At 35.6% G+C, this 67,791-nt stretch overlaps 2 protein-coding genes and 1 long non-coding RNA gene across 4 annotated transcripts; 2 read left to right on the top strand and 1 right to left on the bottom strand.

The window, feature by feature from the left end:
* Positions 1–23,528: 23,528 nt before the first annotated feature.
* Positions 23,529–25,139, bottom strand: LOC132599524 (uncharacterized). Its single transcript, XR_009566858.1, has 3 exons — positions 25,007–25,139; positions 24,106–24,225; positions 23,529–24,029 (listed from the first exon to the last, which is right to left on the bottom strand). It is a non-coding gene; the product is annotated as an uncharacterized LOC132599524 (long non-coding RNA).
* Positions 25,140–32,995: 7,856 nt separating this feature from the next.
* Positions 32,996–38,928, top strand: LOC132600689 (uncharacterized). Of its 2 annotated transcripts, none has more exons than XM_060314015.1 (10): positions 32,996–33,146; positions 33,879–34,135; positions 35,142–35,346; positions 35,818–35,908; positions 35,998–36,143; positions 36,451–36,694; positions 36,797–36,901; positions 36,998–37,180; positions 37,268–37,472; positions 38,072–38,928. In XM_060314015.1, the coding sequence occupies exons 2-10, from the start codon at positions 33,916–33,918 to the stop codon at positions 38,560–38,562; spliced, it is 1,890 nt and encodes a 629-aa protein (XP_060169998.1). In that variant the 5' UTR covers positions 32,996–33,146; positions 33,879–33,915; the 3' UTR covers positions 38,563–38,928. The 2 variants fall into 2 exon arrangements, with proteins under 2 accessions (XP_060169998.1, XP_060169999.1); XM_060314016.1 differs by lacking the exon at positions 32,996–33,146 and adding an exon at positions 33,208–33,326.
* A 2,259-nt stretch (positions 38,929–41,187) lies between these two features.
* Positions 41,188–61,462, top strand: LOC132600686 (uncharacterized). Its single transcript, XM_060314012.1, has 8 exons — positions 41,188–41,624; positions 42,840–42,930; positions 43,052–43,194; positions 58,321–58,564; positions 58,814–58,918; positions 59,639–59,821; positions 60,015–60,219; positions 60,774–61,462. The coding sequence occupies exons 1-8, from the start codon at positions 41,188–41,190 to the stop codon at positions 61,271–61,273; spliced, it is 1,908 nt and encodes a 635-aa protein (XP_060169995.1). The 3' UTR covers positions 61,274–61,462.
* Positions 61,463–67,791: the final 6,329 nt, after the last annotated feature.

The following is a 67,791-nucleotide window of genomic DNA, read 5'->3' as shown; positions in this document are numbered from 1 at the left end:
CGTTATTTTCTGAACTTTGTTAACTATGCTTAGTCGGCCTATTATGCCTACCAGTACTATTGTTTGTACTGACCTGCACTTGCTGCATTCTTTTATGAATTCAGAGTATTTGGCCGGATCTACTTCTCTGACTCGTGGCTGATCGACTCCTCAGCTTCTACTTGAGTTTCCAGGGTGAGCATGGTGTCCACTGATCTCGAAGACTCTTCTGTTGCTTATATCTTACTTTTCACTCAAGACATGATTTGAGACACTTTATGTATTATTACTCAGACCTTAGTATTCATATTTAGATGATCTTATATGACCAGACTAGATACTGGGGTGGATTCATTTACTTCCGCACTTATCTATATTATATTCTATTGTGAGGCTTACGTCATTTACTTCTTCCGCTATTTTATTATATTTATTGATTGTGAACGTTGAGTTAAGGTTTCGCCCACCGAGGTGAGAATGGTAGGTGCCCGCATGACCTAGGCTAAAATGGGTCGTGACAATGGCTTGGAAAAGCTTAGACTGAAATTGATTGATTTGGTTGGAAGACTTTCAATGAGATTATAGAAATCATTATCTAATAACATAGACTCACTCTAATTAGTTGTAAAATCGTAAAATACATTGAATTGTTACTTGAGTGTAGATTTTCTTGTTTCCATGCTTGTAGCCATTGATCATTTTACTTTCTTTCTAGGTTAGTTTACATTTTCGCCTTAGTTGTAATTTTCTCAAAATCAAAATATATCAAGTGTTTGGCTTAGTGTAGATAATGAAAATTCTTTGCTTGCTTGATTGCCTTTATATTGTTCTCTGTGGGATTCGACCCCGACTCATAGTTTGGTAAATTATATTGCATACGACTGTGTACACTTTCTCTTTAAGGAGTGGATTTGGACGTTATCAAAAGGTTATTGATCCTATGAATAAAATAGTACAGAAATAAAATAATTTGACCATTTGTGTTGACACCCAATTTTGTCCCTCCTTTATTCCTATTTTTTTATTTCTGCGGGCTTTTAAATTTATTAACGAGCTAAATACTTTGTTTTCACTACTATTTTTTATTACTATTAACATCGTTACTTTCATTACTTTATCACAAATTTTAAATGTTTCGTCATCGTTTCATTTTAGGATTTGCACTCGATAAATTAATTTTACTTTATTAATTCTTTACTTTCTATATATTAATTACTATTTATCTTCACGTAATATATATTGTACTAGTTACTAGTTATTAAATTAGAAGCCCGGGGATAATTAAAATAAAGGAGGAAAAGATCCATGATTTGCAACCCAATTCGTCAAATTGAGCCCAAATCATGGACCAAATGAAGCCTTTCATCAGCAGCCCACAAACTCTTTTAAACCAGCCAAATTATGGCCCAAAACGATTAAGCCCACTACCCCTTTCACTGTCCGACCCGACCAGCCCAATTCCCCTACCCGGTCCAGCCCAACCAAAGTTCACCTGACCCGTCCCGTTCAAGAAGAATGAAGCAAATTAGGTTTCTCTTCTCTCTTTCTTTCCTTCAGCCGCACACCTCGTCTTCATCTCCTCTCTCTCTCTCTCTTCCTTGCTTTCTCCTCATCTTCATATCTCTTCCCCCATTTAGCAAAACGCAGTCCCTCTTTCACCATGAACAGACTTGCCAACTCCATTTCCATATAAGTTTTCCTCTCTCCTTTTATATACGATCTGGTCAAACACAAATGGCCAAAACCACAGAAATCTTTCGCAAAAAACAGGCCATGCATGGCCATTTGAGGAAAAGGAGTTAATGGCTGGTCCTTTCCCCCTCAGATTTTCAACGGATGAAAAGGGTTTGGGATTTGTTTTCTTGCACCATCGTCTGCTCGCGATCTGAAACGATTTTAATGATTTTCGTCCACTTGTGAAAGAAAAATCTCGCTTTTATCAGCCTTTTGATTTCCCGAGTACAAGTTCTTCAAAGGGATTTTTGTCTCCATCTTCTTGTTTCTGATTAAGGTCAGAATACCCCCTAACGTTCTGATTTTTGAAACATTTTAATTTCAAATCCCTCCTAAAATTCGAACCATAGCTAAACCCTAGGGATTCTACTATAAATACTCACCTTCTTGACCCACAAAGACAGTTCGGTCAATCGCCTAAACCCCCCTTTTTAAAGATATACATTTTTTAGTCACTATATCTCAGAACATTTTTGATATATTCACTCTTATCAATTCGACTGTTACTTTGGAGTCGAGTATAGATCGGAGACTTATACCCCCGTTCACTGCACCCGAAAGAGGTGACTTTCTTTCCTTTTAGCTTATTTTGGTGTTTTTCCTAATCGATGGTTGTGTGTGCCGAATTACGGGTGTATGCATGTTTGAATTAATTTCTCTTCCTATGCGGTCAGATTAGTTGTTTAATTATTAGTTTAGGCCTGTTTATGCATATTTTAATTCCTGCTTAACCCTACCAAAGTGCTAGAAGTTGGTGTTATTATAATTGATGTTTGGTTAATTGAAGTCTCTTTTAGTTGACAAAGTCATAAGCCGCTTGTTTGAATTGATATATGATGCTGGCTGATTAGTTTAAGATTTATGTCGGTCTATAAGGTCATGGCTGTTTGTTTAAGTTGATAGGATTAATGTCAAAATGGCTAGTTTGAGACTTGGATTAATCTACCATGTCATTGCTGCAACACTTGTTTCAAAGACTTGTATTTTCTACATTCTCTTAGAATTTGTTTAAGTTGATAGGATTCATGTTGGCTATACTTGTTTCAAAGACTTGTATTATCATTTGTAAAAGGATCAAAATCCGGTTTACTTGATCATTTGAGTTTGATTTCTTTTGTAACGACATTTATTAATCAACTGTAAGGATTTATATGATAGGGTAATTGATGTTGCTGTTGAGTTTACTTTTGGCTTTTTCCATTAGTATAATTAACTCAACTTGCTTGGTATATCGCCCATGTCCTAAACTGTTTGGTATTGTCCTTTTTTCTACATACATTGTTGTAGTATTTAACTGGGCATTCGGAAATATGCACAACCTCTTGCACTGTCGAGACTGCAAAATATTCTGTGAATGTCGTCCTTATCAATAATGAGAGTGACCTCCAATTTGAAAGTCGAAATAGAGATGGAAAGAGGTGTTTGATTAGCTGACCTTGCTAAGTGGAATCCTGTTTGTTGGATTACTTCTAATCATTTACATGTTCATAATAACACTGTCCTATGAAGAGTGAACAGAAATAAAACAGCGGATAAAATGTGTGTATTTTGCTAAGTGTAGTGATAGAACTAAGTTTAGATGGTAAAGAAACTTGAAAATTGCCAATACTTACCTACGTGGAGGGTACAAGTTTTACTTCGAAAGAAATTATAAGCTGTCAAAGTGTACATGGTAATACTTATCTGAATAGGGGACCTGGTGTAATGGCTTGGTTGGTTTTATCCTTTTAAACGTCTTTTTGCGCAAGTGTGTGGTTACCATTAATTTTTTTTAGATTCATCACTAGTCTTCCGTGTTTCCTATGTATTGTTTATTGCAAGCACATAATGTTGTGTGTTTTACTTTCCATAGTTTGTTGACAATTAAATTTCCCTTTTCTAATTCCTACTTTTCTTTTCTTTTCTTTCGCATGTACTCTGGAGACTAAGAGTCTCATTTTTGAGACTCGACTACACCATCATTGAACGACGCCCACACATTCTGGTCCAGCTTCCTTCTATCGCCCATATAAAAAAACTCTGAAGATAAAATCTTCTTCGGGGTCTGGATATGGATCCAAATTGTTTTACACGCTTTGTGTATACGTTTTGATTACCTATTGTGTGACTAGCCATTTGTTTTCATCATATGTTTATTGTTGACCCGAGAATTATTATAGCTTAGGGCCTTTTCCTAGAGAGTTAACAATAACGGTTTATATTCTCGATAGCAAGAAAAGATTAAAAAATCAATTAGAATCTTGCCAGAATTTTCAAGTTTAGCTACGAAAGATAGCAATAAGCCCTGGAGTTTACTTTTGAGTTAAGGTATAATCTTTTTCCAGAAATATTTCTTCAAAAGGGTTTGATTTCAAAGTTTTAAAATTCCCAAATCACCGTAATCCTTGATAAATTTTCGGTTAAAGGATATATTTAGTTGAGCTCAATGAATGTTAGACAAATACAAGTCTCACTTATAAATGATTTTGGGTCTAGCTCGTCGTCGGTTCGGAAACATATTTAGCTCCTCTTTTCGATTTGAATACGGATAAGAACCGTCCCCCCTTTAGTCCAGAACCTTGAATCCCTTTATACTATTTCCCATAGCTATCATACGCTTGCTACATTAAATATCTATTTTATCACTACTCTCCTAGTTATGACTAATATTCTTATCCATATTCATATTTTTTTACAACTTACACTTAGCCTTAATTAATTAACATAAGTCTGGTCGGTTAACGATTGTTAATGGGTCTTAAAGGATGCCTAATACCTTCCCTTTAGACTAATTGAACCCTTACCTAGAATCTTAAGTTTCGTAGACCTTAAACGGAGTTAACTTTAGATAATTACTTTAATTAATCTTAGGTGCCCTAATTCACCATAAATAATTAGGTGGTGACTCCCAACTTTAAATAACCCCGGAATTACTGAAATGTTATAAACTATTTTGACCCCGGTTAAAATAGGGTATAACAATTTGTACGCTACAAGTGATTATAAGGTTCATCTTACCAATTAAATAGTACAGAGATAAAATAATTTGACCATCCATATGCTACACGTGATTAAAAGGTTATTGATCCTACGAACTAAATAGTACGAAAATAAAACAACTCAATCATCCGTACACTACACGTGATTAAAAGGTTATTGATCCTAAGTGTAAAACCTCGTACCATTAAACTAGGCTATGATTCAGGATTTGGGACTTAGAATATCAGACAAAAGTGTTGGAAATTGAAATTGGGATTTCGACGTTCAAGGTGCGGGCCGTACTTCCAAGTATGGGTTGTACTTTTAAGCTGCACTTGGCATGGGAAAAAATGGAGTTTCTGGAAATTGCCATCAAAGTACATGCACATTATACATGCCGCACTTTGAAGTGCGGGACGCAATTCCATCCCGTACTTCGTAGTGATTTTAACCCAGCTACTGGAATTTGCATTCGAGGTACGGGTCGTACTTCAAAGTACGGGACGTACTTTGCGCCTGTACATCTCCCGCTTCAGTGAACGGTATAAATTCGAGATTTCAGTTTTATTTCTCATTTTTCACATTCCTAAGCCCTAGCACGAAGTTTTTCTCTCCCAACCTTCAAGATACTCTTAGGTAAGACTATTCCAATCATTCCAAGTCAAATTCTAACATGTGTTCATGTAATCTAAACAAGACAACCATTGTTCTTAACCTAGGGTTTTCAAGAAAACCCAACTAGAGTGATTCAAGATTCAAGCTTTGGGATTCTTCTTCAAAGTTCAGATTTTCATTATAAGTTTGGAGCGTACCAGGAATGTAGGATTTCTATCTACGTGTGGGAACATCATTGTTCTTCCCCACACCACGTTTTCCCGTGATTATACAAGAGTTCACTAAAACTAGGGTTTTTAGACAAGTTCATGATAAACCCTAAGTGCATGTACCATGATATAATATGTTAGATTACTAGTTCGTTATTGTATTCCCAATCTTCCATCAAGATCTTAAATATTATGCTCACTTTCATGAATATCCTACATGTCTACACATTTTCATGCAAATAAACTATATAATCTTTATCCATGTTATAATACAAGATATCCATGTTATAATACAATTCATGTTTTATGCAACGCATGGTCTTCTCAACCAACTATATTATGTTCATGTTTTTGGGAGTTGCACAGATTACCGAGAAGGTTTTATACCTGAAACTACATATGCCAGCATAGGATAAGGATCGCTCTGCCCAGTTAGGATGATACCTTCATGTTTACCCATTGTGGTTATTGGACCCATTCATGTCATGTTCATGTCTTGTACCCCAGCAAGGTACAAGATGGCTTAGCTGATCATGCAGAAATCAGACGCCACGTTCTTACGTGGTGGTTACATGTCAGTTATACTAAGGCTCTCCCACTTAAAATGTTTTACTCATGTTATATGCATATATACTCATGTCAGATATACTCAAGTTCATGTTCAGTTTACAGTCTCAGTTTTAGCTCTATTATTTCATGTGTCATGCTTTACTTTATTCAGTTGCTTTACATACCAGTACAATTCAAGTGTACTGACGTCCCCTTTATTTGCCCGGGGGCCTGCATTTCACGAACCAGATTTACAGGACGACGGATCAGCACCTTAGGACTCAGCACATATCAGCTTTTGGTGAGCCCCATTCTATTCGAGGTTTTAGCTTCATTTATGTTATTTCAGTTATGTAGTTAAGGTATACCGGGGGCCTTGTCCGGATAAATAGTCTTATAGTTAGATTCATGTCAGAGGTTTCATAAACTAGTCAGTCAATTATGTCAGATACTCAAGAATTGTGAAGCCACCATTGGCTTAGTTTACGATATTTTCGCATTCACGTTTTATACAAGTATTTTATTAAATATATTATGACTTCTCATGTTTTGTTAAGGCTCGTCATGTTTCATGTTATAGTTATATTCCGCTCATGTTATGCCTCACGATGATTCAGAAAGCCATGTGGTTCGCTCAGTCACATGCAGTAAGGCACCGAGTGCCGTGTTTCGCCCAGTCCATGGTTCGGGGCATAACATTACGAATTAAATAGTACAGATATAAAACAATTTGACCATCCATCTTGGATTTTCTTCTCGTATGCCGGGGAAAGTACCTCACCCTGACCTTTCTACATTTATTATTATATAGAATTCCTTGGGTCTCTATAAAACAGAATGAAAAGCCTAGGTGGAAGCACAAGCTTTCTAGGTTTGTCTTCTGTCTCCGAAACAAACGGTCCATTTATTGATAGGGGAACGATGGGGATTGAACCCTCGCGTGGTGGATTGCTACACGTGGTTAAAAAGTTGATCCTACGAATTAAATAGTCATTGTGAAAACTAATTTTAACTGACTGGAAACTAGTGACAACACACTACTTTCAATCTCAAGAACACCCACATCTAGGATTCATCCAATATGAATTAAATAATGAAATTAGCATGTTACTTACATATATATATATATATATCAACTAGTTTCTCCCACGTGTCTTGCACGTGTGTGAGCCTCTTTTTTTAATTTTGGTTTTAGCAAACCCGCCGCCCTCTCCGCATTATATTGAGTTGTACGTGCTCAAAATAAGTTGATGTCGACGACCTAATCAATTATAACATGTACTATACATAAAAGGGATCAAAATAATATAACTTATTATTTATTTTAAAAAAAAAAAGATAAAATAATGATATTGCTATGAACATAGTTCTATTATTCATAAACAAAATATGTAATTCTTAGTACATATACCACTCCTCTTGGGAACAAACACTTGAATGCACATTACACTTGAAAAATAATTTGATGTACACTTAAATACGAATCTCATGAGAAGATAAATGAAATTTGCCAAATTTTGTTGTTAGAAAGTTGAAAAGAGCGACTAGATAATTTTGATGTTATTAGCATTTAAGAAATATTTTTCCTCTTTCTAAAAGGGTATTGTAAACGAAAAATATTTAAATTTCTTGAAGATATTGAGTTTTAGCATGAAAAAGTTCAAATATTCCATCGAACTATTTGAAATGGCTCATTCATAACACTCGTCTATTTCACTTGTCCATTCAGCCATTTAAAAGTTGGTTTGTTTTGGCTAATTATGTAACCCCATTTGACAGGTGAAAGTCACAAATAGCCACATTTTAGCCATTGTGTAACTGAACAATACCCGCTATCCTGGAGTTTCAACTTCTGATAGTCAAACTCCAAAAGAGTGGATATTTTTAAAGGCAGCTGAAAATCAGTTGACACTACTTCTATCAATTGAATTATGAGAAATCTTGTCAAAATATTTATAATTATTTTATTCTCTATGTAATATATAATCATAACAACGAGAGAGAAAATATAGTAGTTTATTTTGATAATTACACAAATTAAGAAAATAAACAAAAGAAATACTTAATAAGAATTGGCAGCTAGAATCTACTGTTATCTAGCCATCTTAACCCAACTCATTTCAAAACTCATTATAAATTTGTGAAATTAGTTGGCGGATGAACCATAATAATATATTTATATTAGAAATACATATAACTTAATGTCACATAAATAAAAATTAGGCATTAATTACCTAGATATCGTCCATGTTGAGCATAACAGAGCTCATCAGGATTAAATCAAAACACATTTCTGTTAAATCATGAATTCTAACAGCAACTTCTCCATTATCACTGATAACGTCTCCACCCCTGACCCCACATTTCTGAAGCATTAGTATGTATGTTGTATGAGACATGTCATCATTATCCACTATATGTACGTTTAATCCCCAAATTTTCTGTTACCCTTCGAAGAAGAAGCAACAGCACTCGAAGACATTTTTCTGCAAAAAAAAAAAAAAGAAAAAAAAAAGAAATTAATTTAAATAGTTGTTCGTCCAATATATTTTTGGCCGAGCGGCAAAATGTATAACTTCTCCGAAAACAAGGCATGTTTTGTGCTACTATAGGCGAGTAGAATTTATTATATTACCATCTAGGGTTGACGATTGTAATGAGATTAATAAGATTTCTCCACCTATAACCAGATGTCTTGAATTCTAGCCTAAAATTACAAACTTGTGATGGAAAGCTCTTCTCCCTTTGGCATTTTTTCAATTATTGTAGTCCTTTTTTTAGCAGAAATTAGTTTCTTGACACGTGCATTACACGTGTATGGACCTTTCTCTTTAATTTTGGTTTTACCACCACCCCTCCCCGCATTATATTGAGTTGCATGTGCTCAAAATAAGTTGATGTCAACCATCTGATAAGTTCTAACATGTACTATCCATAAAAGGGATCAAATGGATATAATCTTATATTTATTTGCAGAAAAAGAAATCATATTGCTTGGAGCATAATTCTATTATTCACTAAACAAAATATGTAATTCTTGAATGAGAGAGATAGTACACATACCTCTCTCCTCTTGAGAACAAACAGTTGAATGCACATTGTACTTGAAAAATGATTTGATGATGTACATTTAAATAGGAGCCGCATGAGAAGTTTCATAAATGAAATGTGCAACTTCATCGTCACTCATGCAAAAAGGCAAACACTAGACTAGTAATGCACAAAAAACCATTATGTGACACAGAAAAGCAGACAATAAGTCCAAACCCCTAGGAGAATCACTTTTACCCATTTCCAACTTCTTATTTTTTCTCTCTTATACAAAGAGATTTTGATTTTCTTATTTTATGTTTTTTCCGATTTTATTATTGGTGAACTATTTCCAGCCCCATCTTCCGTCGGAAGTGGATTAAGTAAAAGAGAACAACGTCTTATTATTACTTTAATAATTGTAATTTAGTTTAACAAGACACGTGAATTAAAAGTTACAAAAGAATCCCCGCCATCATTTCTTCTCTCAGCCTCTCGCGCGCCTCTACTGGCCACCGCACTTCCGTTGTCAACCTGCTATGTCTTCTCCATGTTCCGGTACTACTCCCAGCTCCGCTGTCAACCTCCTCCGCTCGGGAAAAAGGGGAAGATCGAGAGGGATGTTTTCGCCTGTTAAATTTATCCAAATCTGTTGTGTTTTGTAAATAAGAAATAATGTATCAATATTTAGTAATACAAAGTCTTAAGTAAGAACCTTATGTCATTTTCTCAAATATAAACTTATGCCCCGCGAAAAGTTGTTTGCCTTGAGGGGTAAAATTAAAGATCAGCACAAAATAGGGGTAAAAGTTGAAATTTCCCCTATTTATACAATCTTGGGTAATTCTCCAAGCTAGCTTTTGGAATGAGTTAGGAGAGGGTCATATATTTACATGTTATCAGAGTCAAATTCATTCTTATTTGGGCCCCCATAATATATTGCACACACTCCAGTTGGCAGGCCTGTGCGTGCGGGGGCCATAGAGAGAGTTAGAGGTCTCACATTGATTGCGGGAATAGGTTTTGGTGTCCTTATATGGTCTCGGCTAAGTCTCCCCTCATGGGCTAGCTTTTGAGTAGAGCCGTCAATATGGCCTAGGCTCGTTGGGCCGACCCAACCCGGGATTTGATGGTGTTGGGCTACGATTTTGGAGCCCGTTTACAAATGAAGCTTTTTAGCCCGGCATGAAAAAGCCCACTGGCCCATGGGCTTGAGCGATGATTGGTTGGGCCTATTTGTGGGCTTGAGCGGCGCTGGGTATAGATATCATTACACCAATAATAAAACCATGATCTATAGCAAAAATATTTTAAAAAAAACAACAAAAATTAGATTTAACACCCGAGGCATATGTTTTTACCCCCGGAGCTTATGCTTTTACGCCCATGACTTATGACTCAAATTCTAGGGCATATGCCCTATGGATGTGTGACTTTCATCTGCGTCCCAGAGCATTTTTTATAGAGGCCGCCCCGAGACCCACCCTGAGACTCGCCGCACAAACACCTTTGAAAAAGTTGTTCAAGACTTGGTTAGCAAGTAGTAACACCATATAATATTGTCTTGTAAATATTTATGTTAGCATTTTAAAATTAGAATTTAAATTAAAAGAATTATAAATAATATTTCGTAAAAAAAGGAGGATTGCCCCGGCCAGGCCCGCAACCCACATAGTGATGGGTTGGGCTGGCTGTTTTAAGGCCCACCCAAAACATGGGCCAACCCGCCTCGCCCGTCAAATTCCTAAGCCCGCATGGGCTGGGCCAGCCCGTTTTGACAACTCTACTTTTGAGATTGAGTTAGGCTCGATGACATTATCTTCACACACTACAGTCTACAGATGTGAAATTCTTGTGTTGAATGCCTGAAATTCCAATGCATATCATGGGTTATTTATCCTTTAAATTTAGAACACCAAGCTTTGAAGGTTGTTTTTAGTTTCTTGTTAACAGTTCGCTGCTTAGTTCCATTCTAATCACTTTGCTTAGGAGTTGATGGTGAGACATGGCTAAGTTATTAAGTTAATAAAGATTAATGTCTCTCAATGGAGTTAGTTTGGATAATTTAAATATGGAACACCTTAATTTTAGCATTGCTTCAGTTGTGGTAAACTGAAGTTCCTTGCATTTTTGGTATTTGGTTGATCTAATATTTATGACGTTCTGATTTTAGTCGGGCCTCATTGGTGTTATACCTCATTTTTAACCGGAGTTAAAGTAGGAGTACAACATATTGGTGATTCCTATTTATTTTGTTTTAAGGAGTCGCCACCTAATTAATTTAACGGTGAATTAGGACACCTAGAGGTTAACTAAGGCAAAGTTAAAACTAAACCTCAATTGATAGTCTGCTTAACCAATGTGATTCCAGGTAAGAGCTCTATATTATCCTAAAGGGAAGGGATTAGGCATCCTTTAGAATCCGTTAACTTACGGTTATCCGACCAAACTTAGGTTAATTAATTAATGCTTAAATAAGATGCCTGAAATTTAAGAAATGGGGCTAGGAAATGTTGCTAAGATTTTTAAGAAAATATAAGAATGTTGCTTAAGATAGGATTTAGAAAGAATATAATAATCTGCATAAAAAGAAAATTTTAAATGCCTTTTAAAATAAGACTTATAAAAGTTGCTAGGGCTTTAAATAAAAATACTATTTAGAGTGGGATTTGTAGAAATTATAATAATTTGCATAAAAGGAAACTTCAAATGCCATTTAAAATAAACTTATAAATGTTGCGAAACTTTAGATAATAATGCTATTTAAAAAAATATGATTGCTTAAAATATATAAGTAGAAAAAATGTGAATTTGTGCAATGTTTAATAAATATTTGAAATAACTGAAATGTCAGGATATTGATTAATTTTAGGAGTATAAAAATACGAAAATAGCTAATAAAAACTCTCTTTATCTTTTTCATTACTTCTTATTAACTGTGCTTCGCTAAAATTTTATGATTGATTCAAACTTGAAGAGCTATTTATAAAATATACTTGAATTTATGTTTACATATTAGTGACGTTTTGGAATTTTCTAGGATAATAAGAATAAAATATGATTCTCTTAACTCGAAATATAAAGTCGTGCTGTTTTGCAAATCAATCATTCCAAATAAAATAATATTAGACATTATAAATAGTTTTAACACATAAAAAAAATAGACTTATGGAATTGATTGTTAATCTTCTTTAATCTAACTACCCATTGCTAAACTATCCATACTAATTTCCAATAATTCATCTAAGCCAAGGGACAACAGAATAAGGAAAAAGTGTTAGTCAAATAATATACAAGTTAAAGGCATAAAATAAAGCAGAGGCATAAATAAAGTTAAATGGGCTCAGCCCATTTTTTAGGACTGCTGCTGTTGGGAATGGGCTCAGCCCATTTTAAAGCTGCTGCGAACTGTTCATGCTTATTGGGCTTTGGCCCAAAATTTCTTTTTCCGCTGTAGACTGTTGCTGCCGTATGGGCCTCGGCCCAACATTATTTTTTATGCAACTGATAGGGCTGACTCGATAAAGAGTTTCGTTGGGCTTTAGCCCAACATTGAATGCGGAAGAAGGACGAGTCCCTCGGACTCATATGCGATGGTCATGCATAAAAGGGAAAGAAAAGAATTAGTACATAATCAAAGAATAGGGTCGAAACATACGAACTGTAAACTAGGAAATAGATCAATAGGTTGTACATATACCACGTGTATCAAGAATGAAATAGAGGCAGGGAGAAAAAAGAAAGGTTTCAGAATAATTCAGGCAACCCACAGAAGGCTCAAATTAAATAAGTCACTTAAAATCAAATTTAGACTGGCCCAATATGAACTGAAAGTTTAGTACGTAAAGGAGGCCCAATAATAAATAACTAACAAGACTTGACCCAACTGCATGCATAGACTACAAATTTGTACTTGTACCAATGATCTACCTGATTCATGCCAAATACACAAGTTCCCTTATGCTAACAGTGTGCAGGACTGCCTATATCTGGTATATTCAAGTATATCCGTGGTATACTTGCTCGTAAATCTACAACCAGACCCACATAGAGGAGGAGGAAGAAAGAAAGAAAAAAAAAAGGCGAAGCAACAATTCCGATTCCTAGTAGCTGTTAGGCAAATTAATCTCAGTTACTCAAAACATGACACATAATTTTGAGGTATTACCATCCCAACAGAATCACTATAGCAGCAGTCTCAAAAGACTGCTGACTTCCAATTCACAAAAAAAAGTGATCTTCTTAAAATCTTTGTGGGTATTTAAACCAGTCACCAGGTCCTATGTATTAAACTTATTTTTTACTTAACAAACTTTCAGATAAGCACATAAAAATCTTTTATGCGATCACTGCAAGTTCAAATGAGGACACAATGACTTGTGCTTTTGACACACACACACACACAAGCAAAGTCTACAGACCAACAACCAGACATTGTTAACTTGAAAGAAATCTAAACGAGGCAGCAGCCACGTGAAACAAGTTATACTCTTAGGAAATATATCAAATCAGCTTTTCAGACACCAACCAATTGACTATTCATGCCTTCGATATCGAATCTGTTTCAGTGTCAGTGAATGCCAACAGTATGGTCGTATGTTTATCATCACTCAAGAAAACAACAAAGGAATGAAAAATCTAGACATCAGGTGCATGACTGAAGCAGACAACATCACTGATCAAGATGAGGTGCCCTAGAGGCCATGTGATTCACACAGACAAACACACAGCATGCATACTGTTGGAATAGAAGCTGAGGGGAGGAAAGCATTCAAGAGGACCCATATCAAGAGGAAACAAAGTTATCATATGAATATTACAAGGTAACTTGGGCTCAGGAAAATGCATAAGCATGCAACAAACATAATCAAAGAGGACAAGCAGCTATAAGCAATGCAGGAGAACATACTAAACTTAGTTGAAGTCATCAAGTGAGATATTTTCAGCATGAAGTGAAATAACAGGCTATGGTTGGTGAAGAACTGAGTTACTGTGAAAAGACAAGATAAGGACATCCTGGCAGTCTATATCAATGACTGTCCCAAGCCAAACTCAACATACCAAAGCAAATACAAAGCACAATTACATGCATAACCAAAACACTTTCTCAGAGTCAAAGTAAACTTATTAAACTGTATGCAACATCATATAGGTTGGTTTAGCTGGTCAACTTCAATTCTAAAATGGTTCCCTGAATTTGACACAATTTACATATACACCATATTTTAAAAGTTAACAGTTTCCACTTTTAACTTGGAACAAACTTTTGACTCTGAATCTAGTCTTCAAACTGGCCTTGACAAACTAATCCTTATTTTCTTTAACAGATCTCTCAAATGCATTTGAGCATATTATTACCGGTTTAATAAGTCTTCATTTTCCTAACTCATCTTAAACAAACACAATAGCATATTTGTCAAGAAAGGAAAGGAATACAATAAACCCTTTAATCAATTTAACCTTATGCTTAAACATACACTAGCTCATGGATTCTTGGTAATATTTGGCATCCTTTTATGATAGTGAGAAAGAGCCCATGATTCTTGCTAATGATGTTAATCAGTTCACAAGTGGCATAACTTAATGACTCATACACAGCTAATGATATCAACATAATTAGATAGACTGTGAGCCTTAAACATGCAAGATTAAGCCATTTAAGTATGCAAATATGATCCTTGAAGCTGATATAGGCGGATAGCGTATCATCTTGAGGGATTAATTTGAATTCAACTAATCACAGGGAACCAAGTCTGTACGAAAACTTATCAAATAATATAGGACTTCACAGAGATGAAATGAACAATAGCTAATCCTTTAACAAAACATGCCCTTGAAACACCGGATGGATCTAAACTGGCTTACAAAGCCAACATACTCACAGAATTAAACCAAACAAAACAGGTCATGCTTAATTCGACCAGAATAATTACGAATAAAATTGAAACGAAAACAAAAAATACAATTAAGCGAACCAATCGACAAAGACAGTTTAAAACATTCCAGCGGTCACTAAAATAACTTTAAAATGAGGGAATTTACCTTCTTCGGGTGCAGCGAAGTGGGTACGAGTCATCGATTCACACCCGAACACTTCAAAACTCGATTCCCAGAGATAAAAAGGACTGATAAAACTGAAATTTTGCTTAGGAGGTTTTTTTTTTAGCGACAAAAACGAAAGCTTTCAATTTCTATAGAATTTTTTGGGCTAAAGAACTCAATTTTTTCAAGGGATTTTGTATGGCTCCGAATTTCCTCTTCAGGAATCTCTTCACCCCCCCCCCCCCCCCCCCCCGCTACTGACTTGGGAAAACATTATTTATAACATCAATCTTAGGTTTGAACTAGGGTTTTTGTCCGAAAAGGAAGAGAGAGAGGAGCGTGGGGGGGGGGGGGGGGGGGGGGGGGGGGGACAATATGAAGTGGGGAGTGACAGACGGAGTGGGGAACAGAGTATGGTGGAGTGGAGCGGCAGGGGGAGTGGGGGTGTCAGAGAGGTATGGGCGACGATGGGAGGGAGAAGAGAGGCGGAGAAAGAACGAAGGAGAAGAGGCGAAAAATGAAGGGAACCTAAAAGGTTTCCCTTATTTCTGAACGGAAATGGGCTGGACCGGTCCATTTATGGACTGGGTAAAATTAAAAGAGTGGGCTAGGGAATTAAAAACATGGACTGGTCTAAAAATTGAGATAAAAAATATGGGCCGGCCCAAAAATATTTAGGAGTCAATTGACTTTGATTTGGAGTCCGATAAATACGGACCGAATGCACGAAATAGTTTGGCTTCTAAATTTAAATAAAAGACCTGTTTAAACAACTTGTGTTAAAATATTGCTCAATATGAAATATGCAATCCTTAATGCTCAGATAAAAAAATGGCGTTGTAATAGCCGTGCAATAATATTTCGAAAATCCACAGTAAATAAACAATATTATTTAATTATGCAAAGATAAATGCGATGTGTGTGCGTAAGCTGGTAAAATGCCGAAATGATAAAAATTGTGAATAGTAATAATAATAATAATAATAATAATAATAATAATAATAATAATAATAATGGCTAGTGACTGTAATAGAAAAATGAACGCCGGTATTGATAAGAGGCTAGTAATTATAGTAAAATACAATATATATATTTTTTTTTTAATTTTTCCAAAAATATTAGAAGCGTAAATAGGTATTTCGGAGGAGAGGCGGGACAAAATTGGGTGTCAACAATTGGTACCGATACCGAATAAAGAAACAAAAAGAAGTATTCTAGTTCATAATAATATGGATATATAGCAGCATAATCAAATGTCTACTACTACATCTTTAATACTCACTGGCCATTTTGAAAAAAAAAAAATTAAAAAAAAATATATATATATATAGAGTTCTAGTCTTATAATAAGGTGATTTATTTCTTCTATATTATTCATAAAAGATCATATTATTCATTGAATTGCTCTAAGCTTTGTTGGAAATCTTCTCAATAAGGCTCTTAAATATGTCCATTGTCAATAGCTTCTCATAACATTCATCAAGGCCAGCTTCCATAAATTCACTGCGATATTCTTCATTGTCAAATAGCATTTTCATTCCCACAATCATTGTAATCCCCACAGATCGAAGCTTTTTTGGTTGCCTATAAATGGAAGAAAAAAAAAACAATTAAATGGTGTTAAAAAATGGAAACACGTTTCACACGTGATAGAAGCTATGTTGCTAGGACTTCTCAAAATTATTGACGGGTGTGTGTCTAATCCACCAAACCTATGTGTTTTTGAAGGACCAGATACGAGTGCGGCAAATATTTAAGAAGAGTTCGAGCGACATATGATAATGGTACGAGCCAATTGAGGAATATCGAGTAAGGGTGGCAAGACTAGACCATGAAAACATAATTCGCTCAACCCGTCCAAGTCTGAACGGGTTAACAACCAGATCATTTATTAACTCAGTTCTATTTCACTTCTCCATTCATCAGCCATTTAGAAGTCGGGTTGATTTTGACTAATATGTAATCCAAACTGACTGGTGAAATTTATAAATAGCCACTTTTTAGCCATTGTTACTGAACAATAGTCACTATCCTGAAGTTTCAACTTTTGCTAGTGAAACTCCAAGAGAGTGAATATTTTTGAAAGTCAGTTGGCACTACTTCTGTCAATTGAACCATGAGAAACCTTGTCAAAATATTTATAATATGAGAAACCTTGTCAAAATATTTATAATATTTGTAATTCGGTATGTTATAGATAACCTTTTTTTAACCCCTCCCTCCAGGAGCTCCTCCTTTTGCTCCCTTGGTGACTCGAACCCATAACGTTCGTGTTGAAGGTGGAGGGTACTTACCATTTGAACAACCCCTCTTGCCTATGTTATATACAACCATAACAAAGAGAGAAAAAATATTAGTTTATTTTTATAATTACTCAAATTATGATAAAATAAACAAAAAAATCTATACTTGAAAGAATTGGATAGACATGATTTACCGTTATATTCCATCTTAATCCAACTCATCTCAAAACTCATTGTAAATTTGTGAAATTAGTTAGCGGATGGACCAAAATAACATATTTATTGCATATAACTTAATGTCACATAAATAAAAATTAGGCGTTAATTAGCTGGATACCATCCATCATAGGCATAACAGAGCTCAGTAGGATTAAATCAAAACACATTTGTGTTAAATCATGAATTCTAAAAGCAACTTCTCCACTATTCACTGATAATGTCTCCACCTCCACACTTCTGAAGCATAAGTATATATGCTGTATGAGACATGTCATCATCATATCTAACTATACTAAAAGTAGGAAGCCCCAAGATGAAAAGTTACATTACCACACTGCTCATAAAATTTTTTGCCCTTCACCTAAATATTATCTCTATCAATGTAGAAAAATATAATTAAATATTTATATTGGAACTGCAAAGTTTGTTTTGAAAATTGAATTGTCATGACATGATGACTTTAATGCATAACAATAAAAAGACCCATCGTCCACACACTAAAAAAAAAAAAAAGGCATAATACATAAATAGGCCCTTAAACTTGGCTTCAGCTGACATGTATGCCCTTCAACTTTGGGTGTACACAAGTAGGCACCTTAACTTGTATAAAGTTGAACATATAAACATAAATGCTGACGTGTCATTGATGTGGCACTGACTTGGCCCTCCAATATTTATGTGTCACGTCAGTGTCATGTCATCATTTGTGTTTACTTGTTCAACTTTATACAAGTTGAGGTGCCTACTTGTGCACACCCAAAGTTGGAGGGCATACTTCCCAGCTGAGGCCAAGTTTAAGGGCCTATTTATGTATTATGCTATAAAAAAATAAAAAATTTATATATATAATATAAAACTAGGCATAAATAAGGTGATGTGGCACCTCTCTATGACCACCATTCTTATTTATCTTTTTTCTCCTTTTTTTGCTTTTTTTCCTAACTTCCTCTTATTTATTTGTTGAGTTATTCATTATTCCCGTTGAATAAAGCTATTCTTCCCAAGATTCAAAAAATGTACCTTTATGAAAATTAACGCGTTTAAGACTAAATTTATTACAATAACTCTGTATGCGTTACTATTCTGTTTGTATTACCCATTACCCATAAGTTACAAACGGAGTATTGCTATACATAAGCATATCATTCTTCGCCTCAATCCAGTCTAATCTCCGCACAGAAAGTTCTCTCCTTTTCTTTTTGTTATTTTATTTCCTTTTTTCCTGTTGTGTTTTTGCCACAGTATAACAACTTTTTCCTCGTATTTCTATCTTCAATTCTTCTACAATTGATAATATGCTGAGTTTTTCACGTACTAATCAATTTCGTTTTTGAATATATTGAAATTTATATACTTTTCTTATGTGAACGAAAACGATTGTAGATTGAACAGGTGGGTAAATTACACAAGATAGTGAAAATTCGCAAGCCTTGCAAGAGTCTTTTGGAGGTAAATTTTTGCGGTGCACATTGTGGTAGAATCTTTTTTTAGTTGTAGGTTGAGTTTAAGGGTAAATTACACGAGATAGTGAAAATTTGCAAAACGGAGGTAAGAGTCTTTCGAGGTAATTTTTTGTGGTAGAATCTCCTTTATTTCTTTAATTGTGTTTGCTTTGAAAGTGACTTTGAATTTCCGGTAGGTGGCAAAAACATCAGACATAAATGACTCATCAGGTGCTCGAAAAGAAAAATGACATATATATATATATAATGTTCTTATTAAGTACATCTTATGCATGTTGCAGGCTTATAGTTATAGTGTTAGTGTTAATTCCTATATAATTACTTTGCCTTTACAACGAAAATAAAGATTTATGTAAACGTAAGGCAAAAAAATAGGGGAGTAAGAGAAAGAATAAGTAATGAAAATGCATAGGAGATACGCATAGGAGATAAAAGGATAAAACATTATAAGAACGCATAGGAGATAAAGGATAATACATTATAAAGGGAGAAAAAGTTGGAATGAAGTCCAACATCGGACATTGCATTTCTCAAAATATTTCTTAACATATTTTACTTTTCTTTTTTATTATTCCTAGACTTGGATTGAATGTTTATTGAAGTCAAATGTATAACTCAAAGAGAAAAAGAAAAGAAAATATTCAAATAAATATAAGATTAATCTAGGTTACATGAGAAATTATTTTCTTCTTTTCTAAAAAAAAAAAAACTCAAAGTGTCAATTTGTAAAATTATTGTCTTTCGTACCTGCGCGAATCGCGGGCAATTTCACTAGTAAAAATAAAAAGTACACTGAACAGGAGCAACTCAAAGGGTCATGATGCTAGGATTCTGAATCCATTGAAGAGCCGGCTAAGTGTTAATTTAATCCATTGAAGACAAAACAATTATTGTTCAATTAATTCAATTAAAGGAAGAAGACAAAACGTCCAGATTATGCATTTAAATTAAATCATTGCAGACAGATGAATTAGGAACATTGTTGAACATTTGAAACACGCTTCAACTTCATCAACAGACGACAATACAATATAAGGCATAGGGCAGCCCGGTGCACTAAGCTCCCGCTATGCACGGGGTCCGGGGAAGGGCCGGACCACAAGGGTCTATTGTATAATATAAAGCATAATATATTAGTATGTGCCAGCAAAATAAAAGTTAGTATTACTTATTCTCTTTTCCTTCTAAGTTTTCTTTCCATAATCGATGTTGCCCAAGGCTCCAACATTCATCCCCAAATTCCATCCTCAAGATTCAGTAGCTCTTACTAATCTTTTATGGAATTTATTGATATTGTTTGTGACTTTGCGTTATATAACAAAATTATTTCTTGTTATAGTAACGTACTTTATACTGTGTAGATTGCTGTTCTTCAAGCTAGCCAATAATAGATACGGAAAAAACTCAAATATGTCACACTCATATGTACTTTTCTTACTCATCTACGCCTCATTCATATACTCTCTTTTATACCGTCTCTTTGATTTTTTTTTTTCTTAAAACAAATTTTATGTGTTTTTAAAATCTTTTTAAAGAGTCATATACGTAAAATTGTGAAGGATATAGAATAAGATTAGATTCATAATCCAATTAAATAAGAGAGCATAGTTTTTCCATGAAAAGTAATAATGTTACTAATATAAGGGACTAACTTGTCCTTATAAGCTTGTTACATAAAATTAGAAAAGACTGAGGTTACAAAATCTTATAGTAGTAGAGTTCTGTTAGTGAGTAATGACATATATGACCCAAAATGGTGATGGTGGCGGCATTTTTAGCCCAACTATTAACGAGTGGCATAAATGAGCCTTTTTTTATAGTTCGATGGCATATTTAAGCCTTTTCCGTAATAAATATTATTGTTTGTTAGTTCGGACAAGATAAGAAAGTTGGGGAAAGAATATCTATGTGTTTCTTTTGCTTTTGTAGAGCAGAAAAAGAATGGGCGACTATCATGGATTTCTCTCCACATGGGTATAAGAAATAGTTAGAGTTTCTAAATATTTTTTTCTTCAGTTTCTCTCCAACTATTTTTTAACTCTTCAAAAAAAAAAGGGGGGGGGGGGGGGGGGGGGATAAAAATTCAGTTCGAGCAGGAGAGACACAGGGAAAAAGACTACATGAATTTCACGTCAAATTCTAGGCTCAACCTATGATCAGGTTAGGGAAAAAGACTACATGTATAGCGTTTTTATAGGCGATTAGAATTTATTATATTACGTTGAGAGTTGAGGGTTGTAATGAGATTAATAAGAGCTCTTCACCTATAATCAGATGTCTTGAATTCGAGCACAAAAAATACAAATAAATTATGATAGAAAACGCTTCTCCCTTTAATGGTCCTTAACGCAGTGCGATTTCGGATTAGTCGGGTCCAAAGCGGATATCGAACACTGGGTTGGAAAGGATCCCTCCATCTTTAACCAGATGTCTTGGGTTTGAGTTTTCAAAATTGAAAAAAAAAAAAAAAAAAGTCGAACTACTCCTGATTTAATGAGTTTTATGCGGCGTGAATGCTAATTAGTTGGGGTCCCGAAATGTGTATCAGACCTGGGTGAAAAAAAAAATTACATTGACAAACTTGTGTTATTTTTCCACTCTGAAATCCGAGACCAACTTTAATTTAGGACCGACAAATTTAAATTCATTCTGGAAAGTCTCGCTTTGAAAATAAGACGCTCCGTAATGCTATTCTCGGAGTTCGAAGCCGACAATCTTGTAGTGTTTTAAGTCTCTATAGAAAGCATATCGGGTTAGAATATTAAACACATTGTTTATATCCTTTATAGAAAGCATATTGAGTAAGAATATCAAGCTACTGATTCTGCAAAATAAGGCTCTAGTTAAAATTTACTTATAAGTTAAAAACCACTATATGATACCAATTTAACATATGTATTTTTTACTTAAAATTAAAAGGGATCAAATGGATAAATTTCATATTTGTTTGCAGACTCAAAAACATAAAATATAGCTCTACTTCTAGGAACATAATTCTAATTATTCACTAAACAAAAAAAGTAATTCTTGAAGAAGAGTTTCAGTACATGTACGTTTTTCTTCTTGAGAACAAATACTTGAATGCGTGTTATGCATGAAAAATAATAAGATGCACCCATTTAAATAGAAGCCTCACGAGAAGTTTCATAAATGATGTAAACTTGAGTCGTCATCTACGAAGTTGCTTGACAAAATCTACCGCGAAAAAATTTGAGTACTACCGTATCTTCAATCAGTTTATGAAGCCTTTGAAAAGATTCCTTCTTCAAATCATCTTAAGCAACCTAAGGAGTATAAGAAGAAATTAGTATTGATAGTACAACTAATATTAGTATTTAAAGAAAGGAAAGATATGACGAGTAATGATATAATATTGTCTTTTAGATCAAATTAACTGTAAAATCAATCTTTGATAAACAAGTACTTAAATGTAGTTATCTACGTTTTCTACTGGCTCTTTTCATTTTATTTTATTACACTAGTTTTTCCGCAAGTGCGTTGCGCGTATACTCCGAGTCATATCATATGGCTTTCTAAATTAGTATTAATATTATTGAGATAGAACTTTGAGCAAACAATTATGCATGAATTAAGAATAAAATACAAGTTTTTATAAATGATCGAAGTAGATCGCGGTATGATCATTTGCAAAATTATTGTTAATTATATTAGACCTCTTCATAAAAGACATAACTTAACCCTTTAACACTACTAAAAAAACCGGAATTTTTCGACCAAAAATTTCGACCACACGAGGTCGAAAAAGCCTTTATTTCGACTAATTTTTCGACCACACGCGTAGGTCAGTAACAGGTAGGTCGAAATCACATTCTACCGAAATTAAGGGAAAAAACTGTTTTCGACCACATGTGGTCGAAAAAATTATTTTTATATTAAATTATATATTTAACTTTTTCGACTACGTGTGGTCGAAAATATGATTTATATTTAAATATAAAAAGAAATTTATTTTCACAATTTTGACCACATGTGGTCGAAATTGTAAATTGGGCCCAGCTTTTCGACTACATGTGGTCGAAATCTAGCAACAATATTGCTCAATTTCAACCACATGTGGTCGAAATTGTATTTTTCTGGGTACACATGTGGTCGAAATTGTGAAATATTTGGGCTGATTTGTGGTCGAAAATCTGGAATATTTTTTCCAGCATTTGCTTGTTTTTGGCATCCCACCTGCTATTTTTCAAATAACCAAATTCATCAACCAAAACAGTCATCCAATTCATCAATAATGCAACACAACAACCATAAACAATGTTCAAATACTTGAACACTTAAACATTGTTCATTCAAACACTTATAAACAATCAAATTCAAACACTTAAACATCATAAACTACGTTCAAACACTTAAACATCTTAAAATTAAAAGTACTTCTAGATCAAATTAAAACTACATTCAAACCCTTAAACATAATATACATATCCATTTAAACATAGCAGAATTAGAATCCAAAAGCACACTAATCAAAAAGGTCAACGTTCGGTGTTAGAGACATGATCCGTATCCTCCCCACTAGACTTATTGAAAAGATCATGATTTATGTCAGCTTGTGACCTACCTCGTCTACCTTGGGAAGGTCGGGGTTGGCTAGGGGGTTGTGACCTACGAGCATCCCCAGGATACGGGGGAATCGGAAATGGCCGCGAATTAAGTAAGCTATTAATCTGGTCTTCCATACCCAACATCCTGGCCTCAGAGGAATTAAGTGTTCTTGTTTGCAGGTCAACTTGATGCTTCATAGCTTCATACTCCTTAGGATCAACTGCCCCATCATCAGTAACACCTACGGCTTCAAGGGCCGACGGGTATCGACGAAAGGCTCGATTAGGCATGCCATAAACTGTCTCATGCCTTGTTGGGGGAGCAACCTTCTCAATACATTGATGTTGTATTAACTCGTCGGTCATCGGCGTGCTACTTTGCTGAGTGGCTCGAAACTCCCCAAAGTGTTGTTGAAATTCGTTCTGAAATTGAAGGATACAATGTTAATAGTTTAATTTAGTACAAAAAATATATTATTATTGTTAACTAACGACTTACCCAAGTTCGCTTAGCCCTTGGCTCAACCCATCGGTCTGTACCATCGGCGTTCTTCTCCTTCCTCGTGTGAGTAATCTTGAAGATCTCATCTTGAGGTACTGCCTAACCCCTCTGGAGCTCCTGCAAACAAAACAAGATTAACAATTAAAAAAGTAATGTGTTTCAGTTTTATGTTATGTACCATGATTCATGCACCATTTACATAATAGTTCATCCTGAGATTGAAAAAAAGGGAGGAATGAGTATACACAAGGTTTCTTTGTCAAGACTAATTATTCAAGAGTTAGTGTCAAGACTAATAAACTGGAAAGCAATGTTTTTTAGTTTTGTTATGCATCATTTATTCAACTAGCGAACTTGATTCTGTCCAAAAAAAATTGTCCAAAAAACAGTCCACAAACACTGTCCAAAAAACAGTCCACAAAAACTGTCCAAAAAGCTGTCCACAAACACAATCCAAAAAAACAGTCCCAAAAAAGATAGATGATTTACGATAAGGGCCAAAAAGGTCTGGAGGATAGCAGCTGTAATTCGGCGGCTAAAGCGAGTAAGGAAAAAATTATTAGCTAAATCGGGTAATTATTTTTCCCTAATTAATATAGAGTGTAAAAATCCCAAAGCGATGCCTAATGCAACAACAACAACATTCAATTTCATTTACCCCTAGCTTTGCTACAAATGTAACAACAACATTCAATTTTAATATTTCATTCTATTTCAATTGAAAACCCTAAAAAAAATAACATAATATAAACCCTAAAACAACTATTTAATACTAAATAAAGTTATCAAATCTACTAAATATAGAAGGTAATGCAACTAATAACATGGTATTGAAATACAAGCTTGAGCACTAGTTCGATTTGGGGCTTGTGTTCATGAGATTGAGAAAAAAAAATACCTGAGCTGGTCGGAAACAGTGGCGGCGTCTGGTGGCGACGCCTGCTGGTCGGAAAAGGCTGTGGCTGCGGCGTTGACCGTCTAAGGAGGTGGGGTGGTGGGATGGTAGAGAGAGGAGAGGGAGAGAGAAAAGAGAGAGAAAGAGAAGGGAGAAAATGAAAAGAAAATCAAAGAGACCAGATTTTTGTCTAAATCTTTTGAAATTTTCGACCACATGTGGTCGAAAATAATTAAGTCAGATTTTGAACGAATTTGACTTAATTATTTCGACCACATGTAGTCGAAATTAGATTTTTATTTTTATTTTTTAATTAATTGTTTTTATTTATATAATTTAATTATGTATAAAATGTTTTTTCCTATTTATTATTTGTATAAAAATTAATTTCGACCAGACGTGGTCGAAATGCACTTTTCCTTTTAAAAATCGACCCGATGTGGTCGAAATTCTATAAAAAAATTAAATAAAAATTAAATTCTTCAAATTTCGACCGCCAGTGGTCGATTTTTTCCGACCAAAACTGATCGAAATTTTTAGGTCGAAAATGCCCATTTTTTTAGTAGTGTAAGTGTAAGTTTGTCCTTGGTTTTCAATCTTTATGATATACAATCACACTTTTCTATAATTATCATTATCTACAACAATATTTCATTATAAGAATCAAGTTTTCTTTGAAATTAATTTTTTATGTTATGCTATGTTATATTACACGGAAAAGGGCCAAAAATAGCCTTAGACTATCTCAAAAGGTCTAAATATACCATTCATTCATCTATTTTGCTAACAATATCCCTCTGCTCTCACTTTTGGCTCACTTTTGCCCTTAAAACTTACATACATCTTTTTATTTAATTTTTTAATATTTACCAAGTATTTTTGTTTTTTCTTTTTAAAGTGACAATTGAGGCTTAAATCAATCTTATGTTTAGCTATAATATTGTTTTGTTTTTTTCATAATAAGTCAATTTTATTTTTCGTTGTTTTTTTGGTGAACAATTAGAATAATTTGTATGTTTTATGATAAAGGTGGGTGAACAAATGATACAATAATTTTATTTTTTGTTGTTTTTGTGGTGAATAAATAAAATATTTTGTTATGAACAAATAAAATTATTTGTATATTTTATGACAAAGTTGAGTATGTTCGGTTTTGATTTTGTCAAATAGGAATATGACACGTAATAAACAATACTTAAAAAATTATACCTGAGCATAAGACATATTTAAGCCTGAATTTTCACTTTAAAAGAATAAGAAAAGAAAAAAAAATGTTTACAAAAAAATAAAAATATAATTAAAATAATTAAAAATAAATAAATAAAGAGGTATGTTATTTTTAAAGGCAAAAGTGAGCCAAAAAGGTGAGTGAGAGGGGTATCTTTAGCAAAATAGGTGGATGGAGGGTATATTTAGACCTTTTGAGATAATTCAGGGACATTTTTGGCCCTTTTTCCGTACAATATATGTTCTTTATTTATAACAATGTTTCGCTATATCAACCAAAACATTTTCGGACAAACAACGTCGTTATACAGAGAGGTTTGACTGGATAGCTTTTATCATTTAAGAGTTAAGAGAGTTTTCATTGTATGAAAAAACTGGAAGAGAAATGGCAGAGAACTTGATATCAAGCTAATTGTTTTTCGCTGAAATTTTTGAGGAAGAGAAGAGATAATTATATATTTTATGCTATTTAGAAGATGTGATGTAATTATATTCGGAGAGTTAAAGAAAATTTGAGACAACATGAAAGTATAATAAGACCACTATTTTTTCTTACCAAAATAGATGAGGGAATATTATTTTTTTCACTCTCAATTTGTGTGACACTTTCTTTTTGATTTTTTTTAATATAATTTTGGTGTTCGGGTCCACTTAAGCGCACCTCGACTAATTTCATGAAGTATCTGCTACCTCCTACCAGTAGAAATAACCAATAATTCTACTCACCAAGATTTGGATGATGATACAAATTAAACCACCTTATATTTTTGCTTCCGTTGGATATTTTTTTTCTTAATATTAACTCTGAAAATTCAGATTGTGGACTCTACTTTCTATCATGTAAAATTTGATAATAGATCTCTTAGGGGTCTAATTGTGCATGATTTTTTCTTTTCGTTACATTATGTAAATAGTCTCTTGTATATATGGAGCTCGTTGACAAGGCTACATACATTTTGTTGGGATTTTCCATTAATTTCTATACAAGGTTTCATGGTTTTCATAGTTGAATCCATGAAGAAGACGATGAGAGAGGATAAAGTTTGTTTGGACACACAACCTCGGTAAAATCGAAGTCACCAGATGTTTTGGGAATATAATGAGGACAAGTTCTGCAAAGACTCAGTATTAGGCTTATGTCGATTTAGGCTTAGGGACAAAACTGCGAACTCTGCATTGGGCTGACATAAAGGAATTCATATGTACACAAGAAGAAAGCCCAATACCTGTATGAGCTGTCTTTTACATTAGCTGTACATACGTAGTATTTTTATTTTATTTTGTGTACTTGTAAATTCAGTATTTATCCTCTAAGTTGTTAGGAGGTTAGCAATAGGAATAGTACACCTGTCCATACGGTTATACAGTAAATTCCATACAAACTTGTATAAATACTAGAGTAGATTGTAGAAAGAATTCATTCAGAAATACAAGAAAATTTCTTATACTGTTCTTCATTTATTTTATCACATTTTCCCAATTTCTTTTGTTTTACATGGTACTAAAGCAATTAATTCAAATTCTTGATTTACGGTCTTTGTTTTATGTTATTCATGCTTCAGATGTTGAGCTCTTAGGCATATCGGGTAATGGTAGAGCTACTTGTCCAATAGAAGTCAACTGACACCCAATCATCAAAAAATTATACTACATAAATAAGTTAATTATACACACACTACATGTTGCCGTGGGTGCTAGTATAGACTGAGTGGCCACTTCCTTTCAGCCTCTCTTGAAGTCACGGACAAAAACGAATTATAAAAGATTAATTACCAAATTTATTTAAATCCCCAAAAGTTAAGATGTATAATTTATATAATTTCCTGCTACGTACTGACTAAACGCTTTTAAAAAAGTGTGAAAACATGGGATGTTGGATTTTTATCAACTAAACAACCCACGTTTGTTATCCACTAATCCACATGCCACATGGTTAATTATCACAAATCATATTTCCGTTTTTCCTCGTTAAGATAATATAATTAGCACTAATATTGAAGGGGAGCCTTCGAGTTGGAGTAACAATAAAGTTATCTACACAATCTATGATATCAGAGGCGAATCCAAGATTTTAAATTAAAGCATGCTACTGGGGTTGGAATAGGTTATTTATACATATTAACTGATAGTTTACACTAATACAATGTTTGATTCAAAGTTACTAAATTTTACAAAATCTGCAACTATGATGTATATTTGCCTCTGCATATGATCTATAGGTCATGGTTTAAGTCGTGAAAGCAGTCACCAATGTTTGTGTCATGATAGACTTTTTTATATTACCCCCGTTGAGATGTGACTTTTCTCTGAATCCTGTGTGAACGTGGGACACTCCGTGCACCGGGTGGCTTTTTTAGCTAATATTCTTCTTTAAAGAAATTCATCCTTGTAAGGAAGTATATTATAATAATGTTTATCATTAATGTAGAATCTAACTTAAAAGTCATAATTGGACAACTCACGCTCAATTTGGTTGTATATACATTTGATCTAAATCTAGTTCAACTTCCAGGAAGTTGACTAAATTTGGCTTAGATCTAACTTTTAATCCTAATTTTAGTTTATTATGTGTATTCCCATCACGAAGGATTTAAAAAGAAAATATAAAAAGTTACACTTTTTTTCCTGTTTCCAACCCGATAACTGGTATCCGTATTGGAGCTGAACTAAATCCGAATTTGCGTTTATCAAGTCCCTCGTTAGTGGTAAAACGCTCCCTCAAAAAGGTGACTCTATACCCAATCTTCAAATTTGAAATCTCTGATTAAGCGTGAAAGATCAATTTATCTACTGATATTACATATTTATGTTGTAATTTCAAAATATTAAACATAATTTTTGTATCGTTTCAAGTTTGTGTAATAGAAATGTATTATAATCTACAAATGGATAAATTTGCACAAAAATAGTAATTCAAAAACATCTCTAATAGGACCTCATAGATGACATTGAATAAATTAAAAGCTATTTATCTGAAAATGTCTCTAATTTGCCTATCATGTGAGTGGCAGTAAGGCATCAAATTCATCTCAAATTATTGATTCACAAGGTGAGTTGGATTTTTAAAAATAATTAGTATAAATTTTTTGTATCCAAAAATGTTTTTATATGAGAATATGCGGGTTTCTATTTTCTATTAGTGTATAAAGGTAGAGTTTAGTTATATTTTTTAGTTACAAATTTTAGTCTAGGTTCTTCGTTGACTTCACTTCCTTCATGCTGAATATGAACTTTTGATTTTAAGCTGCTGTTATGGCATTAATCAGGTAGGTTCATCGTGTGGAATAATTTGTCAATGCATGATTTTCTTCTCATATGAAAGTTGGTCTATAGAAAAGTTTCTCATGAGTAAATTCTTTTTCTTCATATCCCTTTCAATAATAAAGAAATGTTTGAGGCCTTTTATCTCTTCAAAAACTTCAAACCTGATCTTCGAGAGGAAATGTCTTTGGGAGCATCTAAAAAAAGTACAAATTTATCTACACTTGATGGTTATCGTCAACAGATGCATGACATATGTTTGTACATAGACTTTTAAAACTTAGCCATGATTAAAATGCATTCTCACCTCATTAAAGCACTTAACTATAGTAAATTTTTATGATTTAGTGTAAAAACCCAATACGGATAAGTATTTACTTAAAATAAGTGTCTAATATAAATTTAGATATCATCATTGAAATTTATCCTCGAAGAAGGGATTATCTTGCAACCCAAATAGGATTATTATTAGTAGTAGTAGTTTGAAAAGTTAAGAGATATTTGAAGACTAACCCAAAAAAGAATTAAACCTCACTTATTTTTTAGGATTTAAGTTTTATACAACTGATAGCATAAAAAAGGTTAAATTATCAGTATAAGTTGACTTCCTATAACACGTTACTTATCTTTTATTCTAGATTAACAATCAATACTTATGAAATAATTACATACACTTACCTCTTTCACACCGCAACAACAACAACATACCCAGTAATTTCATAAGTAGGATCTGGGTGAGCTAGAGTATACACAGACCTTATCTCTATCTTTCAGATGAGCTGTTTTCAAAAGACTTTGGCTCAAACAAGCATGACTAATAAAAGTTAGACAAGAATCTCTTTTACACCATCAATGCATACAGTAAAACTCCATATTTCAAGTACCTATTTTTTTAATCTACAACTTGATCTATATAAAAGCAGACATAGCCGTTGGTGTTGTACCTTAATCATTTCAAGTTTTGAACTCGCTTTTAAACGTTAAGGCTTAATACCTAGATGGACCCTTAAACTTGTCATGTTTTGTAAGATAGGCATATAAACTTATAAGGTGATCAGATAGACACTTAAACTTACTCAAAGTGTATTTTCAAGTTTTTCAGTTGTTTTGAAAACAAAAACTATATTTTTCAAACACTCACAATTTTCATGGCCAAACAAGCCCTAAATATATCACAAAATATTTTTTTTAAAATGCAAAAATAAGGCAAACGCATATACATGAGACTATAAATGTGCACTTAAACTAATAAATACTCGCTAATCGTAATTTTACAGCTTTCAATTAACTCGGATTTTTTTTTACACTTGAATAATTAAAAAACAATAACTTTAACCAATAAAAATCCTTAAAAAAAGAAATTTCAAATTAAGAAATTTCTAAGTTCAGCATTTCAAGTGTAAAAGAAATTTCAAATTAAGAAAACTATAAAGCCGAGAAGAAAATCCTTAAAAAAAAGAAATTTCTTAATTTGAAATTTCTTTTTTAAGGATTTTTATTGGTTAAAGTTATTGTTTTTTAATTATTCAAGTGTAAAAAAAAAATCGAGTTAATTGAAAGCTGTAAAATTGCGATTAGCGAGTATTTATTGGTTTAAGTGCACATTTATAGTCTCATGTATATGCGTTTGCCTTATTTTTGCATTTTAAAAAATATATTTTGTGATATATTTAGGGCTTATTTGGCCATGAAAATTGTGAGTGTTTGAAAAATATAGTTTTTGTTTTCAAAACAACTGAAAAACTTGAAAAATACACTTTGAGTAAGTTTAAGTGTCTATCTGGTCACCTTATAAGTTTATATGCTTATCTTACAAAACATGCAAAGTTTAAGGGTCCATCTGGGTATTAAGCCAAACGTTAATTTGTAAAGTCCTCAATTAGAACATTTTAAAACACAAAGCCCTTGTTTTGCAAATCATGCCTTTTCACGTACGTTATTGTCAAATCACTAATTTCCATTTGATGAGTAGTGATGACTTTGTCAGAAAAAGTTTCATTGGAAGACGTTAACCAACGGACAAATTGCCACAGTACGGTCCAAAATATTCAGATTCAAAATTATCCTTCTTTCTTAAAATCCACCCCCTACCCCACACCACCAACTCCACTACCGTGCCACCGAAAGAAATCGACAAATATGGTCCTTTATAATTGACATAGATTCGGACAGTAATCAAACATAACTCCATCTTTAATTTTAATAGTAAATTTTTAAATAAAGTGAAAAATATTTGAGTTTAATGGCCAAATGTCTACTTAAAACCCTACCCCATAACCCTCGACCCCACCCCACTAACTCCACCACTGTTGCATTCAAGAAATTGAAAAATATGGTTCACTATAATTACGATAGATTCGAAATCTTTTTAAAAAATATATTCTTGATCTGTTTTGGTCGTTTAAATATGTAAAAAGTGAATATTTTTTATTTCCATCAAATGTTTTAACAAATTATATCTATTAGATTTAAGGCAAAATGTGAAAAAGAATTGACAAATTTATTTGGAGACAGAGTTCTTTTATCGCATCTATCAGTGACGATGGGTCTACCGCTCAATTGAAAACTATGAAACAAATTTGTGATGTTCAAAACTGGAATTGGTACAATATTGCTAAGTGGTGCTCGCTCAATTTGGCTAAGGCCATGATGTTGTGACTCATGCATTACTCAATAGAGAGGTGTAAGGCTAACATAAGCACCGAAATAGATACAATATGAATCACTACCAATTGAAAAACAAATTCTAGTCATTTATATAGGCTATATGCATTTAACCAGAAACAACATATACATTTCATCAAAATTCAAAAAACGATAGCATAAAAAACTGCACTAGACATAAAAAATAACAGAAGCTGTACCTCAAAAAGTGTGCACCAAATTTTAGAAATACACCAAAAATAAGAGAAACCTCAAAAAAAAAAAAAAAAAACCTACACTGAAAAAGACTACCTAAAACTACACTCAAAGGACTAATGGATGAAGTTTCGTTAAATATTTGACTGGGATTAAAAGTGCTCACATTTAATAAACTCAAAGGACTAAATTGCTCCAGATTATATTTAAAGGTGACTACTTTGAATATAAGAGAAACTATAAAAAAACTACACTTGAAAAGACTACAATATTTGGTGCCGTTTGGTCATAAATATAAAAAACAAATTCACTTTTTTTTGAAATTTTTGAAGTTGGAGTTGGAGTTGTGTTTGACCATGGTTTTTGAAATTATAGTTTTTGGTGAAACGTCGTGTAAAAAAGTAATTTTTTAAAAAAAAATAAGTTTTTCTTGTTTTTGTATTTCGGAATACAACTTCGAAATTGTATTCCGAATATTTATGGCCAAACGGCTAAAAGTAAAAAAAATGTAAAAATTTTCTCAAAAAAAGTGAATAATTTTTATGACCAAACGGCTACTTAAAAGTTCTCACTTTTAATAAACTCAAAGGACCAAATTGCTCCAGATAATATTTAAAAGTGACTACTTTGAATCTATTCCAACCATAAGGGACCATCTTACTTATTTTCTCGAGGCATTCACATGGCAACTTCCATTCTGTATTATATATACACATTCACACACAAATTCTCATCTACCAGTTTTAAAGTTGTCTGCACGATTATCCATTTTTTATCAAACTTGAAAGCTCAACAAGTAAGATTTTCACATTGCAATTTGTTTTCTTGATTAGCTGTTTCCACTTTCTTTCCTACTTTGTAACAAAAAAAGATTCTTTTTTTTTCCACATTATGAACTATAGTATTTAGTTGATTCTTTGAGTTTTGCTATTTGTATGAGCTTTACAAGATTGTTCTAACAGAAGGCATTGAGGGGGTGTGTACTAAAAAAGATTCTTTTTTTTTCCACATTCTTTTGAACTATAGTATTTAGTAGATTCATTGAGTTTTGCTATTTGTATGAGTTTTACAAGATTGTTCTAGCAGATGGCATTGAGGGGGTGTGTAACAAAAAAGATTCTTTTTTTTCCCACATTTTGAACTATATAGTATTTAGTAGATTCATTGAGTTTTGCTATTTTGTATGAGTTTTACAAGATTGTTCTAGCAGAAAGCCATAGAGGGTGTGTGTGACAAAAAAAAAAATCCTTTTTTTCCTTCTGTATGCTTGTTTTTATGACTATAGTATGTAGTAGTTTCATTGAGTTTTGCTATTATTTATGTCATTGAGGGTGTGCAAAAAATGGGGAAAATGTCAATATCCATGATGGGTTTTGTGGTGTTTAGCATGTGATCTTGATTAACTGTTTTTCCTTTCTTTTTTACTTTGTAACAAAAAAAAGAATCTTTTTTATTCACATTCTGTGTGCTTGTTTTGATGACTATGGTATTTTTTTAATTGATTTGCTATGTTTGTGAGTTTTTGCAGATTGTTCTAGTAAAAGGCTATTGAGGGTGAAAAAAAAATGGGGAAAATGTCAATACCCATGATGGGTTTTGTGTTGTTATGTCTGTGGACTGTGGTAGCAAAAGGAGAATATATGAAATACAAGGATCCAAAACAGCCATTGGGTATGAGAATCAAGGACTTGATGAAAAGGATGACTCTTGAGGAGAAAATTGGTCAGATGACTCAGATTGAGAGGAAAGTTGCCACACCTGATGTTATGAAGCAAAATTTCATTGGTATGCTTTTGAAATATTTAGCTCTAGATTGAAATGATCATTCTTGAATACCTGTGCTTGCATCATACTAGTGCATTTGGTTCTTGAAAAAGGTACATCTATAGGCTATGTTGCTCGGACTCCTGTTGGATCCTTCAAAAAATGTACTATTATTAAGCAACATAGTCTACAGGTATGTGTATATTTGGCTACTTATTGTTGTGTTACATTGGTATGTTTGAAATGTTTTACCCAATAGATTGAAATGACCATTCTTGAATACTTGTTCTTGCATCATACTACAACTTTGTGCATTTGGTTCTTGAAAAAGGAACATCTATAGGCTATGTTCCTCGGACTCGTGTTGGATCCTTCAAAACATGTACTATTATTGAAGGATCCAATATGCATCAAGGTCATTCTAAAAGAGTTTGAGCAACATAGTCTATAGGAGGACATTGGTAAGTTTGAAATATTTTACTCTGTGGATTGAAATGACCATTCTTGAATACTTGTTCTTGCATCATACTACAACTTTGTGCATTTGGTTTTTGGAAAGGGCACATCTATAGGCTATGTTGCTCATACTCTCAAAAAATGTTGCCACATCCCGTGTCAGATCCTCCAAAAATGTACTGTTTTGAAGGATCCGACACACATCTGGTAGCATTTTTGAAGAGTCCGAGCAACATAGTCTATAGGTATATCATATGTGTATTGGCTACTTTTGTTGTCTTTGAAGTAAAAAAATATTGATAGATCACTGAGACCTAAGACTAAAAGTGAAGTGAAACTTCTTTACTAATTAGAGGGGAAAAGGTGTTCAGTATATTGTCTTGTATTTTGGAGTTCATCTTTAATATGTGTATATTTTGGCTACTTATTGTTGTGTTACCTTAGATTGTGCCCTAAGACTAGAAGTGATTGAAACTTGGGTACTAATTTAGGCATAAAGAGGGAAAGAGGGATTCTTTTAGATTCAATATTGTCTTGTTTTGGAGTTCATCTTCAATATTTTGTCTGGCAGGGAGTGTCTTGAGTGGTGGAGGGAGTGTACCTGCACCTAAGGCCTCTGCTCAGGATTGGACCAATATGGTAGATGAGATGCAAAAGGCTGCTCTTTCAACTCGTCTTGGAATACCCATGATTTATGGAATTGATGCGGTTCACGGTCACAACAATGTCTATGGAGCTACAATCTTTCCTCACAATGTTGGGCTTGGTGTCACCAGGCAAGTATTATATACACTACAAGACATTGTTTTAAATGAATCTGCTGTTCTGAGGACTATATGATATTTCAATTTAAAGTATTAATTGGTAGTATTAAGGGTATCCCATTTCATGGTTGCTGATTTTCTACGTAATCATTTTAAAACTCAAGATCAAAGTTTGTCTAGAGTCCTTGTTCTTCCATTGGTACCTCTTTAGTGTGTGATGTACTCGTGTAGTCAGCCTCCCTCCCCCTAAATTTAGGATCGTTTTCTTACTTTCTCTGTCGATCCAAGCAAATAATTTTAATTAGTTTATCAACTTTATTGAGCATGGAAGTGGTGCTCAAGCTAAAAGAATGCACCTAAAGAACGGCTATTAGACAGTGATCTTGCAAGACCTTATGTTCGTGTTTTTGAGTCCCAGCCTTCAGCTAATTGCATTCATTGACATCTAGTGGTAAACTGTGTTGTTTTGCTAATTTTGTGCAGGGATCCTGATCTTGTGAAGCGTATTGGGGCTGCAACTGCACTTGAAGTTAGAGCTACAGGAATTCCATATGCTTTTGCTCCCTGCATTGCAGTGAGTTGATATGATTATTACACTTTGTGTATTTGGTACTTTCTATTTATATAGGAGTATTTGATGTCTGAATAATTATTTTATGGTAGGTATGTAGAAATCCTAGATGGGGCCGTTGTTATGAAAGTTACAGTGAAGATTATAGGATTGTGCAAAGCATGACCGAGATCATTCCTGGTCTGCAAGGAGATTTGCCAGCTAAATCCAAGAACGGTGTTCCTTACGTTGGTGGAAAGTATGAATCGCTATCCCTTTTTAGATCTGCATCATTTCCTTGCCGATAAATGATTTAGGGATTTTCTCATTTTTATCCCATCGGCTGAAATTAATTGCGGGCGCTAGCCACAATATATAAAACTATGTATATTTTATATGTAAATTTATACTTAATGTACAAAACCTATCTTTTTGAGCAGTCCAAAAATGTGATTATCTGTTTATGTAATATGAATCTTTGTTTGAGAAACGGGAATTCGACGTTTCAATTATTCTAGAATTCTTAGACTATCAATGCTGATGTTGTTCCTTGTTTATGGTTAAAGGACTAAGGTTGCAGCCTGCGCTAAGCACTTTGTGGGAGATGGTGGAACGGTGAACGGTGTTGATGAAAGCAACACTGTAATCAACTCAAACGATTTATTTAGCATCCACATGCCTGCATATTATGACTCGCTCAGAAAGGGTGTTGCAACGGTTATGGTGTCTTACTCAAGCTGGAATGGAAGAAAGATGCACGCCAACGGAGATCTAATCACTGGCTTCCTAAAGAACAAGCTCAAGTTCAGGGTAAAGATCGATCATTTCATTTCTCGTAAAATTCTGCCAGTTTAAAGTCAAGTCGGCATATATTCCAGTATAATCAACCTCTTTTTGGTCTTCATCTTTCAGGGTTTCGTCATTTCCGATTGGCAAGGGATTGACCGGATTACTGACCCACCTCATCTTAACTACTCTTATTCAGTTCAAGCTGGAATTAGTGCAGGAATCGACATGGTTAGTCTTATAAATTCATACACGGACATTTAGTTCAACTTACCTTATATGTTATAGCACTTTTTATTCAGTGTGACTATTTTGTCTACACTTCAGATTATGGTCCCCGAGAACTATAGAGAATTTATCGATGCTTTGACTTCTCAAGTGAAAGCCAACATCATTCCCATGAGCAGAATTGATGATGCTGTGAAGCGGATATTGAGAGTTAAATTCGTTATGGGTCTATTTGAGAACCCAATGTCTGATCCTAGCTTGGCAAAACAACTCGGTAGCCAGGTAGAAAACGTCACCCTGTTATCCCGAAAATCTTTCAGTGCCTTTAGTTTGTGTTAGACTTAGCCTGTTTCCATTGTCTCTCAATAGGAGCATAGAGAATTAGCTAGGGAAGCAGTTAGGAAATCACTTGTGCTCTTGAAGAACGGGAAAACGCCAAGTCAGCCACTACTTCCCCTTCCAAAGAAAGCGCCAAAAATACTTGTTGCTGGAACTCATGCAGACAACTTGGGATACCAATGTGGAGGCTGGACAATCGAATGGCAGGGCGTTGCAGGCAACGATCTTACAGTTGGTATGTTTTCATTCTCGTATTTTGTAGTTTTGGCAACATCTCTATCATGACATGATGCAAAAATTTCTACTAGCCTGCCATTGCAAGTGTTTGAGCAATGACAACGCGCATTAGTGATCAAATTATTAGTGTGATTTCCTTTTTCAATCGTACTAAGGTTTTCTAAAACCATTCAAAATATTGCCTTTTTCTGAAAATTCTCTGATGTGATTCCTCTTTAATAGACAAATTTTATCGATTACTTCACATAAAAAGGAGGTGGAAGAAATAAAGCATTTCAAAACCTACTTTACTCCTCTTTTTTACAACTTTCTTTTTCTTTCAAAAGACTGTTTGGTAATAGTCAATTTTCTACTCCTATTTCAAGTAAAAAAAAATTCCAAGTTTTTCTAGTTTGAAATAGTGGTTAGAACTTAACTTCAAATATCACCAAATTCATGTCCAAATGCCTAGATATAAGAACAGACTTGATACCTTATTACACCAACTCTGTTCTTGTCAGTCCTAAATAATAGTGTCAGTCTTTCTGCTGATTAATCAACAACTCACACAACAGAGCGTTTTTCCGGTTATTTGATATGTGTTTCACAACTTGACAGGAACCACCATCTTAAATGCTATCAAGAAAACCGTTGATCCTTCAACACAAGTAGTCTACGAGCAGAACCCTGATGCGAACTTTGTAAAGTCCAACGGATTCTCCTACGCCATTGTGGTCGTGGGTGAAGTCCCATATGCAGAGATGTTTGGAGATAGCTCAAACCTTACAATAACTGAACCGGGCCCCAGCACCATCAGTAACGTCTGCGGGGCAGTGAAGTGTGTTGTAGTTGTTGTCTCTGGTCGTCCAGTCGTGTTGGAGCCTTACGTTGCGAAAATGGATGCTGTTGTCGCTGCATGGCTTCCCGGAACTGAAGGCCAAGGCGTTGCTGACGCTTTGTTTGGTGATTATGGCTTCACTGGAAAACTCGCTCGAACTTGGTTCAAGTCAGTTGATCAGCTTCCTATGAACTTTGATGATTCACACAATGATCCGTTATTTCACTTTGGATTTGGACTCACAACAAAGCCAGTGAAAGGCAACTACTAAACAAGAACATGATTCAAAGTCATTTTGTCATTCAGCCTTGAAGTGGAGCTATTTTTTCAAATTAAGAGCTGACTTGAGTACTATTATTATGTGTAACCAAAGAAAGGAAAGAGGGAACTACTTATATGTATTCAATTTATTTCGCAATTTGTGCAAGCACTTGGCTTTCAGAAAACAAAAGTGGCAGAAGCTTGCCACAAAATTAAGCCAGTGATCTTGCTATTTTGTTTTTCATTATTTAAAGCTGGTGGATTTTGCCCATGTAATATGGTTTAGGCACTGAATGTGGAGTATTGAAATATTATGAACCCCATATGGAGGTATTAATTATTAATTGATAATGAGGATTCATATATCCGAACTCAATTAGCTCGGGCTGACTGGAAGTTTCTTAAATACACTCTTTATTTATTATTTATTTATTAATTTTTGCATACTAGGTTTGTAACCCTTGCTTGCAACTATCATCAAAATGCTTGCTTGTTGCCGAATGGGATTAATGAAAGCGTTCAAGTAAAATAGCTCCTTCAACATAATATGCCAAAGCAGAGATGAGAAATTATGTATGATTGAGGAGTTTCCAAGAACAACAAAAGGAAAGATGATGAGGATTTTTTCGTATTGAGTAACAAGATTAGTGTTTAACACTGTTAATAATATCAATGTTGAAACTATTGATCTTAATATCAATGTTGGACATCAAGTGATTTAGAATCATATTTTTTGATAGTGAGAGGTATCATTGCAATACGACTATATATTGCTGTTTTAATAATTAATAGAGGTGTCTCCGTATCATACGTTAGAGGTTTGAGCCTTGAAATTGGTCATTGATGTTTGTGTCAGGGGAATGACCTTTATATATATACTATTTATTTACTTTTGGAGCAGGATAAAGTTGTTTCCATGTAATGTGTAAGTCCCGAGTTGTGAAATTAATCAATAATGCTTATGTTAAGGGTAGGCTTCCCTTGGGATGTGGTCATTCCTTATACCATATATGAACGTGGATAATTCGTATATTGGACTGCCTATTTTATATATAGTAAACGAAATCAATGCAAGACTAACCAAAATTAAAAAAGAAAGAAAACCCGTCCAATTCAATTCATAGAGATATTATGTTATGAAAATGTATTCAATCAATTATAAATTCCAATAAAAACTGAGTAATGATTCAGTTAACATTTTCACTTAAATAGGTGCCGAAAGATGATGAAGATTTTCATATGTGACTTTTGAAATAAATAACACAATTATATGAACGTCAACTTAAATACATTAAAATGTATACTTCATATTTCAGCCTAGCTATGTCAACTTATGTAAACAAGTGTTGATTTTCTTTATTTTTCATCGCATTTTCAATATTAATTTTTGTATGAGTCTCATATCAAACAAATTGCATCTATTTATCTTGGACAATGAGTTTTTACATTCTCCGTGTATTTTAGCCTTTTTAATAGATTACCTGTTTTATTTTTCATTACCAATTAATCCCATTTGTTATGGATGTTTATTTGTAGATTGTAGGTATCTTAGGCGACCCGACACCGTAAAAATTCTTTTAACTTTGCTAGTATATAAAAGCTAAATTCAAGAATCCTATCTTGTAATTATCACTGAATGTAAATCGGCATTCTATGAATATATTGTGCAATCTTATATTTAAAGTATGTCTGAAAATATAATTAAATGTTTTCCTTTTAGGACTCAATCTTATCTTGGATAAAAATTATAAACATATTTTCTAGCTAAACAAATAAGGTAAAAAATCCTGCTGGTAAGGTATTTGTGTTTATCTTAAATTGATTTAATTAATCAATCTTATCACCTAACATATCCCATTCATCTTAATCATAATCACTAATTTGTAGATATCATCTCAAACACTAAAACTATCAAATACTCTATTATAAAAGGTTCATAAAAATTGCAGTATCTAAGTTAATTTGTTTTCATCTCTTTCACTTGGTATGTTTTCTTTATCATTATTTATTTATTTATTTATTATATTTATATATGAAAATAAGAATTGCAATGCTACATTTTGCATCGATTTTTGCACCGTAATCATTTGAATTGATGTTGTTTTTTCATACATAATGATATCCTTTTCATTATTTTTCTGTTCTTCTGCTTTTGACTTTGTTGTTGATCCATGTATTAGTATTATTATGAGTCATCTGCAACAAAGAAATTCTATTAGTAGATAAAACTCGAAATCTTTTTTTGGTTGTTATTTTAGTGTATAAAGGTGTGAAAAGAAAATTATGCGATCAGCAAATTTTATCTGTAATTAGTTATGTAAAGTGCATAATTGTTTTAAAAATCCATTCAATACTTGAAAACGACCCTAGAGTTCTATTATCCACGCTTAATTTTACATGTAATTATCTTATAAATGGCTTTATTGATTTGCATGTGAACATATTTTGTTACAGATGATCAGTGCATAGATTCTTTTTTTTTTTTGTCGCTTTAGTGTAACAATATGAATTTTAATTTATGATTATCATAATATACAACCAATTAATTCTCATCATAGAGATTTATCTATAATTACATATTGTATTCCTAAAATTTTGTCTATTTACAGGAATTCAACAAGTTAAGTGACCAATCATGAAATCAAGAATTGCAATCCCTATATTGGGACTTGTGCTACTATTCTCTGCATGGGAAACATGCATTGCACAAGAAAGAGATTACTTGCTCTACAAGGATCCCAACAAGCCAATAAACGCACGAGTTAGGGATCTAATGAGTCGGATGACGTTAGCTGAGAAAATTGGACAAATGACACAGCTCGACCGTAAGGTTCTAACAGCGGATATCATGAAAGATTACGGGATTGGGAGCGTGTTGAGCGGTGGTGGAAGTGTGCCAAAATCTCAAGCGACAGCCAGGGAATGGGTTGATATGGTGAATGAATTTCAAAAAGGGGCATTGTCTAGTAGGCTTGGGATACCTATGATTTATGGGATTGATGCTGTTCATGGACATAATAATGTTTATAAGGCTACTATTTTTCCTCATAATGTCGGCCTTGGTGCCACTAGGTAAGTTTTCTTGATCTTTAAAATTGTTTCAACTTTTATATACTGAATTTTAAAGATAATTATAAGTAATTATTCATAATAATTAGTAACTTGAAAAGTAGGATGAGTTATAACCTATTAGGTTAGGAGTGCCTTTTTACGTAGATAGATGGATAAATGAATTATGTATTTGTATGATGAATTCTTTTGATTTTTTTTTTTTTTTTGTGCGTTTACTCTTTTACTTTTTGACTTTTTTTTTTAAGTGAAAAAACCTGTCTTATCAGTTGCATTTCGTTTTCTTTTTCTTTTTTGGTTAGAATTTTGCTTCCTATGACTGAAGAGTCGAGGCTCTACTTTTGTTGTTTTTTGTCACATAAAATAATTACTCTTCTTTTCGACCAATTTTTTTTTTTTTTTTTTCAAAATTTTGTTGTTTTAGCATTCTTGCTAAAGATCATGTAGAAGAATAAGCGTAGTAAGAAGCATCACTATATGCAGGGGCGGATCCACATCATTGGATGTGAGTTCACGGAAACCCACAACTTTTATCCGAACTTTATATTTATAATGTGAAACCTTCAAATATATAAGAAATTTAAGCTGAGAACCCATTAGCAACAGACACTGCTAGCTGGGAACCCACAAACTTCAAATTTTGAATCCGCCTCTGACTATATGCATTTATATTATGACGATGGCTTGTTTGCTTTTAAGATATGACAACATTTCTCCCAAAAAGATAATAATGGTTTTAAATATGAAGCCCAATAACAATACTGTTTCTTAGAAAATGCAACAATTGAACAATGTTAGAAAATCATAATATACAATATATAGATTGAAGTAAGAAATTAAAGATTTAACAAGACCACCGCGTAGCCCTCAATCTCCGACAACTCATCCAACACGACGGCTTTCTCTGCCTCATTAACCTCGAAAAGGGTGGTGTTAAGACCCAACTCTTGCAGCAAATGCTTCAACACAAGGCACATACAGCACCCCCGCATGGCTACAACAACAACCGCATTTTTCTCTATCAGCTTGATAACACTCGCATGACCATTCACGTTGTTGTTGTTAGTCTAACTGATTCATTTTGTTCTAGGAAAAAAAAAACTAAGAATTTATTTACATCAGCAAGTGTCACCAAATTAATGTCATGTATTTATAAAATGATTTATTTTTCTCAAATTACATAATAATTTGCTTTTTGTTTCCTTTCAAATTTTGCAGAGATCCAGACCTTGTGAAAAGAATTGGTGCAGCAACTGCTCTTGAAGTTAGAGCTACTGGCATTCCTTATGTTTTTGCTCCATGCATTGCGGTATAATTTAATATATTATAGTAGGTTAAAATTGTCATTAAGTCTTATTGATATTATAATAATAATAATTTGTGTAATAAATTACCTTATGAATGATCTGATTGTACGAATATTTTTACAGGTATGCAGAGACCCAAGATGGGGTAGGTGCTATGAAAGTTATAGTGAGGATCCACAAATTGTGAAACAAATGACTGAAATTATACCTGGTTTACAAGGTGATATACCTCCTCATAAAGCAGGCATTCCTTATGTTGGTGGAAAGTAAGTTAATTTACATTTATATCCATTATATTTTTTGGGATCATAACATATTTCAGTCCCATTATTTTTTAAAAAATATTCTCCTGCCTAGTCGTAATAAATTATAGTAGTTGCCAGTGAATATCAAATGTATAACAGGTATATGATCAGTTATTATACATTAGTTATACGCTGCATACAAGTTGTAACTAGTAGTAAAAGATTATGGTTTATCTGAACCACTTCACAGTAAATTTTCTCCTGCTTAGTGTAATATATTGTATTTGGAGCGTCGAGTGTCTGGACATCCTCCCCAATCAGCATCTGTATATGATAGTAGTGACTGTAGAGAGGTTTTGTATAAATGTGTACCAAATTCAATCGTACCTCGAATGTAATGCAAAATGCGTTTTAAAGCTTCCATATGCTCGACTTTAGGATCATGCATAAACAAGCAAACCTGTTGTATGTTGTACTACGTACGATATGTCTGGCCGAGTAAATGTCAAGTATTGCAAAGCACCTGCCAGACGACGATACTTCGGGGTCTTCATACGGGGCGCTCGAAGTAGCGCTGAGTTTGCCCTTTGTATCAACTGGTGTGGGGAAAGGCTTACATTGTGACATGCCTGCTCTGTCAAGAATATCCTCTGCATAAGAACTCTGAGACATGAATAGGCTATTTTTTTCCCGGGAGACGACAATCCCCAAAAAATAGCTCAACGGACCCAAGTCTTTCATTGCAAATTCCGTAACTAACTTGGACATAATACCTAGTCTGAGAGAATCTGAAGATGCAGTTAGAATAATATCATCCACATATAACAAAATGTAAGCAGTATCTTTTCCACGATAGTAAGTGAAGAGAGAGTTGTCAGATGTGCTATGCGAGAAACCAATGGTTGCCCCATATTCAGCAAAACATTGATACCATGCCCGTGGTGCCTGTTTCAAGCCATAAAGAGACTTACGCAAGAGACAAACATGGTCAGGACGAGCCGGATCCCGGAATCCCAAAGGCTGATACATATAGACGGTCTCATTCAAGTTGCCATGTAAGAAAGCATTCTTTACATCAAATTGGTGAATGGGCCAAGAGTGAGATAAAGCAATAGTAAGAACCGCATGGATAGTTTCCGGTTTGACAACCAGACTGAAAGTCTCGTCACAATCAACACCTTCCCGTTGAGACCTGCCATCACCTACAAGACGGGCTTTATGCCTCTCAAAAGAACCATCAGATTTCTTTTTATGCCGAAAAATCCATAAAGACCGAATAATATTAGCATTGGAAGGATGAGGGACCAACTCCCAAGTCTTACTATCAATAAGAGCATTATATTCATCTTGCATAGCATTTTTCCAATTCGGGTTATTAAGTGCACCAACTGGATTCCGGGGAATAAGGGAGATGGAGTTGTTGGTGGCACTTAAGGCTTGATTATGGTATTTCACGTTCGGCTTAAATATCCCATGTTGACTACATGTATGTCACGCCCCGAACCATGGCCTGGACGTAACACGGCACTCGGTGCCTGACTGGATGTGACCGAGCGAACCACATGGCTTGCTGAATCATCATGATACATAACATATGCGGAATATAACGTGAATGCATAATGAGCCTTTATAAAACATGGTAAGTCATAATACTTACTAAAATACTTGTTTAAGCATGAGTGAGCCAAAATGGCTATACGACTCCAAATGTCTGACATGACATAACTGACTTGTCTAGTCTATGAAACCTCTATCATGAGTCTGACTGAAAAACGTATTTACTGGGACAAGGCCCCCAGCATACCTTTAGATGCAAAACTAAATAGAGAAATACAATGTTTAAACCCCGAATGAGATGGGGCTCACCAATAAGCTGGTACGAGCAAATCCTAATGATCAGAAGCGTCGTCCTGTAAATCCGTACCTGCATCGTGAAATACAAGCCCCCGGGCAATAAAAAGGGGACGTCAGCACATTGAATGTACTGGTATGTAAAACAACCAGAAGAAACAACATGGGACATGAAATATCATGATAAGAGCTGAAACTGAAAACTTGGACATGAACATGAACATGAGCATGAGTACATATACATATATAACATGAGTAAAACATGATAAGTAGGGAGAGCATTTCAAAAACCGACAACATGATATCACCACGTGGATACGTGGAGTCTGGTACCTCGCCGGACCAGCAGAGCCCCTATACCTTGCCAGGGTATAAGGTAATAACGTACCTGATGGAACCATTCAGTGTGAAATTAAGGTATCGTCCTAACTGGGCGGAGCGATCCTTGTCCTATGGTGGCTACATAGTTTCAGGCTATCTGAGCCTTCTCGGTAATTCGTGCAACTCCCAAAAACATGAACATAATATATTTGGCTAAGAAGCCCATGACTTTCGTGAATTTACTTGTACTTGTCTTGGAATCATGATTTCACGAAATAACTTGTAAACATGGTTTCATGAAATAACTTATAAACATGTACTTGATCATGAGAAATACGATAGTTCATGATCATATATTTGTAATTGACTTGAAAACATGCTTGTAATTTGTAAAATAAAATTTACAAATTTCATATGAATATAATGAGAACACATGAGGAAGAATTCATGATTCATGGATTAAGCTAGGAATCCTAATGTCCGTAATGGAAGATTAGGAATACAATAACGAACAGAGATACGAAATTCATGTACATACATACATAATTACGGGCTACCAATATGTTGGGTTTAATGCCCTAGGATTTGAACTTCATAGATTTTATGAAACGGATCATGGGGAAGAACGTAGAGGTTCCCACATGTGGATGGAAGTTCTACATACCTTAACCTCCCGCTTTTGAGCGTATCACAATGTCTTTCAATCCCTTCAACTTCAATCTATAGCAATACAAGTCATAGGGACTCTATATTAGCAACAATATCCATGCTTTGTTCAGCTAAGCATTTTATCAAACACTTGGTGGGCATGAAGCTCCACAACCTTCATTAATGGTGTTTTCTTCCCCCAATCCCCATTCTATTACTTCTAGCTGATTCTACAATCTCAATTAGATGTAATTGACATCATTCTTCATCACCCATATGAATACAACAATCCCAAGTCAACAATCCAAAAACCCTAGCATAGTTCATATAATTCTCTTTATCAAACCCATTTACTATTCTCCCAAGAACTTATCAACACTTTAATCATCATGAAACATCATAAAACTTACCTTGGTTATTGTAGGAATAAGCCTTGAGTTGAAATACTTCACTTGAACAAAACCCTAGTTCCACCTTCTATGGAGTTTCTTGACTTGCATGGATTTGATGTGTTTCTCACACTTAGTTTTGTGGATTGATGAAGTGGATCTTTTGTTTCACTTGGATTCTTGCATATGGAGTGTTTGGATGACTCTAGAGAACCCTTGAGTCGTGTAGGAGAAATGGGAATGAAAAAAATGGGTTTGGGTCTCTTATTAACATCTTAAAATCTGACCCATCGGGCAATTCTACGCCCATTTTTACGTTCCGTATAATGGTTTTACGGACCGTATAACTCACCGTAAAACCATTTCAGTGATTTGGACATTCTGTGCTCATTTTACGGTGGGTTTTACGTCCCGTATAATGGTTTTACGGTCCGTATAACTTACCGTAAAACCATTCCAGTGATTTGGACATTCTGTGCTCATTTTACGGTGGTCTGAGTCAATTTTACGGACCGTATAATTGAACCGTAAAATTGCCCAGCAAAATATGGTTTTCTGTGACCATTTTACGCTGGCTTGAGTCAATTTTACGGACCGTATAATTGTTTTACGGACCGTAAAATTGAACCGTAAAATTGACCCTCAAAATATCATTCTCTGTGACCATTTGACGGACCGTATAAATGTTTTACGGACCGTCAAAATGTTATACGGACCGTCAAATGGTCCGTCAAAATTCTCTGCTCGGACAGTCTGTCGTATAATGGGAATAACTCTTTGCACGGATGTCCGTTTGAGGCCCATAATATACCGTTGGAAAGCTATTTCAAGGGGCTACAACTTTCATCAAGGAAGTTTTCCCAAAATCCAAATTAATAGAGGGGTTATGGTCGTTGGAAGTAAGACCTTCCATAAACTCACTTGCAAACATGCCCCGTAGAGTGGCTTCCAACTTTTCTTTGCTCAAAGACATTTCTTATGACTTAATTGGTTTTCAAAACACTTCCTATAACCCTCATATTGGTTCCATTATATTATCATCTTATGAGTCAAACTTTTCGTCCGAAGTTACGAGGTGTTACAATATCTCCCCCTTGGGATCATTCGTCCTCGAATGATAACCATTCGGGATTCTACAAAAATTTCGCCAGAGTTTCCCCTGTAATAAGGCACTACCAACCTGTCACAACAACCCATAATATCATTGCCTCACAGGGCTACATCACAATAGCATTATAAATTGGCCACACACGACCAATAGCATGAATAGAAAGCTTACATACCTCAAAATCTTGGTGCTTCATCATAAATCTCTTCTGCAGGCTGAAACAAGTGCAGGTACCTAGATTTCATATCCTCCTTGGCTTCCCATGTAGCTTCCTCAACTTTCTAACTCCTCCACAGGACTTTCACTGATGCTACTTCCTTAGTCCTCAACTTGCGAACTTGACGATCAAGAATGGCTACGGGGATCTCCTCATAGGTGAGGCCATCCTTAACTGTTATAGTATTAGCAGGTATAACCAACGATGGGTCTCCTACACACTTCCTCAACATGGATACATGAAACACTGGGTGAACAACAGCCAAATCTTGTGGCAACTCAAGTTCATAAGCTACTAAACCAACCTTTCGTAGAATTCTGTAAGGTCCAATATATCTGGGACTAAGCTTCCCTTTCTTGCCAAATCTCATAACACCCTTCATGGGTGAGACTTTAAGGAACACCCAATCATCAACTGAAAATTTTAAATCCCTTCGTCTCACATCTGTATTAGACTTCTGGCGACTCTGAGCTGTTTTCAAACGCTCCTGTATTAACTTGACTTTCTCCATGGCTTGATAAACCAAATCTGGTCCTAACAACTCTGCTTCACCTACTTCAAACCAACCAATTGGTGATCTGCATCTTCGCCCATACAGAGCTTCAAATGGGGCCATCCCAATACTAGCATGATAACTGTTATTATATGAAAACTCAATGAGTGGTAAGTGATCATCCCAATTACCTTTGAAATCCAAGACACATGCTCTCAACATATCCTCCAGAGTCTGAATAGTACGCTCTGCCTGGCCATCTGTTTGTGGATGAAAAGCTGTGCTGAGGTTCACCTTGGTACCCAATCCTTTCTGAAAGGATTTCCAGAAATTTGCTGTAAACTGAGCACCACGATCTGAAATAATGGACACTGGTGTCCCATGCAATCTGACAATCTCATTAACATATAGTTTGGCATAATCTTCTGCTGAATATGTGGTCTTGACTGGCAAAAAGTGTGCTGACTTAGTAAGCCGGTCAACGATCACCCAAATAGAGTCATGTCTCTTAGCTGAACGAGGTAAACCTGATACAAAATCCATATTTATCATTTCCCATTTCCAAACCGGAATATCAATATTCTGAGCCAAGCCACCAGGCCTCTGGTGTTCGGCTTTCACCTGCTGACAATTCGGGCACTTAGCTACAAAATTTGCCACATTCTTCTTCATATCGTTCCACCAGTAAATCTCCTTGAGATCATGATACATCTTAGTGGAACCTGGGTGAATGGAATACCTGGAATTGTGAGCTTCTGACAAGATTCTCTCTCTGAGTCCATCTACATCTGGGACACATAATCTGCCTTGGTACCTCAAGGTACCATCATCTCCCCCTTGTTCAAAAGCCGTCGTCTTATGCTTGTGAATCCCCTCTTTCAGCTGCAACAAGTAGGGATCATTAAACTGTTTCTGCTTGACTTCAACGACTAAAGAGGAAAGAGCACTATTCTGAACAACCACACCACCATCCTCGGAGTCCAAAAGTCAAACTCCAAGATTGGCCAAACGGTGAACTTCCTTTGTCATAACTCTCTTATTCACGTCCACATGGGCTAAACTTCCCATGGAATGCCGACTAAGAGCATCAACTACAACATTCGCTTTTCCCGGATGATAAAGAATATCCACATCATAATCCTTAAGTAATTCGAGCCATCTCCTCTGTCTAAGATTTAGCTCCCTTTGCTTGAAGATATACTGCAGGATTTTATGATCTGTACAAATATCAACGTGCACCCCATACAAATAATGTCGCCATATCTTAAGCGCAAACACTACAGCTGCCAATTCTAAGTCATGAGTCGGGTAATTTCTTTCGTGAACCTTGAGCTGACGAGATGCATAAGCTACAACTTTACCATGCTGCATTAAGACACATCCGAGACCAACTCCCGAAGCGTCACAATAAACCACGAATCCTTCGGTTCCCTCTGGCAAGGTCAAAACTGGAGCAGAAGTCAATCTCTTCTTCAACTCTTCAAAGCTTCTCTCACAAGCATCTGACCATTGGAACTTAACTTTCTTCCGTGTCAGCTTAGTCAATGGAGCAGAGATAGAAGAAAATCCTTCTACAAAGCGTCGATAATAGCCTGCCAGACCCAAGAAACTTCTTATATCAGAAACTGAGGTGGGTCTGGGCCAACTCTTTACGGCGTCAATCTTTTGAGAATCAACTTTAACTCCTTCACCCGAGATCACATGGCCTAAGAATGCCACTGATTTAAGCCAAAACTCACACTTTGAGAATTTTGCAAAAAGCTCACGATCTTTAAGAGTCTGCAACACTATTCTGAGATGTTCTGCATGCTCGGCCTCATTACGGGAATACACCAAAATATCGTCAATAAAGACAATGACGAATAAATCGAGATAAGGCTTGAAGACCCTGTTCATAAGATCCATGAAAGCAGCTGGCGCATTTGTCAACCCAAATGACATAACAAGAAATTCAAAATGGCCATAACGGGTCCTGAAATCTGTCTTGGGAATATCAGCTTCCTTAACTTTCAACTGATGATAGCCTGTTCTGAGGTCAATCTTTGAATAACATTGGGCGCCTTGCAGCTGATCAAATAAGTCATCGATTCTAGGAAGAGGGTACCTGTTCTTAATGGTGACCTTGTTCAGCTGACGGTAATCTATACACATACGTAAAGAACCATCCTTCTTTCGGACAAATAAGACTGGTGCACCCCAAGGTGAAACACTAGGCCTAATAAACCCCTTATCAAGTAGATCTTTCAACTGGGCTTTTAACTCTTTTAACTCTGCTGGAGCCATTCTGTATGGCGGAATAGATATCGGATGAGTATCGGGAAGTAAATCAATTCCAAACTCAATCTCCCTGTCAGGAGGGACTCCTGGAAGATCTTCGGGAAAGACCTCTGGAAATTCATTTACAACTGGTACAGATTGAAGAGTTGGAGTCTGAGCATCTGAATCCTTGACTCGAACTAGGTGGTAGATATAGCCTTTGGAAATCATTTTTCTAGCTTTTAGGTAAGAAATGAATCTACCCCTGGGTACTACTGAATTACCCTTCCATTCTATGACTGGCTCATTAGGAAACTCGAATCTTACCACCTTAGTTCTACAACATACTGTGGCATAACATGAAGCTAACCAATCCATACCCATGATCACATCGAAGTCTACCATTCCTAATTCTGCTAAATCAGCTATGGTTCTGCGGTGATAGACTAAAACTGGGCAGCCCCTATACATATGTCTAACTGTGAGTGATTCCCCAACGGGGGTGGACACTTCAAAGGGTTAACACAATTTTTCAGGTTCAATACCAAATTTCTTAGCAACAAAAGGGGTTACATAAGATAGAGTGGATCCTGGGTCAATAAGGGCATATACATCGAAAGTGAAAACTGTTAGAGTACCTGTAACAACATCTGCTCTAGCTTCTGTATCCTGACGGCCTGTCAATGCATACATGCGGTTTCGCCCCCCGCTTGTGTTCCCAGACCTAGCTGCATTGTTCCCCTGCTGGGCCTGATTATTACGAGGGACTGCTGAGTTTATGGATGGCGTCATATTACCTCCAGTACCCTGCCTGGTTGATGGACAGTCTTTTTGAAAATGGCCCTTCTGGCCACATTTAAAACAGGCATCTGTACCCGCACGACAATTACCTAAGTGTCTCTTGTTACACTTGCCGCACATCGGATGAGTATAAGTCGACTGACCCCCACTAGTTTGAGAGTACGAGCTTGATGGCCTAAAATTCTGCCTCTTATCATTGCGGAACTTAGGAGGTGGGGCACTTGCTGTGGACGGAGCAGGTGCTGCTGACCTGTTCTTAAAGAAGTTCCTATTTCGGTTCCCGCTGAACTGTCCGGTAGATTTGACCCTCTTGTTGAACTCCTTGTCTTTCTCTTTTTGTAGGGCTTCTTCCTCCTTTATCCTTGTCTCCTTGCCCTGCACAAAAGCAACCATCTTGGAAATAGTCATGGTCCCATTTTGTGCAACAATATTGGCTCCATCATACAAATGGGAATCAAGACCTCCCACGAATCTTCTCACTCTTGCCCTCATATCAGGTACCATGTGTGGGGCATGCTTTGCCAGACTAACGAATTCCAAATAGTATTCTTGAACTGGCCTGCCATTTTGCTTAAGTTTCAGGAACTGTTCGGCCTTAGCCTCTCTGAGCTCTATTGGCATAAAGTGGTCTAGAAATGCGCTAGCAAATTCATCCCATGTAGCATCAGGTGCACTCTCACCTCGGGACAATTCCCAAGATTCATACCACGTGTTAGCAATGCCCTATAATTGATGAGCTCCAAAAGTAGCTGCTTCGGTTTCGGTAACTGTCATAATCCTGAAGATCTTTTGGAGAGCGTCAATATAGTCCTGAGGATCTTCATCCTTTTTCGTTCCCGTGAATACTGGGGGATTCATTCTGAGAAAGTCCTTCGCCTTAGAAGACTCTCCATTACCTCCTGAACTTGACCCAGCTTCCTGACGTTGGGCCTGAGCTGCTACCAGCTGGGTGAGCATGTTGATAGCACTCCTAACATCCCTGTCTGAAGCATTAGGAGGTATAACAGTAGAGGCGGTGGGAGCTGTTGCCTGAGTCGGAACAGTATCTTCGTGAGTTACTTCGGCAGCGGCCCTTTGGCTGGTGGCTGTGTTTTTCTTCTTGTAAGTTCTTTTGTAAGGCATTTTCTGAAAACACGTACACGCACGAATTAGGAAATCATCCTAAAAAAAAAAAAATACTGCTCTAACTGCACGATCTAGATTATGAAAGAAATGAGACAATCCTGAATGTCTTGGTGGTCAACTGTTTATATGTGTGGGGCCCTCACACATATAAAAGAGACCCCACTAGACACGGTTTCATAGACTCCCTAAAGATCCTTGAACCTAGGCTCTGATACCAAGCTTTGTCACGCCCCGAACCATGGCCTGGACGTAACACGGCACTCGGTGCCTGACTGGATGTGACCGAGCGAACCACATGGCTTGCTGAATCATCATGATACATAACATATGCGGAATATAACGTGAATGCATAATGAGCCTTTATAAAACATGGTAAGTCATAATACTTACTAAAATACTTGTTTAAGCATGAGTGAGCCAAAATGGCTATACGACTCCAAATGTCTGACATGACATAACTGACTTGTCTAGTCTATGAAACCTCTATCATGAGTCTGACTGAAAAACGTATTTACTGGGACAAGGCCCCCAGCATACCTTTAGATGCAAAACTAAATAGAGAAATACAATGTTTAAACCCCGAATGAGATGGGGCTCACCAATAAGCTGGTACGAGCAAATCCTAATGATCAGAAGCGTCGTCCTGTAAATCCGTACCTGCATCGTGAAATACAAGCCCCCGGGCAATAAAAAGGGGACGTCAGCACATTGAATGTACTGGTATGTAAAACAACCAGAAGAAACAACATGGGACATGAAATATCATGATAAGAGCTGAAACTGAAAACTTGGACATGAACATGAACATGAGCATGAGTACATATACATATATAACATGAGTAAAACATGATAAGTAGGGAGAGCATTTCATAAACCGACAACATGATATCACCACGTGGATACGTGGAGTCTGGTACCTCGCCGGACCAGCAGAGCCCCTATACCTTGCCAGGGTATAAGGTAATAACGTACCTGATGGGACCATTTAGTGTGACATTAAGGTATCGTCCTAACTGGGCGGAGCGATCCTTGTCCTATGGTGGCTACATAGTTTCAGGCTATCTGAGCCTTCTCGGTAATTCGTGCAACTCCCAAAAACATGAACATAATATATTTGGCTAAGAAGCCCATGACTTTCGTGAATTTACTTGTACTTGTCTTGGAATCATGATTTCACGAAATAACTTGTAAACATGGTTTCATGAAATAACTTAAAAACATGTACTTTATCATGAGAAATACGATAGTTCATGATCATATATTTGTAATTGACTTGAAAACATGCTTGTAATTTGTAAAATAAAATTTACAAATTTCATATGAATATAATGAGAACACATGAGGAAGAATTCATGATTCATGGATTAAGCTAGGAATCCTAATGTCCGTAATGGAAGATTAGGAATACAATAACGAACAGAGATACGAAATTCATGTGCATACATACATAATTACGGGCTACCAATATGTTGGGTTTAATGCCCTAGGATTTGAACTTCATAGATTTTATGAAACGGATCATGGGGAAGAACGTAGAGGTTCCCACATGTGGATGGAAGTTCTACATACCTTAACCTCCCGCTTTTGAGCGTATCACAATGTCTTTCAATCCCTTCAACTTCAATCTATAGCAATACAAGTCATAGGGATTCTATATTAGCAACAATATCCATGTTTTGTTCATCTAAGCATTTTATCAAACACTTGGTGGGCATGAAGCTCCACAACCTTCATTAATGGTGTTTTCTTCCCCCAATCCCCATTCTATTACTTCTAGCTGATTCTACAATCTCAATTAGATGTAATTGACATCATTCTTCATCACCCATATGAATACAACAATCCCAAGTCAACAATCCAAAAACCCTAGCATAGTTCATATAATTCTCTTTATCAAACCCATTTACTATTCTCCCAAGAACTTATCAACACTTTAATCATCATGAAACATCATAAAACTTACCTTGGTTATTGTAGGAATAAGCCTTGAGTTAAAATACTTCACTTGAACAAAACCCTAGTTCCACCTTCTATGGAGTTTCTTGACTTGAATGGATTTGATGTGTTTCTCACACTTAGTTTTGTGGATTGATGAAGTGGATCTTTTGTTTCACTTGGATTCTTGCATATGGAGTGTTTGGATGACTCTAGAGAACCCTTGAGTCGTGTAGGAGAAATGGGAATGAAAAAAATGGGTTTGGGTCTCTTATTAACATCTTAAAATCTGACCCATCGGGCAATTCTACGCCCATTTTTACGTTCCGTATAATGGTTTTACGGACCGTATAACTCACCGTAAAACCATTTCAGTGATTTGGACATTCTGTGCTCATTTTACGGTGGGTTTTACGTCCCGTATAATGGTTTTACGGTCCGTATAACTTACCGTAAAACCATTCCAGTGATTTGGACATTCTGTGCTCATTTTACGGTGGTCTGAGTCAATTTTACGGACCGTATAATTTTTTACGGACCGTATAATTGAACTGTAAAATTGCCCAGCAAAATATGGTTTTCTGTGACCATTTTACGCTGGCTTGAGTCAATTTTACGGACCGTATAATTGTTTTACGGACCGTAAAATTGAACCGTAAAATTGACCCTCAAAATATCATTCTCTGTGACCATTTGACGGACCGTATAAATGTTTTACGGACCGTCAAAATGTTATACGGACCGTCAAATGGTCCGTCAAAATTCTCTGCTCGGACAGTCTGTCGTATAATGGGAATAACTCTTTGCACGGATGTCCGTTTGAGGCCCATAATATACCGTTGGAAAGCTATTTCAAGTGGCTACAACTTTCATCAAGGAAGTTTTCCCAAAATCCAAATTAATAGAGGGGTTATGGTCATGCAACAAATGTATTCTTAATGGAGAATTATCATCACCCAAAAACTCATATGAGGTAGGAGTTGGATTATTTATTTGTGAAAATGGAAAAGAGTTTTCATCAAACCACACATGTCGGGCTATGATTATTTTTCGGCTCGAGAAATCATAGCATTTGTACCCCCGATGATTGGAAGGATACCCTAGGAAAGCACACAGAGTGGACCTAGATTGTAGCTTATGAATTTGTGTGGAAGGGAAGAGAGGAAAGCATAGACAACCAAAAACTCGGAGATGAGAGTAGGATGGATTCTTTTGATAAAGAATCTGAGTGGGTGTCTTATATGCTAAGATTTTAGAAGGGAGAATATTGTGTAGGTACGTTGCCATGGCCAAAGCGTGATGCCAATAGGAGGGGGGGGGGGGGCATAGATGCATGGGCAAGGAGTGTACGAACCATGTTGTTTATGGATTTAATTTTCCGTTCCGCCTTACCATTTTGGGGTGAAGTGTGCGGACAATAAAATCGAAAAAGCATCCCGTTTTGTTCACAAAATTTATGAAAAGGACCATTATCAAATTCACGCCCGTTGTCACATTGAAAAGTTTTGATTTCTTTTTCAAATTGAGTGCGAATGAAAATCCGGAAAGACAAGAAACAATCATAAACTTGAGACTTTGTTTTGATGGGAAAAGTCCAAATAAAATTAGTATAATTGTCAAGAAATAAAACATAATATATGTGACCGGAAGAGCTAAGAACAGGTGTAGTCCATAAATCACTGTGAACAATGTCAAAGGGCATAGTAGTAGTTGAAAGAGAGTCATAAAAAGACATTTTAATTAATTTCCCCAAAGGATAAGAATGACAAACATTGTTTCGAGCCTTATTACATTCAATCAAATTACTACTACGTAAAGAACTAAGAATTACATCCCCCGGATGACCCAAACGGGAGTGCCAAATATGAGGAGAGATGACGGTAAAAGCAGATGGTGCGGAGGACGAAATGGCTCGATAATTTTTGAAGAATGGATAAAGATCACCCGAACTCTCACATCTCATGAGTTTGCTCCCTGTCCGTAAATCCTTCACAAAAAAACCAATAGGATCAAATTCAACAGAAACCATATTATCGATAGTAAATTTATGAACGGAAATAAGGTTTTTGATGAGTTTAGGTGCATGTAAAACATTTTTCAGGTTTAGGGAGGGATTGAATTGAAGGGAAGTATGACCATAACCACGAATCGGAATCATGGTATGAGCAAAAACAATGGCATTATTGTTGGTCATGTGAGATGTGGCTCCGGTGTCCATGTATCAATTGTTGTCATCGGGCGTATTCAAGGACATTGTATGCATAGCCTGATCAATATCCGTGGGCACATACCCACTATGTGATGGCGGGGCTGCTGAATAGAACGACTGGGGAGGGCGAGCACCGAGAATGCCCTGCTGTGACTGGGCTGGGCGTGGCTGCGGCCAGCCTGTGGTGGGGTAGGGACACGGTGGGGTGGCCCACGGCTGTGGCCCCCAAGCAGCCCAAGGGGGGAAAAACCAAGGCTGGGCAGTAGCTCCTTGGTGTTGCGACGCGGCGGGCAGATTGGTCTGGTGGTTGTTCCGGCTGCCCCCGTCGCTGTTCTGGCCATTCCCAGCACCACCGCGGTTGTTGTTGCGGTTCCCGCCGCCACGACCGCGGTTGTTCTTCTTTCCACGATTGTGAGAATTTCCTCGATTATTGGAGGTATTTTCAGAATTGTTGGGCTGCCCATTAATAGAGAAATTATGAGAATTAATATTGTGGGAAACGAGAGCAGCATTCGAACCGGATTCGTGAATGGCGTCCTCGCCATTGCTGTCTTCCTCAAGTTCGAGCATCAACCGTACAACGTCAAAGGATGGGAGAGGAGTACGGTGCTGCACCGTTGTTCGAAAAGTCTTATATTTTTCCGATAACCCACACAGAAGACGGAGCACAAGTCATTCGTCGGAAACTTTGTGGCCGACGTTGGCGAGGTTGTCTGCAAGAACCTTGAGCCTGGTGCAGTATGCTTTCACGTTCGGGAAATCCACCAATTTGGTGTTCGTGAATTTTGCATCAAGAGCAAGAGCCCTAGCCGATTTGTTGTCCTGGAAGAGATGAACAAGGCAATTCCAAGCCTCGGCTGCGGTGTCCTCTTGATGAATGATCGTGTTGAGAAGATCATTCGATATCGTACCATATATCCATTGCCGGACGATGTCATCTAGCCGTTCCCATAAAGCCTTTGCAGCAATTTTCTCGGCTGCGGTTGTTGGAGACGACACGGTGGGGGAGGCAGGAGGTAATATGTGATCAATTACCAAGTTTGCTCGACAATGGAGCTTGAAGAGGGTAGACCAGTTATTGTATTGGCTTCCTTCATAGTCAAGAACAATAGGAATACACGATTTGATATTGGTGACTGTAGTTGGAGGATGCAACTTGGACGCGTCAGCCATGGAGATGAGAAGGAAGAGGAGACGAAGGAGGTGGGCGGCTACTAGGGTTTGTAGAGACCTAGTCTGATACCATGTAAGATAATAATTGTCGTGCCTTTTCTCATTTATTCAATGGGTTAATATACATCATTTACAACGTAATTGTAGGCTACAAATTAGGAACTAATTTGACTAATTGATTCTAATATATGCTATCCTAAAATAGAAGATTACAAAATATTTTTGACTAAATATTTACATAATCTAACGGTTGCCGATGTACACGCAATGTATAACAAGTGTATAATAAGTTATTATACACAGCATACTGGCCCTAATCTATAGGAAAAATTAGAGTTTATCTGAACTCCTGGTCACTGAAATTTCTTAGTAGAGGGGTAAGGTGGTTTATCCGAACACTTTCGCTGGAAATTACACATATATACAAGGTGTTTATGTTTTTATATTTCAAATCTCCTTATTGAAAATTCTAACTTCGTCATTGACAGTTTGTTGTATAGTAAAATCCAATCCCCCACCCCCTGCCCCACCCCACACACACACCCTTTTTTCTTTAAATTGAATATGAACTTGTACAATAATTATTTCTCTTAATAAAATCATTTTTTTTTTTTTTTGTAGTGACAAAGTAGTAGCATGTGCAAAACACTTTGTTGGAGATGGTGGAACAACAAAAGGCATCAATGAGAACAACACAGTGGCTGATTGGCATACATTGTTAAGCATTCACATGCCTGGTTATTATCACTCAATCATCAAGGGAGTTTCTACTATTATGGTCTCTTATTCAAGTTTGAATGGAGTTAAGATGCATGCCAATCATGATCTTGTTACCAATTTCCTCAAGGGCACACTAAAATTCGGAGTAATTAACCATTTCACAATGCAATTTCTTTTTTTAAATTTTCATTTGATATTCAGTACCCGCTTTGAGGTCAGATTAATTTGAATTCGCTTTAGAAACGTCCACTTTGTGAGCTAAAGTGCTTCCTAATAAAGGCGACTTCATTCCTAGGTCTCGAACTTGAGACCTCTTGTTAAAGATGGACGGGTACTTACTGCTCTACCATAATCGTTGGTGATAATTGAGAACTAATTATTGGATTTCTTTTAGGGATTTGTTATCTCAGATTGGCAAGGAATTGATAGAATTACCTCACCACCTCATGCAAATTACACACACTCAGTGCTCACTGGGGTTCAAGCTGGCATTGATATGGTTAGCTTTCTAGTTTTCCCTCTGGCCCTTCTCATATGTGTTTTAAATTTTGGTATTGTATTTCTTCTGATCTTTTTCACATGTCATGTGTCTTACTTCTTTTGATCTTTTTTCATGTCATTTAAACTTTTGTTGTCATAGTTCTGATCTTTTTCAAACTTTTGGTGTTCTTCTTCTTCTGATCTTTTTCATATGTCGTTTAAAGTTTTGGTGTTGTACTTTTTCTGATCTTTTTCATATGTCGTTTAAACTTTTGATGGAGTACAGCTCCCTCTAGTCCTTTTTATATGTTGTTTAAATTTTTGGTTCTTTTTATATGGTTCAAATTTTAGGAGAGTACTCCCTCCAGTCCTTTTTATATGTCATTTAAACTTTTGCTGTGTACTGGTTAAGTAAGTCATTTGACATTTGAAGATGATCGCAAATCATATGTTTTAAGACTATTGAAATTCAAAAAATATGACATTACGATTCAAACTGTGATGAAATAATAATTAATGGCTATATGCCTCATTGAAATTATAAGGCGATTTTTTTTTTTTTTTTAAAAAAAAGACAAATGAAAGTCATATTGACGTTGCTAAAGCGATAAATATTTTGGACCAAATTTCTTTCTGTGGATAAAGTGACAGATAAAGCGGATCGAGAGAGAGTATATATAATATTAATTAGATGTTGTGAAATCTGAAATTTTCATCTGATTATTTTGTGTCTATGCAGATTATGGTCCCTTTGAACCATACGGAGTTTATTGATACATTGACCTCATTGGTGAACAATAATTTTATCCCCATGACCAAAATTGATGATGCTGTGAGGAGGATCTTGAGAGTCAAATTCACCATGGGTCTTTTTGAGAATCCTTTGGCTGATTATCGATTAGTTAATCAACTCGGAAGCCAGGTAAGTCTTGCAACAGAGCCAAAAAAAAAAAAAAAAAAAAAGACACTCTGATGCACGAAGTATCTCGTGTTGTCTGCAAATGCACGAAGCATCTCGTGTTTTCCCCAAAAAAGCCCGTGTTCACTTAGTTTTGAATAATTCTAATATTTTTTTGTTTCATTTTATGTGACACTTTTATTAATTGTGGAAACAGGCACATAGAGATTTGGCTAGAGAAGCAGTTAGAAAATCACTTGTGTTATTGAAGAATGGAGCAAATGCTGATGACCCTGTTCTTCCACTGCCTAAGAAGGCATCAAGAATATTAGTGGCTGGAAGGCATGCAAATAATTTGGGCTATCAATGTGGTGGTTGGACAATTACTTGGCAAGGAGTTGAAGGAAACAATGTCACACTTGGTATATATGTCTTACTTTCCTCTCTATTCTATTTCGAAAATAGAACGTCGACTTTCTATTTTTAGTAAGTTTTTAATTCCGACATTTTCTCATGATATATCGAAGACTGCCAGATTCAAAGGGTACTTTGGGATGTTATGTAAACCTAGTTTAAGATCACAAGATTCACAATTAAATGACTTTTCTGTTCTATTTTAAACAGAGATTTTGTGTAGAAAGAAACTACACATATTTTGCTTCCCATACTTACCTAAATTTTATGTCTTGTCAAACTAAGACACACGAAATGAACCGAAGGAGTATAGTATATGACTTCTCTGATCTATTTTATTGTATGTATGTATGTATTCATGTAAATTTTAACAAGGATTTTGTGCAGAATGCCTAATTTTTCCCTTCGCCCGACCCTAGGGGTGTTGGTCGATGGCTTGGTTCGTCCTGTTATTCTCCGTACCACTTTTCTGTTAATTTATCGTGTAAACCGAAAATCACACTTTTTTTGAACCGTTTGTTCCAGTTCGATTCCATTAATTTTCGGTACTTCATTTTTCCAGGTACTACAATCTTGGATGCTATAACAGCAAGTGTTGATCCAAGCACAGAAGTGGTGTATAGTGAGAGCCCCACAACAGAGTTTTTAGAGTCCAACAACTTCTCATATTCAATTGTGGTAGTAGGTGAGCTACCTTATGCAGAAACAGCAGGGGACAGCATGAATTTGACAATAAGTGAGGCAGGAATTGACACAATGAGCAATGTGTGTGGCAAAACAAAGTGTGTTGTGGTGCTAATTTCTGGCAGGCCATTGGTTGTGCAGCCGCATTTGAGCAATATTGATGCACTTGTTGCTGCATGGTTGCCTGGTACTGAAGGACAAGGTGTGGCTGATATGTTGTTTGGTGATTATGATTTTAGGGGCAAGTTGCCAAGAACTTGGTTCAAGACCGTGGATCAATTGCCAATGAATGTTGGTGACAAAGATTATGATCCACTTTATCCTTTTGGATTTGGGCTCACTACCAGTAAAGTCCAAGACCAAATTGCTTCTAGATGACAGAGATAGTATTGTTTATTATTTTTAGAACTAGTTTTGGTTTGATTTCCTTGATGCTTAGTTGTATTAGCAATGTTAGTCAATCTGTTTCAATCTAAGTGTCTTATTTTCCGTTTTTAGCTTCAAAAAGATAGGCGCCTTTTGATGTTTATTAAGTTTTAAATTCTAACGATCCTGTTTTAATGCTAGTGAAACTCTCTTATAATAATCAGACGGTATGTTTAGGAAGTATGTATTTTACTCTTTCCGTTTTGATTTATGTGTCTTACTTTTACTCTTTAGTCTCTTTCGGAAAAAATGTCGTATTTTCTATATTTAGTACATTTTCGTTTTTGCCTCTAGTGATTCTCCCCTTATAGAAATGATATTGTATTTTTGAAATCACACGAGTCAAGTTTGACGTTGTGTAGTATACACCTGTTAGTTTATCATAAATTTTAAATTTCTTAAATTCCATATTCATGTAGACTATTTAGGCATTGTAGAAAGGACGGAATATGAGCCTAATCGTTCTTCTCGAATGGCTCCAATACGATGTGTGTGGTAGCACAAAGTGTGTTGTGGTGCTAATATCTGGCATTTAAGGACAAGGAGTGGTTGATGTGTTATTTGGCGATTATGAGTTTAGTGAAAAGTTTTCAAGAACTTGGTTTAAGACTGGATCAATTGCCTATGAGTGTTGGTGATAAACATTATGATCCACTTTATCCTTTTGGGTTTGGGCTCACTACTAGTAAAGTCCAAGACCAACTAAATTGTCCTTTAATTGCACGGTTTGGCCTTCAAATGGGCTGGTCTTTAATTTATGTCCTTCAAATAGACTGGTCTTTAATTTTATCCTTCAAAATTGAGCTTATGCCTAGCGGAATCAGTTTTTTAAGGGTGCGGACATAACTTGTGAAATATTATAATGCGAAAATATAAACTTATGCTCGGCAAAATAATTGTTTGTTATGAGGAGCAAAAATTAAATAGCAACACAAATATTGACCCAATAATTGTTTCATTTTTTAGATAAATAAGAACTTTATTATCAAATTGAGTCATGTAAGAATCTCAAAAACAAAACCATGTGAAAATTGGACAAAAAGCCCCATATAGCTACTGGGGATAGAAATTTAAAGAGATTATTACGTGGTAAGGCATTTCTTAAGACTTAACTATCCAATTGTTAGCCCTCCAAAAATATGGTTAAAAATATCTACAGTTTTCTTGCTTTTTTGGTGGATTGAATTATTATAGATGCGATTTGATCATGTTTAGATTTACACATAAATGAGAGAAAATTTTGCAAAGATCATTGATTATATTTCCTTTATAACAATGTTCTTGATTAACTTTTTTGTAATTAGTGAAACATTTACTTTTCTATTCCTGCACGCCTTTGAAATTAACCAAATGTTATTCGCGTGGAGTTAAAATATTAGAAAAGTGATTATAAAGAACTATCATTGATTACTTATTGTGCTTAATGTTCCTTTCAAGAATCACTATGTCAGTTGTGTATTGAGCATTAAATCAACTGAGGATTTAATCGAGATGAAAGAACAAAATACTTCTCCATGTAAAGATTAAACAGAGAATGTAAGGCTCTTCCCCATTACATGGTGGCAAATGGGCGAGATAAAAATGGGTCAAACAAAAACGGATCACAACCCAACTCACTCATATTTCATACGGGTTAAAAACGGGTTGCGCGACTAATGTGTGTGGTCACTTTGTTTCTCAGGTTGACCATTAGATTTTTGAGAGTCAACCTAGTTAAATCATCACAAAAACACAGAGGCTGAGCCAAAACATGTGATAACCTGCATCTGAAGATTAAAAAAAGGGCAGTTCGGTGCACTAAGCTCCCACTATGTGCGGGATCCGGGAAAGAGTCGGACCACAAGGGTCTATTGTATGCAACCTTATCCTGCATTTCTGCAAGAGACTGTTTTGACCCGACCCATATCCGACTCGACTCGCCCATTTGCCACCCCCAATCGTATCTAGTATATTCAAACGTTTCCAAGTTATGTTGCATATGAAGTTAAGTCTTTCAGGCACCATATGTTTTACATTTCCCTTTAGCAGTAATGAAGTTTATAACCAAATTCTATATCCAATTATGCAAAAGTTTCTTTAGAAGGAAACCCTACAGTATCATGCCACTAAATGGATACATGAAGAATATGCACACAACTAAGATCAGCATTCTTCTCCTCTTCCCATGAGATTTTTTTCCAAATCTCACCCAAATCATGTTCAATGACCTCAGAAAGCGTGTCAACTGTCCGCGCGGGTCAAATATGAGCTAATAAAGCTCGAGAAAAGGTCAATGGGTCAAAATAGCCGTAACGACCAAAGGGGTCGTTACATATTCTATATATAATGCATGTAAAATATGTAGTGGTAATCTTAAATATGAAACAAGCATTTTTACATCAGTAAGCATGGCGAGACGAGCTTAAATGAAGCAAGATGATGAGGATTCATAGAGTCGCCCCAACTTGCTTGGATTAAGGCATAGTGGTTGATGTTATTTGGAAATCAGTAAGCATGATATAAAGGAAAAATCATATCCTTAGATACATGAAACTCTATAAATGGCGACAAAAGAAATTCGCAAGGAAGGTAAGATAGAAAAAATAAGTGTGTCGTTGCTACATCTCAATAGCAGGGAAACTCTGGCCTGAAAAAGTATACATTCATAACTTAGTCCATTAAGCAGTAAAATGGTTGCTAAGATAGAATTGTGTAATAGCATATCTCCATTTCAAGAACAAGGAAAAATTTTGAGTCGAATTTTCAGGACTAACTTTGAGATAAGGACCTCTTAAATTGACAATAGTAGTGCCAAGAAAAAAAAAGGAGAAAACTCATTATTTGGCAACTCACTAAGGTGTGTTCAAACGGTCTATTGGGAAGTTTTTGGAAACTTCTTTCTTATTCCTTTCTTTCTGGAAAAGAAGGTGATAAAAGTAATTAAACTAACAAGAACAGGGTCAAAATGATCATAATGATAATATTTAGAATTTGGGGGCTATCTTAGAAGTTGGTACAATTTTGGTTTGAGTAAAACAAAACCAACAAAAGTTTTTTTTTTTTTTTTTTTTTGAAAAATGTTTGTTTGTTCTTCTAGAATTTTTTTTGTCCTAGTAAGCGAACGAACTTAATTTCTTCTTTTAGATATCTTTTTTTACAGGACCAAGACTCTAAGAAAATTTGCAAGCGAATAGCCAGCTCTATGATAATATCTATATCTTCTCAATTTAAATTACGAGACGAGGCGTGCTCACTAAATAGGAAATCCATCCAATTATCACCACCTGTATGGACTTCAATTCTCACCTGCAGTGAGTTAATGAGACCATCTTATATTTAAGTAACAGTTTATTTGATTATTGTACTAGTGCAAGGGGATACAAATGTAAAAAGCATAATTGCAAAGAAATTGAATGTGGTCATTCTTTTATGATCTGCTCTCAGTAGTGTAATCTGAGGGCCTTCCTTGGAATTTTCAATACTAAATCTGATTCCCACAACTGCAGGCAACTACTGCATTTATACATGTTATTTGGCAACTCTATTATTTGCTCACTCTTACATATCTGAATTATCATCTTGAAACTATTTAACATTCCCTTGCCTTAAGATTTGTTGCTTAAAAAGCCTTGACCAGTGGACTAAATGCCTAAAATTACGAAAGATTCACCAAATCCAACGTTTACCCCACCCACTCCCCCCCCCCCCCAAAAATCCCCACCCCCTTTTCTTTCGACAGAGAATCTAAGACTTCTCTCATTGGAGCTATAGTGTAAATAGTTGAGAATTATAGTATGCAACGTTGATGGGCTGTCATAAGAGGAAACAGAACAGTTCAGAGTAGATTAAAGTTAATGACAACTCGATCATTTTTCAACAAGCCAAATCACGATAAACAAGGCGACAAGCTCACAAAGTCCAACAACAATACCAACCTCAGAATATCCATCCCAACTTCATACCTGAAGGCTTACATGCTTCTCTGTCAATCACTAACTTCTACATATGTTTCGCTAATTGAAGTCTAACCGAAAGGTAAGCTGTAACCTACCCTGATGCTGAGCTAGTACCATGAACCGTCAAATGTGAGCCTTGCCCTTCCGAAAAGCCTCCGAATACTCTAAGTCTAGTCATTATTAGAATCTAAGTTAGAAACGGGGATTATCAGTACCCATATTGCTATACATTCGTTCAAATCGAAAATCAACTATAGAAAAGAGGAAAATCGGACCCACAAGGGTAAAACGGGTATTACAAGAGTGGAATTGGTACCCAACATTCTAGAAGTTCCATTCTGGAATTGGTACCCAACATTCTAGAAGTTCCATTCTACTCTCCAGTTGCTAATTAAGCTCAATTATTTATCAATTTCATCATTCAAAAGGAAACCCCCAATTTAGGCATGAACCCTAGTTTTCCTATAATCAAAGCATTAACCCAAATTAGAGATTCAAACTTAGTACTACTGATTAATGAAATTTCATGCTTAGATTAGCAAGACTCATCAATTAAACTCACATTCATAGCCTAAAATTCAATTAACAAACTTAAGGTTAAGACTCATCTTCTCCAACTATCTTTTCTAGATTCCACCATAGATTTCTAGCTTAGGAGGTTAAATAAACAAGAACAAGGTGAAGGAGACTTACTCCAAGGTGAATGAACTCTGAATACACTTCAAATCGCCATTGAGTCACTTGGAGAATTAATTTTAGGAATGGGAAAAGAATGGTTCGAATTAGTACATTTAATGATTTTGGTTCGGGATTTGTTGTCATGACCTAGCTAGAGGGCCATGACGGGTACCCGGAGCTACCCTACCAAGCACAACCTAACTCACTTGTCATCACATTCAATCTGAACATACACCGTTCTCATCATAAAACCCATTATGAGACAACCTTCATTTACTTCCTACAGACACACACACACACACACACATATATATATATATACATAGGCCCACAAGGCTACAAAATGATGTAAAGAATATGCACTAATAAGATCATAAGACATCTACTACCCATACTAAGGGTGTCAAGTGGGCCGGGCCAGCCCGAACCCGGCCCACCACCGGCCCGACCCAAGCCCACTAATAGGTGTAAGGGGCTGGGCTAGGTGGGTTTTATTAGGGGGCTGGGCCGGACAAGGTGGACAGCCCACCAGCCCGGCCCACCATCAGCCCGGGTGATGGCCCACCGGGGCACCGGCCCGGCCCAGCCCGACCCACTTTAAATTAAAAAAAAAGATAAGTATTACATTTATTACTAATAATAAGTATTTTAAAAACATTGTATCCCAATAAAATAGTTGTAGCTATAATTGTGGGATTCTTAAAATTTTGGAAGCAAATATATGAAATATTTATTAATTATTCAAACCATAGTTAGAATCTTACTTTAGTTAATTAAAACTTAACCATTAATTTTAACTCATGTAATGTGTCTCTTATTCAAGTAAGAACTTGAGAAAAATGGAGACAATAAAAATGAAGAGGAATCGGATTCGTTAATATTTAATTGCTACTAAATGAAAACTAATTAGCTCTCTTCAAAAAATAAAAAATAAAAAAAATTAATGATCAGAGCCCCAAAGAATTAAAGTGGGCACTGGGCAGGGGCCTTTTGTCCTTTTCCAACGGTTGAAAAGTCAACAATAGTTAGCTCTTCCTTTTTTTTTTTTTTATAATTAATGGGCAGGTGGGCCCCATAAAATTAATAAAGACATAAAGTGGGCACTAGTAAGTAGTAACCGTTGCCAACGGTTATTTTCGGCAATTTAGCCGTTGGCCCAAAAAAGGCCCCTCACCTTTAAGTTTAAAAAATTACAGTTTAACTCATTTTTCACCTATAAATACCTTATACATTTCATCATTTTTTACTACAATCCTCTCATTTTATCTCACTTTCCCTCTTAATGTTCAGCAATTTCTATAATTTTAGTATTCTATTTTAATTGTTTTTGCAAACTTGCAATTTACAAGATCAAGCGGAAGGCTTCAAGTATTCAATTTATCAATTTACGATCACGTTGTTATTTCGTTATCTCCGAGAATTTGGTACCTTTGTTCCATCTCTTACTTTTATTTAGTACTTTAATTCTTGCATTTTAATTTTAATTTTCGTTATTTTAATTTGCATAATGGATCAACTACAAAGTCTCGGTAAAACTTTATGTCCCGGTGGTAGTAGTAGCGGTAAGAAAAAATCCGGTAGTGGTAGTGGTAGGGGTAGTACTAGCGCTAGAAATTATATTCGTGTTCCGCAAGCACCACCTAGTGAAATAGGCGACATAGGTGTGGGTGCACATGATATGAATTATATAGAATTACAAGAAACGTACGGTATAGAAGATGAGAATGAAGTTGAGATACAAGTAGACGATGATGATAATGACAATAATACACCCACTAGTCCTGCTAATGATATTGCTCAATCTCGAACTCATGCTCAGGGTCGTCCTCCACTGCCTGAAGGAGCCCCAAAAAAAAC

The sequence above is a fragment of the Lycium barbarum genome, chromosome 6, assembly GCF_019175385.1.
Source record: "Lycium barbarum isolate Lr01 chromosome 6, ASM1917538v2, whole genome shotgun sequence".
Classification (NCBI taxonomy): domain Eukaryota; kingdom Viridiplantae; phylum Streptophyta; class Magnoliopsida; order Solanales; family Solanaceae; genus Lycium; species Lycium barbarum.
The sequence above is the reverse complement of the archived record's forward strand: the minus strand, read 5'-3'. Positions and strand labels throughout refer to the sequence as shown.

Excerpts from the sequence above, each read along its gene's own strand:
- LOC132600689 (XM_060314015.1), top strand. The coding sequence starts at position 33,916 with ATGGGGAAAATGTCAATACCCATGATGGGTTTTGTGTTGTTATGTCTG. Across the intron at positions 35,347-35,817 it reads GTTGGGCTTGGTGTCACCAG|GGATCCTGATCTTGTGAAGC; the intron begins GCAAGTATTATA and ends AATTTTGTGCAG. Across the intron at positions 36,695-36,796 it reads AGAACAAGCTCAAGTTCAGG|GGTTTCGTCATTTCCGATTG; the intron begins GTAAAGATCGAT and ends TTCATCTTTCAG.
- LOC132600686 (XM_060314012.1), top strand. The coding sequence starts at position 41,188 with ATGAAATCAAGAATTGCAATCCCTATATTGGGACTTGTGCTACTATTC. Across the intron at positions 42,931-43,051 it reads TTTTTGCTCCATGCATTGCG|GTATGCAGAGACCCAAGATG; the intron begins GTATAATTTAAT and ends ATATTTTTACAG. Across the intron at positions 58,919-59,638 it reads TTCAAGCTGGCATTGATATG|ATTATGGTCCCTTTGAACCA; the intron begins GTTAGCTTTCTA and ends GTGTCTATGCAG.